Raw genomic sequence first — 72089 nt, forward strand, 5'->3', positions numbered from 1 at the left:
GGAGCAGCCATGATTAGCTGCAGGAGCTACCAGCCGCCCATTACTCTCTGCTGGGTCTCCCACATATAGTCGCTAACAGCCCCATTCTCATGTGTGAATGGGACTTAAAAGATGCCAATAGCATAGTTTTATTTTAAAAATGTTACCTAGGAACAAAACAGCTGAAAGAAATGCATATGGATATACAGTAATACTTGGGATAACGAGCATAATTTGTTCCAGAAGTATGCTTGCTTGTAATCTGAAGAACTCGTATATCAAAGCGACTTTCCCCTTAAGAAATAATGGAAAGTGAGATGATTTGTTCCACAATCACTGCTGTTGTATGCAGTACTGCATGTGGCCAGAGGTGCGGGGGCGCTGGTGTATGTAGTACTGTATGTGGCCAGAGGTGTGGGGGCGCTGGTGTATGTAGTACTGTATATGGCCAGAGGTGCGAGGGCACTGGTGTATGTAGTACTGTATGTGGCCAGAGGTGGTACTGGTGACTCTCGGAGATGTTTGGAGACACTAGGAGACACTCAGGAACTGTTGACACTTTCAGTGCTCCGACGTATGTTATGCCAGCCCCACCCGGCTGGGTGTCTCCAAGTTCTCCAGGAAGCACTGCGAGCCACCAGCGCCCCTGGACCTCTGGCCACATACAGTAACATATACACCAGTGGCTTGAGTCTTGCGAGAATCAAGTCAGGAATAAAAAAAAAAAATTGCTTGTCTTGCAAAACGCTCGTATACCACGTTACTGGCAAACTGAGGTATCACTGTAGTCATATTTATTTATATAAAAATCATAAATACGCAAAACTAGCTAAACTTCTGACATTGCTACTTGCATGTCATTTGGCACATGTTTCCCCATTTTGATTTATCTTTTGAATCCACTTAGGTCTTGGTTTCACACGAGTACTTAAAGGAGAAGTACAGCCAAAGCAATACTGAGAGGTGGTAAAATGCCTCTTTAGAGTGATCTGAATTCTAATTGGTTAGCAGCTCACTACCTTAATCCGTATTAATAGTGGTGAAAGCTAATAATCTACCATCTTAGATTTGGTCACTAACCAAGGGCGGCCCGTCCATACTGGGCGCAGGGGCACCGCCCCCCTAATCTATACACCCAGCCTCAAATTTACATGCAGGGCGCCGGATGCATGGGTTCCAATGGGAGGTTTTTGGCTTTTTTTTAGAAGCAAATGATTAAAGCTGGAAGTCAGCAACCTAGATGGATTAATTAATAATTATATATACCACCAGCCACCACTGCCAACCTCCATCACTTGATTTTCATATCCTAATGGGTATGGGTATGGATAATACCAGTAGAGAGTGTTTGATCATATATCATATACCTGTACTAATTTTTCATCAGGTGGTCTTCTAGGCAGAGATTATCTGACAAATATTTTAGGTCCTATAATCTGCTCGATCTTTCTTCTAACCTTCTTTGCTTCTTTAGTTTCCCTTTTCCACTCCATTGCCCTTGCGTAATTTTTTATAGTCCCTGTTCACATTTTTAGCGTCTATCAGCAGAATATAGTCAGAAATGCTTCCTAACCACAACTTTTTTCTTATTGAATGCTATACCAATCTGGATAAAAGAACAAGAATAGTGATATCTGGAACTCCATTAATGTTTAATAAAAAAAATTCTTGTTACAAACAGGGGAACAATGCATCAAATGCTGTCTTCTCTCACTGATTACATCATGCTACAGGGATCATAGGGGTCGCAACTGTAACCTGACCTCATGCTTTGGGGGGCTGTGAGGAACACCCATACACCTGGATAGGAGGGGCATAATATAGAGGAACCAATGCTCTCCATTTTCTTACTGCAGCCACTGAAAGCCTGCTTCTCCTCCTCTCCCTCCTGCCAACATTCAGCGGCTGTAGGAGGAAAATGAAGGGGATCGGTTCCTCTGCCCTTACTGCCCCTCCTATCCAGGTCCAGCTGCCCTGGACCCCTGTGCACACTCTTGGCCCCCTTTGTCCACTGCAGCTCTGCCAGTCCCCCCTCCTCCATCCTGCCGGCTGCTCTAGGGGATGCTTTCAGGATGAAGAGAGGGCAAGGGGCTGGTAAATATGCAATTTACTGGCCCCTTCCTTTTCTGAATAGACAGAGTCAGTGGTTGGTATCAATCACTAAAACATAACTAAAAACATAGTAAACTGTGTTTACTATGCTTCAGTTTGTGAATGAACGGGAAGCTCTGTTCAGAGCTGTTCCTCTGTCCATTAATTCTGTGCAGCTGAAGCTGAAGAGATAGAGTTTGAGGGCTGTGTCCTTAATCTCCTCTCTCTGTCTCAAGTTTGGAACATCAGAGGTCTATTTAGACCCTGATATCTCAACAAAGATACCCAATGGGGCTACTAAAGAAATTGTGAAAAAAAAAAATGTTAAAAAACAAAAAAAAATTAAAAAAAAAAACTTCTGATACTAGTGGTGGAACCACAAGGGTCGCAAAGGTCACATTTGTGACTGGGCCCTGGCGTTCTGCCAATGTCCAAGACGGCAGGAAGCAGGTCTTCTTCAGAAAATGTAAAAAGGTCCCACTGCGAGACTGTAATAATGGGCCCCGCAACTGCAGTAAAGGGCCCCGGGATCAGTGTGGAGGGCTGGTAGTTTCTTGCACTGGGGCTCTGAAGGTTCTAGTTATGCCTCTTCTCTAAGATTTTTTTTGAGTGGAAAAAAAACTGGCTTTGGAGTTTTCTTGGTAAAGCCTAGTCAGGGACCTGGAGCTCAGGAGCTTTGCAGAGCATTGAGAGGGATGAAGCTTCAAACCCTGGATCCACACACAGTTTGGTGGTGACCTTATGGTATGGGTGCTAACTAGTGTTCAGTGCTCCACCTACCCCAGGATTCTGTTTTGTTGCAAAGGAGCAGCCAGGGCTCTGCAGGAGTGTGCACAGTGGATATAAAGGAAGAAACAAACAGAGGCCCAACGTCTGAGGGCCATAGCAATGACGCTGCTAGAGTAAGCTAGGAGGTTGTGTCTTGAGTTGTTTAGCAGCATTGGAAGAGGAATGCTGAAAACCCCTGCAAGGGTAACCTGTTTTGTGGTAAAATTGAACTTTCTATGAATAAAAGTGGGCAATTTGTCGAGAGTCCTTAATGTTCTGCCTTTTGAAGTTGATTCCCACAGATGGAACTTGCAGAATTAAACATATTTTAGAGATGGTTGGTTCTTTGGATGCTGTGTGTAAACATAAGGGGTGCAGAAAAAAGAGAGACTGAGCCATGATGCCAAGGGGCAGCCTCAGCTGATACAACTGAAGCGCATACAATAGTTGCTGTACAATAGATGCAGTACAATAGAAGCCCTTATTATTCAAATGCACCCTGCTCCAAATTTTGAATGTTAAAGTATAACTAAAGGAAAAACTTTTTTTAGGTTTGGGTGGAGTGGAGAGGAATTAGAACACCTGCCAAGTCCTTATGATTGTCTGTGTCCCGTTAGGGAGATTTACGCTCTCTATTTGTCCAGGGAGAAGAGAGAAAGTAAAAAAAAAAAAAAAAAAATCACACATTTTGGGTTGTGAGAAGAACAGGAAATAAGGGGAAGTCTTCCAATGGAATAGCTAGCCCTGGTTACCCTGGTGATAACCAAGAATACCCTTACTTTGAAACAAGTTGGACCTGATTGAAATCAAGTTGATTTAAATCACGATTTAAATCGCTAGTAAAAAGGCTTGATTTAAATTATAATTTTTAAAGAGCAACTATCATTTATTTCAAGCAGGATTCATGCCTTCCATTGTCGCAGAATGTGTACATAGGCAGATCACCGTTCTGCCTCTCTTCCGAACGATCGGCCGCTGTTGACTCAGCGACAGTCCCATTCACTTTAATTGGATGTCTGGTGATGCAACAATGACACAACAAGGTGAGTGATGTCTCGGGAGCAGGTGAGTGGATTCCTGCTAACAGGCGCTGCCATGATGGATCTGGAATGACTGCTGCTCTTTAAATGTAAGGACGCATTCTTGCTGGTAGTTAGAATCTTTAATATTTGCAAACAAATAATAAGCTGTCAGGTTAGTAAAACAGCAATATCAGAACCGATTCAATCATACAGTTTGTAGTGTACTTAGATTTGCAAAACAATGGGATAAAGGAATATTCCTGAACTTTGTTTTATCTCATGGTTAATGTGAAATTGTGTGAATGCATCAATGCAGTGCATGTTATCTCAGCTTGCAGAGCTGGGATTCATTGAATGAGTTTATCAAATGTAAATATTGCAGAATATACAGATTCATGCTACATAACTAAGCTCCATTTCATGCCGAACAAAATAAAATATAAATATATATTTTTTAAATAATTGATTTTTATCCACCCTGCTTTGAAAGCATTTACCTTTTACTTCATGCTTTGGCTACAGAACAGGAAGGGAAAGGGAAATTTCCCCAATGGGATACAGGTGGCAAAAAAAAGAAAACTGACAATCCCCCTTACGTTATCCAAAATTTAAAAAAAAAGGTGATGGCTTTAGTTCTACTTTAGGATTAAAAATGGCATTCTGACACAACAAATGCTGCATTTGTCAATTTGGAACAACCTTTCCCCATCTTGGTTACAACCAGAACCATTGAAAGGCATCGAAAGGCAATGTGCTACACAGACACCACTCGAGACATCGTACAGTATATAAATAAATGTGGTTATATTCCTGACATGACTGATGAGTTAGGTGGCCACATGCTCAAAATACCTAAAAAAATATTCTGACTCCAAGCATGAAGCTTACTGATCTACTCTTCAACTTAAGAAAGTCATATGCTCACATAAACAAATACATGTGTGTGTTATAAAAGGATTACTCATTTCCACTTCACATCAAAAGGAAACCTCCAGTTAGCATGTTTGATAAATCCAAGTGCCCATTACTGCGATGGACTAGAGAATAATACTTTAGAAGGTATAACATGCACTCTAACATAATGAAAAAATATATAAACTGCGCTCAGGAGAGAATTACATGTGAAAAATACAAAAATAAAGATACAAATAAATAAAAATGAACACAAACTATAGGCAGCAGCTCTGAGTGAGATACAAGCACTGAAATAAATGGAAAATATGGAAAGCTGCGCCAGTACCAATATATAATAAAACTAACTGTATAAAATGAAAATATATAGAGGGTATATGGCTCTCATACAAAATAAATGCCTAAAGAGCAATCACCCATTGTGCATATAGCAAACACAAAGAAATATTTAAGTAGAGAACATGTAGTCCATGTGAAATGTAAAACTGCATATAAAAATAAAAGTGAAGGTAGAAAGATTTTTTATAGTCCAATAAGGTGTTCCAATGTAAAGGTGATTAACATGTCACCACCGTGAATCCACACAAAGCTGAAGATCTGTGCCCGTCACCGGATAAGTGATGCGCTTACCAAACATATGGACAATAACAGCCTTATTGACACTAGTCCGCGGCAGGGTAATGGAACATCAAATCACAGTACTTGCATCCAAAATGGCCCTTAACGTAGGTATATGGCGATACCCCAGCCTTTAGAGCTCCAATGGTCAATAGTCACATATATCTCCGGTAACACCATTAAAGAAAAAGAGATGCCTCCATAGCGTAAAAACGTTCGGGTAATTTATTAAATAAAAGAATCACACTTACATGAAATAACTTTAAATTAGCATCGAAAGCGGAACTGAACAACGCCGGCCGGCATTCAAACAAAGCATCCCGTCCTCCCCTCATAGAGCGTGGTGGCGTCACTGCGTACCTTCCCAGACGTGTTTCGTCATAGATGACGTTATCAATGGGGAACGGGCAACGCAGCGACGCACCACCTATTTATGCCCGGACCTCGTTCTGAGATGCAAGATCCGGCCTCCAGCGCCATCTTAGCTGATGGCAAAAACAGCTAATCTTCCCATAGTGAAAGGGAATACAGAATATAAACAAAGAAGAAAAAGAAAAGGATATTGCAGATCCCTGCCTGATGGCAAAGGTAAGTACTAATAGTGATACTAGGTAATGGTCCCAAAAGCTTCCACATTAAATGCGGTGTTGGGAAAACAAAATCACAAGTAGAGATGTGAGTTCCATTATGAGACTAGAAACTCTGCACCAGTGTATGTAAACGGAACCATAAACCATATATATGTGAGTAAATACATAGTGATAAAAATTGAAAGTTAATGAGAAGATGTGTATATAGTAGGAATGCACATGTGATGTAAACTAAAACTTACTACGGAGATGTGCCTATAGTGAATATATACATCACCAAAACATATAAAAATGATATTGAATAAAACATATAATTATCAAACATATACAAATGTACAATGTTTAATTAAAGGAAAAATAAAAATAAAAATAAAAATAAACAAATAAAATAAAATAAAATAAATGTTGGTACAACATTAAGTGAATATGTATACCTAAAAAAATGTGTATGTTAATTAAATAAAAATTGATATAACTGAAAGGGGAAGTTGTCAGTACAACAAACCATAACAAACGTGTACCTATAATCAAATAATTGTAGACAACAAAAAGAGAATAAAACAAAAAGGGGAATAAAAAGTAGATGAATAATAAAATGTCAATGAATAATATACCCATCTTATAAAAATGAGCCCATAATTAGTATATAATCCCTAATTTAAAAAATATATGAATTATCACCCCCAATTTGATTATATAATTAATTATTAATTTTTTGGCCTGTTCGGCATCTCAGAGCAGGTTTACACTAAAGAACACTGAAAGATATGAAAAAATACATATATAAAAAATGTATGAATACACCCATACCTTATACAGTAATACTCTAAATACAATAATAATAAAGGATAAAATAAAAAAATAAGAATAATACACTATATATTAGAGTAGAACAAGCAAATTCATGAATTATCAATGAAAGCATTAATGTCGGTATCGATGTTCAATCCATATGGAGTATATGATTTTAAACAATGGATCCAAGACATTTCGAGTCTTGAGATTCCTCTCACCAGCGGGCTACCATGCCAATGGGGCTGAAATTTATCTATTCCCAAAAATAGCGTATTTGATGGATCTTTATTGTGGGCAACCAGGTAGTGCTTGGACACAGAATGCTTAGGGAACCCTATCAAAATGTTGGTTATGTGTTCGTTCAAGCGCACCTGTAGTGGGCGCTTGGTCCTACCCACATACTGTAACCCACATGGGCACTGGAGCAAATAAACCACCCCTGTGGTGGAGCATGTGATACAAGGTTTTATAACATGGTTCCGCCCCGTAGTTGTACCCACAAAAGAGGTAGTACGTCTACGTGGGCAGGAATTTAGGGAACAGACCCTACATCTTCCACATTTATAGAAGCCAGTCAACTGATCGAAGAAACCATTACTTTTCTGTGGTGGATCGATGACATTAGGGGCCAATCGGTTCCGCAATGATGAGGCACCTCTAAAGACTATTCTAGGTCTCTCTGGAACTATCTCTTTTAAAGCAGCATCGCTGCTAACAATGTGCCAGTGTTTATTAACCAGTTGTTTAATCTTCTTTTGTTGAATAGAATAAGTGGTCACAAAGGGAACAAACCCTTGGATATTGTCACCTCGTGGGCCTTTCTCAGTAAGTAGTACCTGTCTATTCATACTGGTCACCATCTTAATAGTGTCCGACAAGAAGTCTGGCTGGTAACCCTTGAGATTCTTACTGCTAGGTTCCTCGAGAAGGGTTACCAGCCAGACTTCTTGTCGGACACTATTAAGATGGTGACCAGTATGAATAGACAGGAACTACTTACTGAGAAAGGCCCTTTCACATGGACTACATGTTCTCTACTTAAATATTTCTTTGTGTTTGCTATATGCACAATGGGTGATTGCTCTTTAGGCATTTATTTTGTATGAGAGCCGTATACCCTCTATATATATTTTCATTTTATACAGTTAGTTTTATTATATATTGGTACTGGCGCAGCTTTCCATATTTTCCACTCTAACATAATGGTCTTATAGTGTTTATATGCAAATTGCATAGCTCCCAACTGTCCCTGATTTTGAGGGCCTGTCCCTGATTTGGAGCAATGTCCCTCTGTCCCTCTTTCCTCCTCATTTGTCCCTCATTTCGGGCTGATCTATATAGTTGTATATAAAATGCACTTTTTATCTTTCAAAAAGTGTTTCCCAGTGCTAAAACTTTCATCCAATTTCTAAATTGTTGCATTTGTCAAGTTTAAAAAGGCAATATAAAGAAATAGGCGTGTCCTATGCCTACATACATTTGCTAGTAGGTGTCCCTCATTCCCATCTCAAAATGTAGAGAGGTATGAAATTGAGATACTACGTAAGAGGCTGAACATGGCAAACATGCTGTTGCTGTAACATTACAATTGCTATAGTTTGTGCTGTATTGTATCATCTATGTACTGAAAATAAATTAGAGGGTTTGTAAAGGCAATAAAAAAAAATAAAAAAAAACAAACATGTTATACTTACAAACTTGCAAAACCATTGCACAGAGCAGCCCCAATTTTCTTCTTGGGTCCCCTCTCCCCTGCCACCTACCCCTTAGCAAGCCGCTTGCTATGGGGGCACTCATGCGTACTCGCTTGCATGCCAATGGCTCCTGCTGCTGAATCTCAGCCAATAAGAAGCGAGAGACCCGCTGCTCTTGTGCACATCTTGAGATTGGGCTTAGGTAACTAATGGGGGGGGGGGCAGGCTGAGAGGGCAGCTGCACACTAAAGTTTTTTTACCTTCATGCAGGCTTTACAACCACTTAAAATGGTTCTAAAGGGATTTTTTACCTTCATGCAGCAGCCGGCCCAATCCTGTGTGCCAGGATGACTAGCTTTTGCACACAAAGAAATGCAAAAATGATTGTGCTGAGTCTGTGAGACTCTTACTTGCGCACAGAAATTTAAGCATATTTTCTGGTTACAAGAATGCTTTTGTTTTATTTAACCATGCCCCTTTAGGCCCTCCCACTGCAATTTGGCCACACCCAACGTTTGCCGCTACATCATTACTGTCCTTGGGGCACCCAAAGGTGCCCCAGGTCTTTTACAATACTACAGTATATATACTAAAAATGTTGGTAAAATATTCAGGTTTGGCTTGAAGAAAAGGTGACAAACCTGCACAGAGTCCTGACCTCAACCCGATAAAACACCTTTGGGATGAATTAGAACAGAGACTGTGAGCTAGGCCTGCATGCGCAGATCAGCTTACATTCCAGAGATTGCTGTGAGCAAGCAGGTAGGTGTATTTTATTGCAGAAGAGAAATTGCATTGTCTCACAGCATGTAACGACAGAACTTTAGTTCCACTTTACGATGCACAAACTTTGGAACAAATTATAATTAAAAAGACATAATCCAACATATACTTTTCTGCACCCAAAAAGCACATTTGCATTTTTAATAGAAGGGGGGAATCAGCGGCAATGGCACCGTCTGAATCAGTGCAATGCTGCATTTGCTGCACTGCACCGATACCGATGTCAATGGTCCCAAAAATGTGTCAAAAGTCTCCGATCTGTCTGTCACAATACTGCTAAAAATCACAGATCACCGCCATTACTAGTAAAAAAAAAAGTACATAGAAGCGCCATAAAAATTCCATAAATTTTTCCCATAGTTTGTAGACGCTATAACTTTTGCGCAAACAATATACGCTTATTGCTATTTTTTTATTTATTTTTTTTACCAAAAATATGTAGAAGAATACATATTGGCCTAAACTGATGAAGAAATTATTATTATTTTTTTTAATTTGGGGGATATATATTATAGCAAAAAGCAAAAAATATATATATTTTTTTAAATTGTCACTCTTTTTTTGTTAATAGTGCAAAAAATAAATAACACAGAGGTGATCAAATACCACCAAAAGAACGCTCTATCTGTGGGGAAAAAAGAGGGAGTCCACCTAAAAAAAAAATTATTAAAAGCCAGCAACTACAAATACTGCAGCTGCTGACTTTTAATAAATGGGCACTTACCTGTCCCAGGGTCCAGTGATGTCGGCAGCCAAAGCCGAGCAATCGCTCGGTTCTCGGCTGCTACCGCCGTCATTCTCGTTGAGGGAATCAGGAAGTGAAGCGTTGCGGCTTCACTTGCCGGTTCCTTACTGCGCTATCTCCTGTGACCTGTGTGTTTCCCAGGAGACAGTGGGGGGTGTGCGGGAAGAGGCGTGATTCCGCGGGAGTCTATTCCCGGAAGTGGGTGCAGATTCCTGTATTATACAGGTATCTGCACCCCTCTCCCCCTGAAAGGTGCCAATTGTGGCACCGGAGGGGGGGGGGGGAATCCCATGAGCTGAAGTTCCACTTTTGGGTGGAATTCCGCTTTAAGGTGACCATACACTACACAATCTGTGGCTGTAGCACTATGGAGTCTGCATGCAAAAGAGGGAACTGTATCACTGCAATAATGCCACAAAGTTCTACACCCATGTGGTGCATATTGGCTCATTATGCCTTTTGCCTTAGGGCCGGTTCACACTGCAGGCGCGGCGAGGCGTCTCCGACTTGCCTCGCCGAGACCTGCGGCGACCTCAGCGGCGACTTGCAGAGGACTTCTGTATAGAAGTCAATGCAAGTCGCCCCCGAAGTCGCCCAGAAGTAGTACAGGAACCTTTTTTCTGAGTCGGAGCGACTCGAGTCGCTCCTCTCAGAACGATTCCATTGTACAGAACGGGGGCGACTTGCGGGAGCGAGGCGAGGCGAGTCGTGTCGCCTCGCATCGCCCGCTGTGTGAACCTGCCCTTACAGGTTTACAAAAAAATAATATATTTGAGTGGGTATACAACGGCTTTAACTGCTTTTACCAATAAGAACAAACATCAATTGTCAGCTTTCATTGTTCTCTAAACTTATGGCAGGTGAAAATCCAAGGAATACAATAAACTAGAGAAAGGGTCTCCAAACCTTTCAGTACAAGGGCCACATTATATATTTTACATGTATTTGTGGGCTAAAAATAAAAAAATATGTTTTTATAAATGAGAGACTTAGAGTTTTTTTTTTTCTTTTTTCATAAGCATGATCTGATTTAGAGCAACAGAGAAATTCCAAATAAACCATTAACCCCTTCCCGCCTAAGGGTAAAGCAAATGTTAATGCCTAAGCACATTTTTGCAACTTTGATATGTGTTCGTAAAACTGTACATATTGTCATAACTACTTGGATTAAACCTTGGGCTTTCAATAGTAAATAGTAGTAATTGGGCTTTCAATAGTAAATAGTAGTAAATAGTAATTAAAATATAATATATATATATATATATATATATATATATATATATATATTATTTTTTATTTTTTTTTATTATTATTTAGCTGTATATTTCTTGCTATTACCATAATTTACCACCAAAGAACAACCCAAAATAAATTCTCCTGCACCTGACAATCGCAGTGATACCACATATGTGTTTGACAGTTGTTGTTTGTACCCGTAGTAGGGCCCAGAAACAGTAGTGTGCATTTTGCATTTTTTTCAATCCTGTCTAAAACACACTGATACTAACTGACACTTATACTAGTTAAAACAATTCTACCCAAAATATGCTGACCATGACCTTTGACCCAGGCCTTGGCCTTGACCCTTACACTAACTCTGGCAAACCTTGATCTAGTTATTTTTTCTTTATTTTTTTTTTATTTTTTAATTAATTTTATTTATTTTCACACACATACTTGTTTGTGTATATATTTCCCTCCTACAAGAGGAGAAAGATACAATGTACTTTTCCCTTCATTCAGAAGAGGAAGTAAGAACAGGGGTGGGTTTACAGTGGCTGATCACTGTCATAGCCAATCAGAAGCTATCTCAGTGACCAGGTGAACCGAAATCGGAAGTCCCAGGTCCCAATTGTTAGTACGAGACCTGGGACTCTCAGTGAGAGACCAGTTTCTGTGCTGGAAGTGCATTGTGTGGCATTCATTCTGCACTCCTGTGACTCGTTTTCAGCAAACAGTGGGCTGGAGTTCACTGTCGGCTGACATCACAGAACCGGTCCAGGCTAGAGAAACATTGTAGCCAGTGGCCCATCCACTGAACACAGGGAAAAGAGATCTGCAAAGACACATGGAGCTGTTGCCAACAGCCAACCCTCCGCCCCGTGGCCTGCTGCCGATCTATGAGAGGCAGAGCCAAGGGACTCTACTGCACCGGGAACACCTGATGTCAGGAGACACTCCACTGTGGACACCTGAAATAAGGAGGCATTCCACTGGGGACACCTGATGTAAGGAGTCACACTGCTGGGGAAACCTGATGTAAGGAGGGACTCTCCTGGGGATGCCTTATGTAAGGAAGGACTCTGCTGGGGATGCCTGATGTAAGGAAGGACTCTTCTGGGGATGCCTGATCTAAGGAGGGACTCTGCTGGGAATAGCTGATGTAGTGAGACACTCCTCTGGGGACACCTGATGTAAGGAGGCACTCCTCTGTGGACACCTGATGTAAGGAGGCACTCCACTGGGGACACCTGATGTAAGAAGGGGCTCTGCTGGAGACAGCTGATGTAAGGAGAGAATCCACTGCGAACACCTGATGTAAGGAGAGACTCCGCTTGGGACATCTGATGTAAGGAGAGACTCCGTTGGGGAAACCTGATGTAAGGAGAGACTCCGTTGGGGAAACCTGATGTAAGGAGGGACTCTGCTGGGAATGCCTGATGTAAGGAGGGACTCCGCTGGGGACACCTGATGGCATCTGGTGGCAGGCGACGTGGCAAGTTACACACTCAGGTCTCCCACTGACTCTGCATTATGGTGAGTTGAACTATTTCATTTTATATTACAATGTTATAATAGAAATAATGCTCTTCAATCATCCTGACACCATAACAAGCATGGTGCCAGGATGATTGAAGCGCTAACACCAGATGTTTGGAGTATCTTTATGGAATACACATATTTCTATTATGGTGTAGGATCTGGGCCTGCTGTCCCTCCATCCCTCTTTCTTTTCTTCCTTCTCTCTCCTTCTCTCCCTATTTCTTTCTTTCTTTCCTTCTCTCACCTTCCCTCCCTATTTCTTTCTTTCTTTCTCCCTCCATCCCTCGTTAATCTCAGATTTGGACCACAACCCCCTTGAGTCACGCCCCATTTAAGCCACACCCACTATTAAGTTTAACCCACGCCCATTTTTGCACCGCATTTTCCTTTCCCTGCTACACCAAGCCTAATTATAAGACAGACAAAAAAGTGTCCCTATACTTTTTTTTACAATGTTAGCAACTATGCATTTAGGAGATATTAATTTTACCTACAGGTAAGCATTATTATATGCTAACCTGTAGGTATACAGTAAATCACAAAAACAGGTTTACTACCATTTTAATGTTCAGTGTTCATCTGGGTTCCCACCACAGTCCCATTTACATCAGAGGTCATCCTTACATGAGTGGTCCTCCTTACATCAGAGTCTCATTTACATCAGAGGTCCTCCTTACATCAGAGTCCCATTTACATCCGAGGTCCTCCTTACACTAGAGGTCCTCTTTACATCAGAACGGAGACTATGCACATCAGCTGTGGGTTCGATAAAATCTTGTAGTGTGCTACATGTGGACCGCCGGACTGTAACACCCCAGACTTGTGATCACTGTATAATGTGTTGTACATCCCTAATGGAATTTTCCTAGAAATGTGGTCATTCATGCTTTTCAATAAACCGGAACCTTCCCCTAGTCACTAAATAAATGAGGACACTGCTATTACAAAATTCCAGGCTCCCAGTCCTCATAGTTATATAGTAATAGTGAATGAGAGCCAACACAGAAGTAGTATTATGTACTATAGAGGATTTCATACACCCCACTTACTTGCACAGCACCCTACTTTACCTGTGCGGGGGCGGTACTGCCCTGTTCAGTTCTCTGCCATCTTAGCACAGATTGACAGACCTAAAAGCCAATAAGATGTCTGGTATTCACACTTCAGCTGCCCTCATATGCTGGCCGGAGCGGAGCTCCAGACACTGCCAGGTGATAACCAATGTACAGGACAGCTAATTGAGGTCCTGGGATTAGTGCACAGTGCTCATTTTTTGTTTATTGAATGCCTAATTAGTGCCTCTTGTGCCTATTGCCCTTATTTGTCGGCCATTTGTGTCTATTAACGCATATTTTGCACCCAGTTTTTATCTATTAGTGAGTATTTAGCACCTAGTTTGACCCCAATTTTGCACCCAGCTCTCCTACACCCTGTATACTGAGAGAAGTCAGTGGTTGGAATGTCCAGGGCTGTGATTGGTTGTCTATTCAGTGTGAACACCCACAATATATTTATTAGTGAGCATACACCATGGTGTCCTATGAACTCCACTCCTCACATAGATAGTGATGAGGACATGATAAGACCTGGGTTCTGTGTTCTCCTCCTAGAAGTCACAAAAATCACACACGTTCCGAACTGGCAGACAAAATGCATGGCACCCCCATGAATTGGCAAAACATTTTAACACGCGCAAACCCATCTCAGCACTAGGGTTGCCACCTCATCCCTTTAAAACCGAAACACATATTAATTACACAGGTTCTGGAGCTTATTAAGGTGGTAAATTCATTTAGTGCCTCACCTGCAGTAAATTGACCTCAGAACCTGTGTAAATAATATATGTTCATTTTAAAAAGATGAGGTGGCAACCCTACTCCACATCATGTAATTCCATGTGGTGCAATTTTAAAAAGAGGGTCTGTCACTTCTTTACTCAGGTTTCTGAGGGTAGGGTAGCCCATTGAAATGAATGCAGGTTGCACAAGTGTGAACCCAGCTTTATGGCCCGTACTCACAATCAGAAAATCAGACAGAAAATACAGTTTCCGAAGCAATCAAACGTAAATCAGATTGTTAATGCACAGCTTTCGAGAGCCAATCACGATAATTCATGCAAAAGGATCTGATGGGACAAGCATGAAAATTGTTCTTGTATGATACTAGATTTTCGTTTCATCAGTACAGTTGTCATTCGAAAATCCAATAAAAATACATTACAACATCACTTCAAAATTTTTATTCGGTCAAACGAGAATTTTCATAACTTCAGTAAACTCATATTTGATATGAGATTAGCATACAAAAAAAATGGAAGACCATTCATCCAATAGTCTCATTGTGTGTACCAGGCACTGGGCTACATCTACACAGGCATATACAGTACATTTACATTGCCTTGCAAAAGTATTCACCCCCCTTGGCTTTTTACCTATTTTGTTACATTACAGCCTATTTTTCAGAAATAAAATAAAAATAAAAACTGATAATTGGCATGTGCATATGCCCTTTGTTATGAAGCCCATAAAAAGCTCTGGTGCAACCAATTACCTTCAGAAGTCACATAATTAGTGAAATGATGTCCACCTGTGTGCAATCTAAGTGTCACATGGTCTGTCATTACATATACACACCTTTTTGAAAGTCCCCAGAGGCTGCAACACCTAAGAAAAAGGCACCACTAACCAAACACTGCCATGAAGACCAAACTCTCCAAACAAGTAAGGGACAATGTTGTTGAGATGTACAAGCCAGGGTTAGGTTATACAAAAAAATATCCAAATCTTTGATGATCCCTAAGATTACCATCAAATCTATCATAACCAAATGGAAAGAACATGGCACAACAGCAGACCTACCAAGAGATGGCTGCACACCAAAACTCATGGACCGGGCAAGGAGGGCATTAATCAGAGGCAGTACAGAGACCTACCCTAACCCTGAAGGAGCTGCAGAGTTCCACAGCAGAGACTGGAGTATCTGTACATAGGACGACAATAAGCCATACGCTCCATAGAGTTGGGCTTTATGGCAGAGTGGCCAGAAGAAAGACATTACTTTCAGCAAGAAACAAAATGGCACGTTTTGAGTTTGTTAAAAGGCATTTTGGAGACTCCCAAAATGTATGGAGGAAGGTGCCCTGTTCTAATGAGACTAAAATGTAACTTTGGCCAACAAAGAAAACGCCATGTCTGGCGCAAACCCAACACATCACATCACCCGAAGAACACCATTCCCCCAGTGAAACTTGATGGTGGCAGCATGAGGGAAAGATGGATGGTGCTAAATACAGGGATATTCTTGTGCAAAACCTGTACCACTCTGTGTGTGATTTGAGGCTAGGACAGAGGTTCACCTTCCAGGAGGACAATTACCCCAAACACACTGCTAAAGCAACACTTGAGTGGTTTAATGGGAAAAGTCAAAGCCCAGACCTCAATCCAATAGAAAATCTGTGGTCAGACTTAACCACTTAAGGACCGCCGCATGGCAATGTACGTCGGCACAATGGCACCAACAGGCAGAAGCACGTACATGTACGTGCTTACCTTCCAGCGGGTGGGGGGTCCGATCGGACCCCCCTCCCGCTGGCTGCGGCGGTCCATTTTGCTTCAGGAGCGAGTCGGAATGAGGGGATGGCCGTTGGTTTCTGGCCATCCCCTCTCGATCGCTCCTGGCGAATGAGAAGCTTTCCCCGCCTGTGTAGTGTAAACACAGGCAGGGAGGAAGTGATGTCATTCTCCTTGGGGCGGTCTTTTTGACCGGACTGCGAGGAGAACACATAGTAAGTGCACCAAACACTACACTGACATGTAGGTACACATAGGCACACAAATTACCCCCCGATCACCCCCCCCCCCCCCGATCGCCCCCCCCTCCCAGTCACAGTGTCACTGATTGCAGTGATCATTTATTTACTGATCACTGCATTTAGTGTCAGTTGTGACAGTAAAAACTGTCAGGGCAGTTAGTGTTAGGTCCAGGGTAGCCTCCTACCCCCCCTAATAAAGGTTTAACCTCCTGATTGCCCCTAGAGTTAACCCTTTCACCCCCTTTTGCCAGTGTCACTAAGCGATCGTTTTTCTGATCGCTGCATTAGTGTCACTGGTGTCGCTAGGTAGCTAGTTATTTTTTTAGGTTCACCGCCAGGTTTTTATAGCGCTAGGTACCCCCATATACTACCCAATAATGGTTTTAACCCCCTGATTGCCCCTAGAGTTAACCCTTTCACCAGCGATCACCGTATAAGTGTCACTGGTGACGCTGGATAGCCAGTTAGTTATTTCGTTATTTAGGTTCATCGTCAGGTTTTTATATAGCGTCCGGGACCCCCATATACTACCTAATAAAGGTTTTAACCCCCTGATTGCCCCTAGTTAACCCTTTCACCCACTTTTGCCAGTGTTTGTACTGCCCTGCCATTTTAGCACCTCAAGAAATGAGATAGGCAGTTATAAATTAAAAGCTATGTAAATTCCAGAAAATGTACTCTAGTTTGTAGACGCTATAACTTTTGCGCAAACGAATAAATATACGCTTATTGACATTTTTTTTTACTAAAGACATGTGGCTGAATACATTTTGGCCTAAATGTATGACTAAAATTTAGCTTATTCGATTTTTCTTATAACAAAAAGTAGAAAATATCTTTTTTTTTTAATTTTCAGTCTTTTTCCTTTTATATCGTAAAAAATAAATATTGCAGAGGCAATCAAATACCATCAAAAGAAAGCTATATTTGTGGGAAGAAAAGGACGCAAATTTCGTTTGGGTACAACATTGCATGACCACGCAATTACCAGTTAAAGCAGTGCAGTGCGAAATTGTAAAAAGACCTCTGGTCCTTAGGCTGACAATTGGTCCGGGGCTGAAGTGGTTAAAGTGGAGGGCCACCCTGAAAAAAAAAATACATTAAAATTTAGAAAAAAAATCAGAAGAAATTTTTTTATTTTTTTTTAACTTACCAGAAATGCCTGTTGCTAGGCACATCGTCCTAATCTGCCTCTTCCTCCTCCGCGGTAATCTTCTGTCTTCTCTCCTCCGTGCGGCATCTTCTGGGTAATGGGTCGCACTGTGTTCTGGGAACTGTGTGTCCCAGAACACAGCGCGCCCCATTCACAAAGCGCTGCGCGACTCGCACATGCGCAGTAGGAAACGGGCAGTGAAGGCGCAAGGCTCCACTGCCTGTTTCCCTTAGCCAAAATGGCGGCGCCGGGACCCGTGAGCCGAGGGACGGGTCAGCCTTCGGCGGCCGACATCGCGGGCGCCCTGGACAGGTAAGTGTGCTTATTAAAAGTCAGCAGCTACACCATGCGTGGAGGAGCAGTAGTTAGGGGCCAGTGCCAGAGGTGGCGGCTAAAAAAAATCCCTGGTAATGAATGTATTCATCTTTTCATGGGCAGGAGTAGCCATCTGTTAACCACTGCTTCTTCCTTAATGTCTTCTTACAAGCAACCAAGTGGCATTGCCAATTCTCAAATAATGGATCAGAGCATATGAGAGCAGTGCTACTTAAAGGACAATTATTGCCCCAGTTCATAGGGTCGCCACCAGTCCAGGATTCACCCAGACAGTCCGGGTTTTGTATCATGTGTCCGGGTTTCAGTTCACCTGAAACCCGGACACATTATTTAGACTGGGCTGTGGCTCCCCAAGTAACCAAGATAGTCGCACACAAATCTGTTGCTATTCGGGAGCTGCGGGCGGCTGTCTGGGAGCAGGTTCGCCATCACTGGGGGGCAGGGCCAGATTAAGAGCATCATGGGCCTGGGGCTGAGGATTTCGGTGGGCCTTTTTATGGAAATAAATAAAATGAAGATACAAACAATTTTTTGTTAAAACAAATTAGTGGCAGTCCGTCCACTGTGGAGGGATCCCAAGATGGCAAAGTTCGGTTCACACTGCTGAGACCCAAAGTCGTGTGACTGTCCCTGCGCCTTGAGTCACATTGATTAAGACTGCACCTACTAAAATTAATGTGTTTGGATTTTTGTAATTTTTTTACACAAATAGACCTTTTTTTTGGTGGTATTTAAACACCACGGTGGTTTTTATTTTTTTCTAAACATGAAAAAAAGACATGTTTAAAAAAAATATATGTTTTTCTTAGTTTGTGATAATATTTTGCCATAAGTCATTTTTCTTCTTCACTGATGTGCACTGATGAGGCATTGATAAGGGGGCACTGATGAGGCTGTACTGATATGGCGCACTGATAATCTGCACTGATATGCAGATCATCAGCGATGGGCTATGATGAGCTTCACTGATAGGCAGCACTGATGGGCAATGAAAACTTGCACTGATGAGCTGCACTGATAGGCAGCACTGATGGGCACTTATGAGCTGCACTAATGGGAACTGTGTGTCCCAGAACACAGCGCGCCCCATTCACAAAGCGCTGCGCGACTCGCGCATGCGCAGTAGGAAACGGGCAGTGAAGGCGCAAGGCTCCACTGCCTGTTTCCCTTAGCCAAAATGGCGGCGCCGGGACCCGTGAGCTGAGGGACGGGTCAGCCTTCGGCGGCCGACATCGCGGGCGCCCTGGACAGGTAAGTGTGCTTATTAAAAGTCAGCAGCTACGGTGTTTGCAGCTGCTGACTTTTACATTTTTTTTTTTTTTAAACCGGCCCTCCTCTTTAAGATTGCTGTTCACAAGCGCAAACCATTCAACTTGAAGGAGCTGAAGCAGTATTGCAAGGAGGAATGGGCAAAAATCCCAGTGGTAAGATGTAGCAAGCTTATAGAGGCTTATCCAAAGCAACTTGGAGCTGTGATAGCCACAAAAGATGGCTCTACAAAGTATTGACTTTAGGGAGTGAATAGTTATGCACATATACTTTTTCTGTTATTTTGTCCTATTTGTTGTTTGCTTCAATGAAAAAATCAATATTCAAAGTTGTCGCATGTTCTGTAAATTAAATGATTCAAATCCTAAAACAATCCATGTTAATTCCAGGTTGTGTCGCAACAAAACACGAAAAATACCAAGGGGGGTGAATTATTTTGCAAGGTACTGTATACTCCAAATATTCTGTCAGAATTTCACAGATAAAATGCCTCTAATGTGGCATACATATGTAAGCTTGTTTACAGGGGTATGGCGTTTAAAAGCATATGAGCACAAACCCATTCTATTAGCCAGAATATAAATGTATTCTAGCCACTGGAATAATTTTGCAGACATATACACGCATTTAGATGGATTTACAGGCATAAATCACGCTACAAAACTCTTCTCTGAACACTGGTTTGGGTCTTTTTTTTTTACGCCTCCAACTCCACTCTTAAATATGCCTGTAAACGGCACAATGTGCATTAAAAAAAAACACCAGATGCCTTTCAAAGAAGCATTCTTTTCTGCCTATGCGCAAGAGGCCTTAGGAAAATTCATAGAGGAGGACCAATGCCGCGTACACACAAGCGGAATGTCCAACAGAAAAAGTCTGACGGAAGCTTTTCATTGTATATTCCAATCATGTGTATGCCTCATCAGACTTTTTTTTTTTACGAAAATTCTGACGGACCTAGAAATAGAACATGTTTTAAAGATTTCCGACGGAACCAATCCCTATTGGGAAAACCGCTCGTCTGTATGCTGTTCCGGCAGACCAAAAATGACGTATGCTCTGAAGCAAGTACGAGACGGAAGCTATTGGCTACTGGCTATTGAACTTCCTTTTTATAGTTCCGTTGTACGTGTTGTACGTCACCGCGTTCTTAACGATCTGACTTTGGTGTGATCGTGTGTACGCACGACAGTTTCAGCGGAACTCCGTTGGAAAAACCTTTGGGAAAACCGGTTGTGTGTACGCAGCATAAGACTATTTCAGCTTGCCTCCACTCCACAAATGTCAGTGTGGGTGATGAATTTGTGTACCTGTTGTAGGCTTATACATGATTTGGCTCTGAGGAGGAGGGTTTACCCTTGAAACGCATAACCTGGTTTGGTTCCCAGGTGGCATCCTTCTGGTGTTGGAATACTTTGGGTCTGATGAACCACTGTGCCACAGGATAGTATCTTGATATGCTACATTATGTACCTGCATGGTTTGTGAGTATGTTTTTTATTGATTTGTAATCAAGTACCCTGAGTATCCTGCACTGGGCCCTCTCTTATTGTGTCTTTGCAGTTAGTGCCTTAAAAGGAGTGCACATGAATAATTGTCCATAGTCCACCACACTCATGCGCACGAGGTGTTTTTAAAATAGATTGTGTTAGGCCAGTACATGAACTTGGGGCACACACCATGCATGGAGGAGCAGTAGTTAGGGGCCAGTGCCAGAGGTGGCGGCTAAAAAAAATCCCTGGTAATGAATGTATTCATCTTTTCATGGGCAGGAGTAGCCATCTGTTAACCACTGCTTCTTCCTTAATGTCTTCTTACAAGCAACCAAGTGGCATTGCCAATTCTCAAATAATGGATCAGAGCATATGAGAGCAGTGCTACTTGAAGGACAATTATTGCCCCAGTTCATAGGGTCGCCACCAGTCCAGGATTCACCCAGACAGTCCGGGTTTTGTATCATGTGTCCAGGTTTCAGTTCACCTGAAACCCGGACACATTATTTAGACTGGGCTGTGGCTCCCCAAGTAACCAAGATAGTCGCACACAAATCTGTTGCTATTCGGGAGCTGCGGGCGGCTGTCTGGGAGCAGGTTTACCATCACTGGAGGGCAGGGCCAGATTAAGAGCATCATGGGCCTGGGGCTGAGGATTTCGGTGGGCCTTTTTATGGAAATAAATAAAATGAAGATACAAACAATTTTTTGTTAAAACAAATTAGTGGCAGTCCGTCCACTGTGGAGGGATCCCAAGATGGCAAAGTTCGGTTCACACTGCTGAGACCCAAAGTCGTGTGACTGTCCCTGCGCCTTGAGTCACATTGATTAAGACTGCACCTACTAAAATTAATGTGTTTTGATTTATGTAATTTTTTTACACAAATAGACCTTTTTTTTGGTGGTATTTAAACACCACGGTGGTTTTTATTTTTTTCTAAACATGAAAGAAAGACATGTTTAAAAAAAATATATGTTTTTCTTAGTTTGTGATAATATTTTGCCATAAGTCATTTTTCTTCTTCACTGATGTGCACTGATGAGGCATTGATAAGGGGGCGCTGATGAGGCTGTACTGGAATGGCGCAGTGATAATCTGCACTGATATGCAGATCATCAGCGATGGGCTATGATGAGCTTCACTGATAGGCAGCACTGATTGGCAATGAAAACTTGCACTGATGAGCTGCACTGATAGGCAGCACTGATGGGCACTGATGAGCTGCACTAATGGGCACTGATGAGCAGCACCGATGGGCTCTGATAGGGGTCACTGACAGGCAGCACTTATGGGCACTGATAAGGTGGCACTGGTGAGGCAGCACTATTATGTGGCAATGATGGGCACTTATGGGTGGCACTGACACTGATAGGTGGCACTGATGATTAATGATAGGTGGCACTGATAATCTGCACTGATAGGTAGCACTGATGGGCACTGATGAGCTGCACTAATGGGCTCTGATAGGGGTCACTGACAGACATCACTTATGGGCACTGATAAGTTGGCACTGGTGAGGCAGCACTATTATGTGGCAATGATGGGCACTTATGGGTGGCACTGACATTGATAGGTGGCACTGATAATCTGCACTGATGGCAGCACTGATGGTCAATGATAGGTGGCACTGATGAGCTGCACTGATAGTCAATGATTAGTGGCACTGATGAACTGCACTAATGGGCACTGATGGGGAGCACTGATAGGGCTCTGATAGGTGGCACTGACAGGCAGCACTGATGGTCAATGATAGGTGGCACTGATGAGCTGGACTAATGGGCTCTGATAGGCGGTACTGACAGGCAGCACTTATGGGCACTGATAGGGTGGCACTGGTGAGACAGCACTATTATGCGGCACTGATGGGCACTTATAGGCAGCACTGATGTGTGACACTGACACTGATAGGTGGCACTGATGATCTGCAGTGATAGGCAGCACTGATGGTCAATGATAGGTGGCACTGATTAGCTGCACTGATAGGTAGCACTGATGGTCAATGATAGGTGGAACTGATGAACTGCAGTAATGGGCACTGATTAAATGCACCTATAGGCACTGATAGGGCTCTGATAGGCGGCACTGACAGGCAGCACTGATGGTCAATGATAGGTGGCACTGATGAGCTGCACTAATGGGCACTGATGGGCAGCACTGATGGGCTCTGATAGGAGGCACTGACAGGCAGGACTTATGGGCACTGACAAGGTGGCAATGATAGGCGGCGCTGATCGGCTGCACTGTTAGGCAGCACTGATAGGTGGCACTGGCACTGCTGAGCTGCAATAATGGCCACTGATAGGTGGCACTGATGAGCTACACTGATAGGCGGCACTAGCATTGATTGGATGGCACTGATGAGCTTCATTGATAGGCAGCACTAATAGGAGGCATTAATAGGTGGCACTGATGAGCTGCACTAATAGGGAGCACTGGCATTGATTGGATGGCACTGATGAGCTGTACTGATAGGTGGCACTGATAGAGGGCACTGGCACTGATAGAGGACACTGGCACTGATAGAGGGCACTGGCACTGATAGGAGGCACTGATAGAGGACACTGGCACTGATAGAGGGCACTGGCACTGATAGGAGGCACTGATAGAGGACACTGGTATTGATAGGTGGCACTGATAGAGGGCACTGGCACAGTGGCACTGATGAGATGCACTAAATGGGCACTGATGGGTTGCCTGCACAGTCACTATCGAGTTGCACACATATATTACCGCCCCCCCCCCCCATGTAAGTTAACTACTAGCCAATTTCAAAAATTTCTGCCTGAGTCTGCTATTGACTTCCCTAGCGGCTAGCGCCTGTGGCTTACTTGAACTTAACTGTGCTGTGTCCACTCCAGGCAGATATATCTCTCGGCCTGCCACTCGCACTCAGTACATCCAGTCCTTTCCTAGTCAAGCCTCGGGACGCTGAGGAAGGCCTCCAGATGACGTCACGCCAGCCCGGATGTCAAGCTCCGCCTACAGGAAGGATGCGAGCAGCCGAGCATGCTCAGCGGTGCGCTGATACATACCGCCGGCATTGCAGGGCATTGTCTGCAACATTATCAGCGCCGCAATATGTGGGCCTATAATGCAGCTGCCTGGCAATAACAAAGGCATACAGCGGCCGGCGGCCAGGCCGTGGTGATTGACTTATATTGCATGTAAATTAAAGTGTTTGGGCCTATAATATGATGGGGGCCTGGAGCTTCAGCTCCAAATGCCCCTATGTTAATCCGGCCCTGCTGGGGGGGGCAGGGTGATGATGTCAGCAAAACCAATTTAACCACACACACATTTTGCTGCAGCACGCTATGTGCATTGCATTACTCAGTGTTGGGGTTTGGCTTAAAGAAAAGATATCAGCCCTAGCTTGGAACAGTAAAAGGGTAGAAATGTTTAAGACAATTTTATGGTACATAGTTCATAGAGGCCCCGACTAGGAATGAAGCTCTGCTGGACCTGGTAACCTCAAACCTTGTAGAGCTTATTAGTAATGTTCATATAAAAGAGCATCTGGGTAGCAGTGACTATAACGCAATTTCATTTAACCACTTGCCAACCAGCCACCATTGTTATACGGCGACAGGTCAGCTCTCCTGCACAAATCGCTGTAACTGTATGGCGGCTCGCGGCAGCCGAGATAGCGGGCAGGCGCGCGCTCGCTGTGGGAGCGTGCCTGTGGATCGGGCAGACTCGACGTGTGCACTGTGTGGGACTAGGGGAAGGCATAGATCCATGTCTATGCTTTGCAGAAAGCATGTCTGCCCGACCCACGGGCACGCTCCCACAGCGTGCGCTCGCTGTGGGAGTGTGCCCGTGGGTTGGGCAGACTCGACGTGTGCACTGTGTGGGACTAGGGGAAGGCATAGATCCATGTCCATGCTTTGCAGAAACACCGTTCCCTACTGACAGAACGGTGATCTTCCTTGTTTACATAGGTAGACCGCCGTTATGCCTCTGTAACGAATGATCGTGTCTGCGGTACCCACCACTGGGCTCCCGAGCCACCAGTGCTGCGCATGTGCATGTCCTACCCGGAAGACACAGATCAGGTATATATACATGATTCAGCGCACTGGTACCACCCTGTGGTAAAACTGCAATGGGGTGGACCTGAAGTGGTTAATAACAGATCTGAGGAGTTTAAGGCCTCTTTTACATGGGCGGTTATCTGCATTCCGTGGATTCCAGTGGCCGATTCTTTCCAGTATAATGACCTGATAATGCGAATAGCAGTGTCCGGTCAGCCTCTAATCTAATGACAGGCTGACAGTGGCCACCACTATTCAAATATAGCAGCATACTGCGTGTTTACCTGCGGATGTCCGAGCCTTGATGCAGTCAGCTGTGTCCAACTCCCACATCCACAGGTAAACGATCAGTGTGCGGCTACATGCGAAAAGCGGCATGGTAGTTCAAAGACTTGCTCTGTGATTGGATGCTTGACGATTGAATTAACCAGGACCCCCAGTTTTTTTCTCATAACTCCATTTTAATAAATGCTCAAAATTATTTTTTATTAGAATAATACACATTCTCTGTAGAACAAGATACATACGTTTTGTGGTTTCTGTCAATCTAATTCTCTATTGAACAGAAATAGAAATATGTCTTTGTTCAAATTCAAAAATCTTTACACATACTGTATGTATAACCCATAATGTACATCAATCCTCTGCACACTGCTATATATTTATATACATTTCTTGCAAACTTTGCATACAAACAGGGATTTTTGGTTCACATGCATTGCAATCAGTGATGTAACTAACGGAGTTAAAGTAAACGGCATTACTTAAAGCCGTTAATTTAGAGGGGGTAACGAGTAATCTAACTGATTACTCTTCCCCTCATGGTAACGCCGTTCCCATTACTTGGGCGGCGTTACCGCAATTACATCTACCGCCACTAGGGGCGCACCCGCCACGATCCACGGGGCACTCCGCGGCCTCGACCTTAGGAAAGGCCGCGGCTTCAGTCTAGCTCCGGAGTGGCGGCCATCTTGGTGCACCAAAATTACAGAGCAATCACTTGTAAACAAACCGGTGTCATAATGCAGGTTCCTCTCTCCCCTCTGTGTACATATCTGTACAGTGGAGGGGAGAAATCGGATGGCAGCAGCGCTGTGGGCTGGATCTGTAGTGCCCACAGCACTGCTCTGTGACAATTGCAGTCACAGCCATCCGTCCATAGTCTTCCAATACTCCGCAATTCCCTGCCAATACTCTGCAATACCCTGCCAATACTCTGCAATACCCTGCCAATAGACTGCAATACCCTGCCAATACTCTGCAATACCCTGCCAATACTCTGCAATACCCTGCAATACCCTGCCAATACTCTGCAATACCCTGATAATACTCTGCAATACCCTGCAATACTCTGCCAATACTCTGCAATACCCTGCCAATACCCTGCCAATACTCTGCAATACTCTGCAATTCCCTGACAATACTCTGCAATATCCTGACAATACTCTACAATACTCTGCCAATACTCTGCAATACCCTGCAATACCCTGCCAATACTCTGCAATACCCTGCCAATACTCTGCAATACCCTGCAATACCCTGCCAATACTCTGCCATACCCTGACAATACTCTGCCATACCCAGCCAATACTCTGCCACACCCAGCCAATAGTTTAATATTGAAAAAAAATAAAACTAAAGCCTCAACTTGAAGTTGAGGGGAAGAACCTCCGAAGATATAATATCTGGAATATTGCCTGTGCCATGCAAAACACAGCAAAGACGGTGCGATTAGAGAACTGAGTGCATGGAAGGCCTGGTGGAGAGGGAAGGATTTGGGTTTCTAGAGCACTTGGCTGAATGGGTGTGCGTACTTCAAAGTCACTTATTGCAGTTTGTTGCAGGTTACCCAGTAATAAAGAAGAGTTGAAGACTCAGCTCCTCGCACTAATAGAAAGGGCTGGGAGGGCTGGGACAATCATAATAATGGGGGATTAATTGAGTGGAGCAATGGCACTGCTGGAACTAGGGTTGCCACCTGTCCAGGATTTACCCAGACAGTCCGGGTTTTGAATCATGTGTCCGGGTTTCAGTCCACCTGAAACCTGGACACATTATTTAGACTGGCTTGTGGCTCCCCAAGTAACCAAGATAGTCACACACAAATCTGTTGCTATCCGGGACCCTGGGGGGCAGGGTGATGATGTCAGCAAAAGCAATTTGGGCTGCAGTACACTATGTGCACTGCATTACTAAGTGTTCAGGTTTGGCTTAAAGAAAAAAGGTGGCAACCCTACCAGTTCACCTTATGACTTTTTTGTTGCAGAGCAACATGGAACATCAGTGCTCCTATGGCTTTATATCAGTGTGGAGAGTTCAACAAAAGAACTGGTTGATAATTTGTCTGAGGTTTGATCAAGCCTGTGGCAAGTCTTTATGTGCATGGTTCAGGGTTACACCACACATAAGGTGCAAGGTTCAGGAGTGCATTACACACAGGGTGCAAGGTTAAGGGATACCTTACACTCAGGGAGCAGGATTCAGGAGTGCACTATGCTCAGGGAGCAGGATTCAGGAGAACACTACACTCAGGGAGCAGGATTCAGGAGTGCACTATGCTCCAGGAGCAGGATTCAGGAGTGCTCTCTGCTCAATGAGCAGGATTCAGGAGTGCACTATGATCACGGAGCAGGATTCAGGAGTGCACTATGCTCAGGGAGCAGGATTCAGGAGTGCACTATGCTCAGGGAGCAGGATTCAGGAGTGCACTATGATCAGGGAGCAGGATTCAGGAATGCACTATGCTCAAGGAGCAGGATTTAGGAGTGCACTATGCACAGGGTGCAGGATTCAGGAGTGTATTACGCATAGGGTGCAAGGATCAGGAGTGTATTACGCACAAGGTTCAGTAGTGAACTATGCTTAGTGCAGGATTCAGGAGTGTATTATACACAGGGTGCAGGGTTCAGGAGTGCACCACGTGCAGGGTTCAGGTATGTGCCACGCACAGGGTGCAGGTTTTAGGAGTGCACTACACACTGACTGCAGGGTTCATGAGTGCATTACGCACAGGGTTCAGGAATGCACTATGCTCAGTGCAGGATTCAGGAATGTATTATGCACAGGGGGTATGCTTCAGGAGTGCACTACACACAGGGTTCAGGAGTTCACCACATGCAGGGTTCAGGCGTGTGCCATGCACAGGGTGCAGGTTTAGGAGTGCGCCACGCACAGGCCTAAGGAGGAGTACGCTATGCAGGGTGCAGGGTTCAGAAATGCACTACACACTGACTGCATGGTTCAGGTGTGTATATCTCACAGGCCTGTTTACAACAAAAAAATGATCTCCCTTCAAATTCTCCCCCCAATCCTCCCCCAGTACAAAGCCCCCTCCCCAAAATGCCCCCTTCCAGTTCATAGCTCAACTCCCAAAGCCAATCCTCCAACCCCCCCCCTTCACATAGAGGGTATCAGGGAGGTGCAGGCACAAGTTACAGCAGGAGAGTCTAGCTTGGTTGCTTGGGTTTTAGGATGATCTGCTGCTGCAAGACCAGTGCGACTGTATATATCCCCTCCCCCTCATCTGCTAATATAGGGATAGTGCAGGTTTATGTGGGAGCCATCGGGAGAGGTGTGCTGTCACTTGTAAACACAGAAGACCTGGCTTCTGTGTTTACAGGTTACAGTAGATAATGGTGAGCACAGAGCCGGTGCTGGAGGTGGTGGTGTTCCATCATGTTCCAGCTAAACCCTGGTGTACACACTCTTTTCTTGGGCAGGAGTACCCACATGTTAACCACTATCAACATTGCAAACAGAAGATTTTCAAGCACACTAGTTACCAGCCAGCCTGCAAAACAACCAAATTGATCCTGTCTTACAATTACGTTAAAATGTGTGTTGTCTTTCCATGTGCACCTTACTGCAAAGGCGAGTTATACGTTGGGGTGGTTGCCATTTTTGTTCCTTCCCATCTTCTTGTATGAAACCAGATGGTATTGCCAGTTCTCAGAAAATGGATCACGGCATATGAGAGCAGTGCTACTTGCCACGGGGAGGACCATTATTGCCTCAGTCCAACCTATGACCTTTTTGTAGCAGTGTGACTTGGAACACCAGTGCTCATGTGGCTGTATATTAGTGCGGAGAGTGTAACAAGAGCACTGGATGATCTTTTGGCTGAGGTTTGATGAAGCCTGCAGTAGGTCTTTATATAACATTCAGGAAGTAGTCACTAGTGTTGGTAGGATCAGCAATGGTGGGCATTAAATGGATAGATGGGTGACAGGTGAGCAGCGATGACTTCAGATATCAGAGAATTTAGGTCACTGGTCACAACTTGAAATGTATTCAGAAAAGCAAAAGGAGGAAGGCTTTCTAGTTAATAATTGTACTATTGGGCATCAATTCGTACCTGCCATTAGACAGGAAATATAATTTTAATAGTTGAAAATGGGTGATATTTAATGGATCTGTTTTAAAAATCAGTTGTAAGTGGTCTCCTGTGTCTTAGTCCATGACAAACACCTTATTTCAATAGCCCATGGTCAAAAATTCTTTAAAGTCCAGTTGATCCCTGTTAATTTATGACGGTAATGTGGTCATGTTGCTTATACAATAAACATGGCTCTTTTTTAGCAGCTATGTGCTTCAATAATGTTTAAAGAACTCCTGTGCTGTCACCACATTGGAATGTCTGACCGCGGCTCTCACACACAAGCTCTCCTGTGGCCCCACTCACCCACCGAACGCTATTCAAATCAACATCGCTCTTCTGTCCCAACCAGCATTGTTGATTAGAGAAGTGTTCATGGGGGTGTTGGAGAGCTGAGCAGCTTCTTGAGTGTTATGCCGCGTACACACGACCTGACTTTTTGACAGCAAAGATCTGACGGAACGAATCCGGCGGACAATTCGATCATGTGTGGGCTCCATCGGACCTTTGCTGTCCAAAAATCTGACGGACTTTAGAAATAGAATATGTTTCAAATTTTTTTGCCGGAACTCCGCCAGACCCAGTTCCTATTGAGAAATCCGCTCGTGTGTATGCTAATTCGACAGACAAAAACCGACGCTAGGGCAGCTATTGGCTACTGGCTATGAACTTCTTTATTCTAGTCCGGTCGTACGTTCATCACGTTTGAATCCGTCGGACTTTGGTGTGATTGTGTGTGGCCAAGTCCGTTCATTCGGAAAGTCCGTTGGAACTCTGCCGAAAGTCCGTTGGAAAGACCGTCGGACCTAGTCCGTTAAAAAGTCCGCTCGTGTGTACTTGACATAAGATTGTTCTAAGTGCTGTCAACCCAGGGTTCTTCAACCGTTGCTGTAGCATTTAGGTAGAAAAGAAAGTAGAAAAAGATACATACTTATTACTGTGTATGCTGCCCGCTCTACATTACAGTATACAGTACATAAAAAATATTTTATTGTGGTTTAAGTAGTAAAGATATATGATAACCATGAAAATTTAAAATAGGAACTTCACTCAATAAGTGAAGTACCGTTGGTTTTTCTCACTCCTCCAGGCTGTATCTGAGTTGCTAGTTTTTTTTCAGAGGGGGGTTAGTATAGATTTTTAAAAGTACCTCTCCCACTTCCACAATGTCTACCTAGACAGGGATGATGCCTCCTGCACCTGCACCTGCCCCTCCCCTGCCACTGTCTCTTGGGACACATCACATGTCCCAGGAGGCTGAAGGACCATTCACAGAGTGCCGTGAACGCTCAAGCATTCGCAGTGGGGAGCCGGCTGTGGAATTCAAGATGGCAGCATCGGAGATCCACAGCAGTAAGAAAAATTGGCTGCAGGAAGACCGCTCTGGGCTTCAGGCACTGGTAAGCACCTCATTTTTAAAACTCAGCAGCTACAGTATTTGTAGCTGTTAAACTAAAAAAAAAAAAATCCGGAAGTTTCTCTTTAAGGAACAGGCCTGTGAATTACGTTGACAATGACAGGACCTACATTTCTATCATTTCTTTTAACTTGACTTACTAAATTATTATTATACATCCGTTTGTAGTGTCTTAGCCATACCTCATGTATTGTTTTTTATTTCCTGGTAATCTGTCATGTACCATACAAATGGCTAAAGAGGAACTAAACTCTCTCAATAAATATGGACTATTTTTATTCCTTCTGCTGCTAGCCTTAGTATATAGATAGGAAGGTATGTTATATTTTCTTGTTTTAACCTTTTTTTCTTTACATTTCTTCAGCTGCTTCATCCTTTCTGGCCTATACCAAAATTATGTCATACATCCCAGGAGTCTTCATGGGCATTTTTTTTTTCATCTGGAGCAGAGGCTTTCTCAGGTAGGCACACCCTCCTTCCTGCGTGCCCGGGCTAAGGGCAGATGGATTCCAGGAAGTAAATGCTACAGGAATCATCTGCCCTTACTCAAGAAGGCCACATATAGAAATGCTAGGGGGGCTTTTTTCAAAGTAATATCTCCGAACAAAATAAAGCGTAGAGACATGGATGGATGAGTGTGCTTTGATAATTAAAAATGAAAAATTGTGTTTTCAGTTTGTGGTGCTCAGATACATTTTAGTTCCATTTTTAAAAAGTATGTTCAATACTTTAACATTTGTAATTAAAAATCTATAAAGTATTCCACTGTTCAAAATGAGTTTTAGAATTTTGGGCTAGGTTCACACTTAGATTGCTCGAAAAGGAGGGATTTTCCCTTTAACACTATAGGCTTGAGAAATAACCTGTCTAATCCACCTTGAGAGAGTGGATTTTGACGCCGCCTGGCCCTTCCTAGGGCCTTCTGGCAAAATAAACAAGCAATCAGTTTTCCTTATCTGAGCAGTTGCTTGAAGATATATCCTGATTGCTCTAACCACATCCAAAGTGTGCAAAGATTCTTCTTCTGCGGACTGTGGGTCCGGAAAAAAGGATGGTAGGATTACATCTTGATTCAAATGGAATCCCGAAACCACCTTAGGTAGAAAGGACCTGTTGGGACGCATGACCACCCGGTCCTTATGAATAATTAGATATGGCTCCTTGCTGGAAAGAGCTGCTAGCTCTGATACTCTTCTAGCCGTGGATATGGCTACCAAGAAAACCAATTTTTTAGTCAGGAGAACTAATGAAGCCAGATGCAAAGGTTCAAATGGTTGCCCCTGCAAAGCCGAGAGAACCAAATTCAGATCCCATGGGCATACCGGAGGTTTGACTGGCGGTCTTATCTGCATGGCCCCCTGGAAGAAAGCCCATACCAGGGAATGCGGTGCAAGTGGCTTCTGAAAAAACACTGACAGGGCCGAAATCTGCACCTTGATAGTGCTTATGGCCAAATTCATTTCTAGGCCTGACTGGAGAGAGGCCAAGATCCTGCTAATGACATACTTTCTAGGATGCCATTTCCTGAGTTCACACCAGGAAACATATGCCCTCCAGATTTTGTAATAAATAAGCCTGGAGGCCGGCTTTCTGGCATTGACCAGAGTAGAAAGGACTGGCCCCAAAAGGCCACGGTCTCTCAGAATGTGGGTCTCAGCAGCCAAACCGTCAAATTCAGACTGTGTAAAGCAGGATGGTAAATTGGACCCTGTGAGAGCAGATCTGGCCGGAGAGGGAGGATCCATGGCCTGCCTACTGCCAACTTCATGATCTCTGCGTACCACGTTCACCTGGGCCAAGCCGGGGCCACCAAAAGGACCGATTTTGTCTCCCTCTTGACTCTTCCCAGGAACCGCGTCAGAAGCGGGCTCAGGGGGAAGGCATAGATCAGATTGTACTGATCCCAGGGAACTGTCAGAGCATCTGACCCCTGAGCAAGTGTATCTCTTGTCCTTGACACAAAATTGTCCAGTTTCCTGTTGAACCTGGATGCAAACAGATCTACGTCTGGAGTACCCCACCTGTGACATATGTTCCGAAACACGTCGGGGTGCAGAGCCCATTCTCCTGGGCACAACTGCTGGCGGCTCAGAAAATCCGCCTGCCAATTTTCCACTCCTGGAATGAAGACTGCAGAAAGGCACGGAACATGCTTTTCTGCCCAGACAAGTATGTGATTCACCTCTTTTTGCGCATCCAGACTCCTGGTACCACCCTGGTGATTGATATAAGCCACTGCTGTGGCACTGTCGGACTGAACCCGAACAGGGAGACCTCGTAGTCTGTAAGACCACTTTATGAGAGCCATATAAACTGCCTGGATCTCCAAGACATTTATGGGCAATAGCTTCTCGATCGCAGACCATTTCCCCTGCGAGCACGTCTCCTCCAACACTGCTCCCCAGCCTGTCAGGCTGGCATCTGTCGTGATAATCTTCCATGGAAGAGGAAGAAAAGTTTTGCCCTTCAGCAAATTCTTGGTTTGTAACCACCAGACGAGACTCTTGCGTGTCCCTGGGGATAGACGCATAGGAAGATCCAAGGATTGGGGCTTTCTGTTCCAAGCCGCAAGGATGCATCTTTGCAGAGGCCTTGAGTGGAACTGGGCGAATGGGACGGCCTCGAAGGAGGCGACCATTTTCCCTAACAGTCTCATGCACAATCGAATGGGGGAAGATCTCCTGCCCAGAATTAGGCGCACCAGATCCCCAATGGCCAAGGCTTTTGGCCTTGGAAGAAAACACCTTGCCCTGAGCGGTGTCGACGATCATACCCAGGTATTCCAACCTGGTGGCAGGCTGTAGGGACGACTTTTCTAGGTTTATAATCCAACCTAGGCATTCCAGGTGTTCTAGCGTTCTGGTAACGCTGTGGTTCAGGAACGCTACTGTTTTCTCCATGAGAAGCAAATGGTCTAGATAAGCCATGACGGCTATACCCTGAGCTCTTAGGTTTGCCAAGAGAGGGTCCAGAATCTTTGTAAAGACTCGAGGGGACGTAGCAAGCCTGAACGGCAAGGCCACAAATTGAAAATGGTGCCGCTCTACCGCAAACCTTAGAAATTTTTGGTGTGCGGGAAAAATTGGCACATGGAGATATGCATCCTTGATGCCTATTGATGCAGGGAGGAGACCACAGTGCGGATTGACTGCATTCGGAAGGACCGGATGCGTAAAAACCGGTTCAGATCCTTCAGATCTAGGATAGGTCTGACACTTCCATTTGGCTTCGGAACGGTGAAGAGATTCGAGTAAAACCCAGAACCCTGTTCTTTTGGGTCCACTTCTACTATCACCCCCTGGGATAGTAAGTGATCAGAAAATAGCGGTTTTTGCTTTACTGGATCCCTGGGGATCCTTGACCTTAGAAAGTGAGAAGGTGGAATCTCCTGAAACTCTAGCCTGTAGCCCAGAGATACAGAAGAGATCACCCACTTGTCCCGGATCTCTTCCCCCCAGGCTCCTGCAAACTGCAGGAGCCTTCCCCCCACTCGGCCGAGCGGGGGCGCCCCTTCACAAGGAAGCTTTTGGGCTCTGCTTGGCAGGCTTTCGCCCCCAAGTCTTTTTCTGCCCCTCGGCCCGGCCCTGAGCCTTTCCTGTAGAGGAGGGTTGAGAAGGCCGTCGCCACTGCTTAGAGCTTGATGCTCCGGGAGAGAGAGCACACCTAAATGAAGGACGTTTGCTCCTTTTGACTGGAAGAAGAGTAGATTTACCCCCTGACATTTTTTGGACGAATTTGTCTAATTCTTCTCCAAACAAACGTTCCCCTTTAAACGGGAACCCAATCAAATGCTTCTTGCATGACAGCTCAGCTGCCCAATTCTTTAGCCATAGGGCCCTTCGCATGTGTACCAACAGGAGAGACAAACGTGATGCTTGTTGGACAGAATCCAAAATCGCATCAATCACGAAACACAGAATATGAGGTATTTCTGCATAATTCTCACTGGGAAGGAGCCCAAGCATCTGCTTAACCTGTTCCTTGAGGAACTGACACAACCCCACGGCTGCGACTGTAGGTTGCACTACAGCGCCAGTCATGGAAAAGGAGGCTTTTAATAAGGTTTCCAGCTTCTTATCAGTTGGATCTTTAAATACCTGAGCATTATCCAAGGGACAAGTCAGGTTTTTATTCACGCAAGAAACAGCCGCATCAACAGATGGGACCCCCCACTTCTTGGTGAAACTTTCCTCCAGAGGATAATGCATAGAAAACCTTTTAGGAGGAGCAAACAGTTTATCGGGATGTCCCCAATCCTCATACAACAATTTATCCATTAAGGGATGAATTGGGAAGGAATAGGCAGTCTGTGGGGCTTTCCTGACTCCCAGGGAAGAAACAGAGGACGTAGCGACTTCAGCAGCAGGCATTCTAAATGTGGTACGCACCAATTCAGTATAATACCACACCTGTTTTCTGTGCGCCTGGGAGGAGGGGACTCTCTCCTCTTCCTCTGATTCCTCCGACTGCTCAAGATCCCTGTCCCAAGACAGGGATCTCTCCTCATTGTCAGAAGAATCATCTGAAAGAGGAATCTCAGCAGAGGGAGGGGATCTACCCCTTTTCCTGCTATCTTTCAGGGAAGCAGAAATAAAATTCATTATTCTCCCTTCAAAACCCTCCAATGTAGCCCTAAGGGAGTCCTCAGTGACATATACCGGGGCTGACACATTAGGAGAGGCTGCAAAACCTGACAGGGGCACTGACTCATCCTGAGAGGCTGGCTCCAGTCTTTCAGGGGGGGATGGTAACTTACAGGCACTTTTAGAACCCCTGGACCTAGGCAGTGATTTACCAGTGCTCTTGTTACCTCCCCCTGAGACCCTCTTATGAGGAGACATAGTCCTAAGCTACAAAGCAGAGGTACTAGTACAAAGTGCAATCACTGTTGTGCTTAAAGTCTCACAATAAATATATATGCTTAAACTGCACAACCTGATGCTGAGTAGGTGTCTAAGGTTTGCCTGGATCCAATCCCCTGGGATGCTTACTGCCCACAGCTCCTGTGTCTCCATTTACAGCCCCCTGACGCTCTGGGCTTTTTAAAACTGCTGCCTGTCGCTGTGCAGTACAGCGCCGTGCACACTGACGTGCACGGCTCACAACCACACTCCCCCCTCCTCCATTACGCCGGGAGCGCGCCCGGCGCGCGTGCGCACGCGCGCGTGCACGAGGACCGCAGAATCCAGGGGGGGAAGGGAAACTCCATCGGAGCTGCGTGGGACCCCCAGACTACGTGGGACCCCTGTATTTACCTCTATTGTGGCAGGGATTGCAGTGGAGACGTGAGACAGCTGGAGAACCAGGCTTCACTGAGCGTGTGTACTGAAAGGCATGTAAGTATGCATCAGGCTGCTCTTACTCCCTCTAGTGGTGGAAACCAGGTAAGACATACTACTACTCAAAATGAAGAAATCCATCATATAATTATATATATAGGATTATTGCTGAAACAGACAAAATCCAGCCTTCACCCATCACGGCGGGCAGTGTTAGCCAACCTTCAGGTTTATCTGGGGCTCTTTCTCAGAAGAGCCTCCTACCTGGACCATGTAAAAGACTCTGCCAGAAACTTTCGTGCGCTCTGTGTAAACAGTACACCAAGTCTGGTTTTCCCAGAGCCCATTCTTCCAATAGGAGAGGACTTACAGGCCAAACCTCGTTTCTTCGGCTGACGAGGCCCGGGTACCATATCATCTTGGGAGTCAAATATCGGCCCGAGATATGGATCCGGTTTGTTGTAGCCCTTAGGCCCCCGCAGGTACCTGCACAGAGCTTTCTTCATAGCACATGTTTTACGTGACCAACCACCATAGACAATGGCGAAAAAACTGAGGTGCCTCCCATATGGGAGGGGAGGAATTCTCCTTAATTGGGGTTAACCAGTGTCCAATCACCAGAGGTGCCTATATAACCCACTATGTAATGAAGCTCCTGTGTCCCGTGATGTATGATCAAGAAATATGATTTTTTTGCAATGGACAGTTGATCAAAAAATCTTAAACAGCTCCAATTTTTGTAGACATTTTCCTACAACTTAAAGTGAAGGTCCAGTAATTTTTTGTGTTTATTAGTAATCAGCAGCTACAAAAACTGTAGCTGCTGACTTTTAAAAAACACATGCTCATCTGTTCCAGGATCCAGTGAAGTGCTCACCCGAGCCGTCCCTTCTCTTGGTTTTGTGTCCCTGGTGCCGACATCTCGACTGTGGGCACTCGGTTGTGACAGCTTACAGAAATTCTGTTATACGGTTTTATGTGAGACCATATTTTGCGTCGCAAATCATCCATGTGCATGAGGCCTTTTGGTCTATCCAGTCATGAAAGGTACATAGCTCTGCCACACAGCACAGTTCTATTTGGCAAGGCAGGAGACTGATTTTTTTCTCTGCTGCCGTTAAGTAACACTTACAGTTCTTGTCTCTCTCCCAGTCTGTGACTGAACAGTGATCGAAGAAGCAGCAGAATGTTGAGCTTGTCTCCCTGGCACTCTGCACTCTCCTGCTATCAATATGCCCCTTACATTGCAACACAAATGACTCTCTCATTTTGCTGCTTCTTCCTCTCCCAGTCTACGCTCTTCTGGGATTGCTAAAGGCTAAAACCTTTTAATGATATATTAATAGATACAAATCTGCATTCAGTTGGATCCTTTATATCTGCATGAAAGTCAGGTTTAAACTTTCCACAGGTATTATATTCTCCATTTTACATTAGTAAGTGTAGCGTACCCCACATGGGAGCCACTGGTGAATAGGGATCCCCCGCCCTGCACAGCCAGCCATACCAAATATTCACAGGCTCCCAGAATCAAAAAACAGTCCAGTGCTTGTTTTTATTGAGGGGATAAAACTTGGTAGGGAATAGGGTTATGGGATGCCCACTTGACTTTAAAGAACTCTTCAGGAACAACTTTCCTATATACAATCTATATACACTCCCCTGCTTCCTCCAGCACACTTGCTTGCAGAAATCCTAGCTGGCACACTGATAACTGATCTGGCAAAAAGGCAAGTCAGATCTTGAATCAAAAGTCTTAGACTCAGAGTAATTAAAAATGTGCACTCCCCCTGCCAGCCCACTTACTGGGGATTGGCTGGGGCCCTCCTCAATACTCCAGGCAGCTTCTACTACCCTGCCAATCAATCTTCTGGAAGTTTCTCCAAGGTTCCAGCAAGTAGAGGGAGGTACTAGAGGTGCTGCCTGGTGAGTCATCCAGCCTCACTGAGTCACTCACCCGGACCCAGATTCAACTCGGCCAGGCTAAAAGTTTCTACACTGCAAAACTAACTTTTTACAACCTAGCACACTAGAGGGTGCTACATAAGATTGACTTAGTTCAAAATGGTACTGGGTGCATAAAAACGTACAGCTTGTATGGAGGTGCTCTCTACAGTTTGCAATTCATGTACCGGGGCAGGGGAAAAGGGGGGGGTGGAAAGTGATTCTGCAGGGAGAAGCAGTAGAGGTCAATAAGGGGCCAATGTATGAATTCTGTAGTCAACATTGGGGCTACAGCACTGCAAAGCAATTTTATCTAACTAACCTTCTGGTGTTTGGCAGGGCTCAAACCACTTTGCAAGTGCCCATCTGACCATCACTTAACCACTTTCAGACCAAACCATTTTGCTGGCTTAAGACCAGACCACTTTTTGCGATTCAGCACTGCGTCGCTTTAACTGACAATTGCGTAGTCGTGCGACGTGGCTCCCAAACAAAGTTGACGTCCTTTTTTTCCTACAAATAGAGCTTTGTTTTGGTGGTATTTGATCCCCCCTGCGGTTTTTATTTTTTGCGCTATAAAAAAAATAGAGCGACAATTTTGAAAAAAATTCATTATTTTTTACTTTTTTGTTATAATAAATATCCCCCAAAAATATATTAAAAAATTTTTTTCCCTCAGTTTAGGGCGATACGTATTCTTCTACATATTTTTGGTTAAAAAAACGCAATAAGCGATTATTGATTGGTTTGCGCAAAAGTTATAGCGTTTACAATATAGGGGATAGTTTTATGGCATTTTTATTAATCATTTGTTTTACTAGTAATGGCGGCGATCAGCGATTTTTATTGTGACTGCGACATTATGGCGGACACATCGGACATTTTTGACACATTTTTGGGACCATTGTCATTTATACAGCTATCAGTGCTATACAAATGCACTGATTCCTGTGTAAATGACACTGGCAGTGAAGGGGTTAACAAGAGGGTGGCAGTGTAGGGGTTAAGTGTTCCTAGGGGCGTGTTACTAACTGTGGGGGGCTGGGCTTTGTGTTAGTGAACACTGATCTCTGCTCCAATCACCTGGAGCAGAGATCAGCGTCACTTGTTGCTAGGCAGAACGGGGAGATGCTGTTTACAATGGCATCTCCCCGTTCAGCCTCCCTGTGAGACGATCGCAGGTATCCCTGTGGCGATCGAGTCCGCGGGACTCGCGACCGGACTCACGGGGGTCCCTACCGGCACGCGAGTGCGACGCCGATGGCAGGGCGGCATATAAAAATGGACGTACCTGTATGCCAATATGCCTGCCCGTGCCATTCTGCCGACGTACATCGGCGTGCGCCGGTCGGGAACTGGTTAAAGTGGAACTAAAGTCCTCAATACTTGCCTCTCCTTCACTGGATCGATATCCCTTGTGGGCGCTGGCATCTTTTACCCATCTTCTTCTTAGTTCTAGGCTGGGCCCCTCTTCATTGGTAGGCATGAAATGACGTCACTCCTGCACATGCGCAGGAGTTCAGTCATCACAGCACACAAGATCTGTGCCAGAATGTAAACTGACCTGCACTTATTTTATTTCTCTTCTGCAATAAAGAACCTACCTGCTCAGAGTTTTTGAAACTGGGACATTAGTTTTGCTTTAATACTGTGGCTTGGGAGCTAAGCTAATTTGCATATTACCAGACACTTAGATAAAATTGTTAACAGGCTAGTTTTAAAACTACTACAATATTTGATCTACGGAAACATTTTTGTTTAGACGTTAAAGTCCCTAAAGTGCCTTGATGCAAATTTCCTCATCCTCTTATTTTTAGCAAGGTGACCCTACCTAGTTATATAATCCTCTGTGAAAAGCAGGTTAACACAATTTTATTCATTACTCAGGAAGTAAGTCCAGCTCTTAATATGTTATTTGCATACAGTTTCCTCTTTCAGCGCTACAATAGCATTGCTAATAAATTATCCTGATTGACTTCATTATATCCAGCAGCAATAAACAGCAGAAATAATTGCACTGTTTAACTCATCTAACTTGGACAGAAGCAGAAAATTCTAATTACTTCCAGAAGAGATCTTGAATTACACAGAATCAAAATATAATTGTGTCTGAAAAAAAAAATACACTTAGAGTTTGTTTCATGAATTAAAGGCTTGAGATTGAAGCTGGGATGTGCAAGCCATTGCCAAATAGTTTATGTGAATATCAAATGTAAAGCTGGATTTAGGCCACCCAGTTTTCAAATACAAGTAGAAACCAACTTTTCCAACTTCCCTCAAATTGTTGGGATATCACGCTGGGGAGCCTGCCGTTAAAAGCTACCTTAAGCTTTTTGGCTATGCTATATGTCACACCTACATGCGTCCCCCCCACCCCAAACCAGCCCTCCTTCTGCAAGGGTGTAGGGGTTCTTCTCCCTAGCTGCAACCTTCAACTTTTCAATTTTGGGCAGAATAAACTCTGTGGAGGCCCCTAGACAGACAAAACCTTGGGCCCCCCCTTCACAAGGTTCTGGAGGTTTGTCACGTATGCACTCTACTGGGATAACATTGAACTAGGTAGTGTACACGTCACCCGCGAGATGAAGATCACATCACTACTGTACATTGAACGTATGTTGGTTGCACCAACATATTTTTACATACTGACTGCTGAAAGAAAATGAGCTGTTGTGAGACAGACTGTAATGTGAAGAAACATGGAGAAATGGTGCTTAGCGCTTTTTGTGCCCTGTGCACAGAAATCTACAAAACACAAACAATAGCATAGCTCCCAACAGTCCCTGATTTCAAGGGACGGTCCCTGATTTGGAACAAAGTCCCTCTGTTCTTCATTCTTCCTCATTTGTTCCTCATTTTGGTCTGATCTATATACACCCTGTTCCAAATTATTATGTCAATGATATTTTTCTCATTTACCTAAATAATTGATGTAAACAACAGTCAGCATAATTCTCATGTTATCAACTATTAAGAGTACAATTCAAATTTTATTTAACAAACCTCCTAATTATAACAGTTTTTTTTTTCAAAATAAAAAACTTACAATGCACTGTTACAAATGATTACGCACAGTAAGTTTCAAAACAATTTACAGGTTGCAAAGAACTGAAAATTGTCATTTGTTGTGTTTGCAGCATATTTACTTGTAGCGGCCATAACCCTTGCAGGGGGGCCTTGACTTATTGGGTTTACCGGTTACCTCCACTTAGCTTGTCCTTCCACGTCTAGGGGTTCCCAGGGTTGATACCCATCAACTTGGACGCTGACACAAATAAAGTCCTTTTGAAAGGTTTTATTTTTCAGTAGTAACATCCCATAACACAGTCTCTCATGGGAACAGAGGGCACGGGTGAAGAATTCAGGCACCTTGAACTGCAGGTCTAGCCAAGTCTCTAATTCCACCCAGAGAGTAGCCACTCGCAGCTGGGTACTTCAAGGCTGAACAGATCTCTAGCCAGAGATCATGGCAGTCAGCACATTGACTCAAAACTTGAAGCAATTCTATGAACGTGTACAAGTTGTAACTGAGGGCGAACAGGAACCTTTTCCTCGGTACCTGGAACATATTCTGTCTCCTCAATGGTACTGGAAAATGTGAATTCGTCAATGTCCTTCCCAACTCAGTAACCAGGCACTTCTCAGGATGCCACTTGTCGGCCCTCCTCCGAAGGGTCCTCCCCTGGTCACTTCCACAAACTGTGGTGCCTCTCCAAGCCGAGAGCACACCTGGACACCTTGAATCCTCCCCCAGTTACTGCTCCTCGGACCAGCAGATTCCGAGCTCGGGAACAGACGGGTCCCTACCCCAGACCTGATAGGTCTATCAGGGGAATCTAACAGGAACATGTTGGGGGATGTTGAACACCCCGTGACCGAGACCCCTCACGGGGCTACCCCGGTTCTGGAACCAGAACAGACCACACGGGCCTCACAAACTCCTCTCCTGAACCACAAGAACTTCTAACACAGCCCGGCCAGACTGAGGTTAAGGCCAACCTATGTAATTAACCCTCAGAACCCCTACTGTTCTGAGGCAAAAACTAAATTTACATGCGTTTGACATTTTGGACAAAATGTCATCCGCTATATACTGAAAGCTATTTCAATCAAACTTTGAACAACATTTTAACTTTTTTAACATTTTAACAGGCCACGTTACATTTTAACATAGGACCCCTTATTTGATAGCAGCTTCACAATCTTGCATCCATTGAACTTGTGAGTTTTTGGAAAGTTTCTGCTTGAATTTGCTTGCAAGATGTCAGAATAGCCTCCCGAAGCTGCTGTTTGTATGTAAACTGCCTCCCACCCTCGTAGATCTTTTGCTTGAGGATGTTCCAAAGGTTCTCAATAGGATTGAGGTCAGGGGAAGATGGAGGCCACACCATGACTTTCTTTCCTTGTATCCCCACAGCAGCCATTGATGCAGAGGTATTCTTTGCAGCATGAGATGGTGTGTTGTCATGCATGAAAATTATTTTATTACGGAAAGCTTCCTTCTGTACCAGGGAAGGAAGTGTATAGTTGGGAACTCCACATATTTTGCAGAGGTTAATGTTACACCTTCTGGGACCCTAAAGGGGCCGACCAGCTCTCTTCCCATGATTCCGGCCCAAAACATGACTTCACCACCGCCTTGCTGACGTCGCAGACTTGATGGAACAGGGTGACTGTCCACCAACCGTCCACTACTCCCTCCATATGGACCATCCAGGGTTGCACAGCACTCATCAGTGAACAGGACTGTTTGCAAATTAGTCTTCATGTATTTTTCTGCCTAATGCTGCCGTTTCTGCTTGTGAGCATTGGTTAGTGGTGGCCGAATGGAAGGTTTATGCACAGTTGCAAGACTCTGGAGGACTCTACACCTTGATGTCTGTGGGACTCCAGAGGCACCAGCAGCTTCAAATATCCGTTTGCTGCTATGTAATGATGTTTTAACAGCTGCTTTCTTGATCCGATGCATGGATCTGGAATCTTCAATGTGCCTTTATCTGCACGAAACCCGCCTGTGCTCTGAATCAGCCACAAATCTTTTAATAGTGCGATGATTACACTTACGTTTTTGTGAAATATCTAATGTTTTCATACCTTGTCCAAGGCATTGAACTATTTCACTTATTTTGGCAGCAGAGAGATCCTTTTTTTGCCCCCATATTGCTTGAAAATGGAGCTCTGCTTAATAATGTGGAACACCCTCCTTTAGTAGTTTTTCCTTTAATTGGGCTCACCTGGCAATCTAATTATCACAGGCGTCCAAGATTGTTTTCAGTGTTCAAAAGAGCCCTGAGACACAATGCCATCCATGAGCTAAACTGAAAACCAACCCCAAAGCACCCCCCATGTTGAGGGCATGCGGCCTGGTAGGGCTCAGGAGGGGGGGCTTGTCCCCACCCCCTTTCCTGACCGGCCAGCTGCGTGCTCAGATAAGGGTCTTATATGGACCTTGGGGGGGACCCCCACACGTTTTTTCGGCGTAGGGCTTCCCCTTTAACTCCATACCAGGGGACGGGGCCAGTGACGCGTCAATCCCGCCACCGAAGGTGGCAACATTGACTTCCTTTGCTAGTCCCGGCTACCTGGAGCCGCATTTAAAATGAACGGACTTTCCTCCAGGTGTGGGTAAGTCCGTTCATTTTTAAAAGTACGGCAGACTCCCGCCATAGTCCGGTTGTGTGTGGGCAGGTCCGCTCGTTCGGAAAGTCTGGCGGACCTCTGCTTCAAAGTCTGGCAGTTTGTCCGCCGGGCTAAGTCCACCAGACAGTCTGATCGTGTGTACACGGCATTAGTGTCAAAGTCAAAATGTTGAAGAACTTGCTTACTTTGACTGCATCCAGAGAATAGCCATTCGCAACTCTATGTTCACTCAAGTTGGACAGTCCTTCTCTCACAAGGCCTAGCAGCCAACAAGGTGCTTACTCAGGAACAAGTCTCTGCCACAGACGTTGTTGTAGAACATACAAGATAATGTCTCTGCCACATACGTTGTTGTAGAACATGTAAGGAAACTAAACTTGAAGAACACTCGTAGGATACCTGGATCTTTCAGCCAGCTTGGCGATATACATGAGACCGGATTCTCTTGGGTACTTCAGCCCTTCCAGGCTCTTACTAAGAAACCAACCTGTACGTGTTCTTCTTCTGAAGAGTGCTCCACTGGAATGCTTAAAGTCACTGGGTCTCTCCCAAACCGAAGACGGCACCCAACCACCTCAGAATCCTCCTTTAGTTTCCTTGCCTCGGGCTAGCCAGCCCCGAGACATCAAAATCGGGTGGATCCATACCCCAGGCCATAGCCTTCCTGGGGGCTGGTCAGGAGGACCAGGACCATGAAGTCAGTACATCATTCTGGACCGGAACCCCGAACCACGTGACATCTGCATCTTAAATACCCTCTCCCAGAAAGCACAGCGAGAGCGCCACTCCCACTGGGTGGGCTCCGAGAGAGAGTAACTTAAGCACCTAACCAGACCGTAGTTCCATGCCTGCCAGAAGAGACAGCGCCCCCTGTGGCCAGGCTGAACATCTCTCAGTCCAGTCAGACTGATGCTGAAGTCTAAATTTAGACAATTGTACCCAAACCAAACTGCCGTTCAGGCATAACTTTAACTTTGAAAAACGCATAGCGCGTGCTCTTCAGGAGCCGCCAGCTACACAAGTACCTCCAATACCTTGGTATACAAAGAATGTCAGGGCCATGAATAGAGGGCTATGGTGATTGTTATGTACATGACTCTCTTTGGCTGCTTTACTGGTTCTTTATGTATTGTGTTTCAGATGACAAGCTGCCTGCTGTTGCTAGGAAGATTTACCTCAGCTGTTGAGCACTGGATTGGTGACAAATCCTTTTGCGGGAAACACCTAGCCAATGAGTATAACCTTTTATTTATATCCTCTCCTGTCACTGGGCGGAGTCAGCATTTACCTCAAGTCTCTCAGCTGGACTCCCCTCTGGATTCTCCTCAGCCTTCCTTTTGGATCTTTTGATCTGCTCTCCCACCCTCCCTCCCCTTTGTTATTTCCTCTTGTTGCGGTCCCTCTTTATATGGGTAATGTCGCCCACCTTGTGGGTGGACAGTGGTTGGTACGCTGATTGGTATAAGATATTGCTGCTTGAGTCTAAGTGACTAAGAATGTTGGTCTGTTAATGGTTAACAGCAGTTCTCTTTGGTATTAAAGATTAAAGTTCATTTCATAATTAAAATAGTTTTAAACACAATAAAGGGTCCATGGCCTAAACTTTTCCACAATCCTTGTGTGTTTATTTTATATTTTAGGTATGTTCTTAATGGTATGGTGTGTGTTAATGGGGTGTACAATCCCATTCTATTCCTCCTATTAGGTGTGTTGCGCTATTGCATACCCATTTAAAAACATAAAAAAATCCCATATAGCAATAAATCATAAATCCATTAATAACGAATAATAATAGTGCATTTATCCACTTGTGAATAGTAGATCCAATAGTGCATAAAAATTCACATGGAAATCCTCCGTGGGAGTACTGTGGACAAAGAGCATCAGGGCAGAGCCACTAGAGGTAACGCCATCATGCCAGAAAGGTCCGGAGGTATAATGTTTACGTGTTTTTAATGTTCTCTCAATTGTAAGTATAATTTTACTTATTTAAATAAAGGCATCCAAGCTTAGTACACTATGGGGTTCCCTTTTCTCCTTTCTTTTGGAGTGATGAATGCTGATGAGTACTGGAAGCATAGAAGAGTTTGTTTCATTATGATAGCAGTCCTCCTTCGTATGAGAGTGGATGCCTTTCAAACAGAGCTGGATTCCGTGAGCCACCAGCCTGGAGGATGTCATTGATTTATGTGATTTGACCTCTGTAATGCAAGGTCTTTTGCTCTGGTAAGTGCATTGTGATGATGGAGACATTCATGGCAATGGATGGTGAAGGCATGTGAAGGGTTATGCACTATTGGATCTAAGACTTTAATGTGAACCTGATGTCTATGGTTTATGTACTAAGTTGTTATTAGGTACATTACATTAAGGCTGCTTTCACACTGAGGTAGTTTTTCAAGCGTTTAAACCGCCTGAAAAGCTCAAGAAAAAGGCTTCCCTTTAATCTCTATGTACTGTGCCTTGAAAAAGTATTCATACTTCTTGAAATTTTCCACATTTTGTCAAGTTACAACCAAAAATCTACTTGTTATTTTATTTATGTGATAGACTCAATCCATTCAACAATCCATCACCCGAAAATGGAAAGAGTATGGCACAACTGCAAACCTACCAAGACATTGCCATCCACCTAAACTGACAGGCAAGGACAGCATTGATCAGAGAAGCAGCCAAGAGGCCCATGGTAACTCTGGAGGAGTTGCAGAGATCCACAGCTCAGGTGGGACAATCTGTCCACACGATAACTATTAGCCGTACCCTAAACAAATCTGCCCTTTATGGAAGAGTAGCAAGAAGAAAGCCATTGTTGAAAGAAAGCCATAAGAAGTCCCGTTTGCAGTTTGCTATGTCCCCCAGTTTGTGGGGGACACAGCAAACATGTGGAAAAGGTGCTCTGGTCAGATGAGACCAAAATTTAACTTTTTGGCCTAAAAGCAAAACGCTATGTGTGGCAGAAAACGAACACTGCACATCACCCTGAATACACCATCCCCACTGTGAAACATGTTGGTGGAAGCATCATGTTGTGGGGATGCTTTTCTTTAGCAGAGACAGGGAAGCTGGTCAGAGTTGATGGGAAGATAGATGGTGCCAAATACAGGAGAAAAAAATATGTTAGAGTCTGCAAAACACTTGGGACTGGGGCGGAGGTTCATCTTCCAGCAAGACAACGAACTACAATGTCCATACAGACATATGTACATATGTACAGTGTCCATACAGCCAGAACTACAATGGAATGGTTTAGATCAAAGCATATTTATGTGTTAGAATAGCCCAGTCAAAGTCCAATTGAGAATCTGTGGCAAGACATTGTTGTTCACAGATGCTCTCCATCCAATCTGACAGAGCTTGAGCTATTTTGCAAAAATAAAATGGGCAAAAATGTCACTTTCTAGATGTGCAAAGCTGGTAGAGACATACCCAAGAAGACTTGCAGCTGTAATTGCAGCGAAAGGTAGTTCTACAAAATATTGACTCGGAGGGGCTGAATACAAATGCACGCCACACTTTTCACATATTTATTTGTAAAAGATTTGAAAAATTATAATTTCCTTCCACTTCACAATTATGTGCCACTTTGTGTTTGTCTATAACAGTGATGGCGAAACCTTAACCACTGGTCTATAACATAAAATCCCAATAAAATATATTTAGGTTTTTGGTTATAACAGGACAAAATGTGGAAAATTTTAAGGGGTATGAATAATTTTTTCAAGGCACTGTATGTGTTCACACTGGCAAAGAGGCAGCTGCAGCCAGGGGGGGCTGGCAGGGCCTGAAGAAGGTTTACTGGGATCAGTAGCCGAGCTGAGGACAGTTAGCACTGTAACTATTCCTACATCATATGGGCCCGGGGTCCCTGCCCACAAAAGGCAATTCACTGAGGCCTGGCTGAGTTAGTGTCAGTCCCAACCATGTGATGCTAGCTAGTCTGGGAGCCTTCAGCAAGTGAAGTGCTGGAGGAGTAAGGGTCTGCAGCTAATGGAGTTCTGGAGGAGTAATGGTCTGCAGCAAGGGAAGTGATGGAGGACTAAGGGAAAGACGTCCTAAGCAAGAGTTGTGCTGGAGAGAAGACTGGAGTGTATCTAGTCCCAAGCGAGTTACACTAAATGTTTTTGGGCATCCCATAATTTCTCATTTCAATTCAAGTTAAATCCCCTCAATAAAAACAAACAAAAAGAAAGCAAAGCTTATGGACTGTTCTGTGTCTCTGAGTGTCTTAGAAATGAATGCAAGGGTGACAGGTGAACCACAATATTCAGCAACACTTACTGAGGCATGGCTACATTTGGGAGATCACCTGTTCATGATTAACCTGCCAGCCGCTGCCCCTAGCAACCAAGGTTGATCGAGCCGGGGGAACTGCGCTTTGTTCCACTACCAGTTGAGGAATTAAGCTTTGGGGTAGGACATATGTAGTCTGCTTGCTGTTCAGTCCTATAGTAACACGTGTCGTTGTCCATAGCAACCAGCGGGAGCTGCCTTCAAGTAAAATTTTATTGCTGCCTGCTCACCCAGTTGCCCCAACTATGCCTTGGATGGACACTTGTACCAATCCTGCAACTCAGGTATTGTTTACCATGTGTTATCACCCTTGGCAACCACGACAAGCAACCACGCACATGGATTATAAATATTTCCAGCATTCTGCCATTGCTGGATATTGTGAACTATTGATCCAAATTCCTGCTTGTTACAGTAAAATGTGCCTGGAATTGTCTACTGTTACCTGGGGTGATCGGGGTAAGCCTACGGGTGGGACTGTGTTAAGAATGTTCCCTTCTGTGAGACATAGGCCATACACTTTATTGTTGCTACCTGCAACAACCGTAGAAGTCAGTGGCCATCTGCTTCTAGTTGCTGCACTGAGCTATTATGCCTGCTGTGCCCAGAGTGCCGGATACTGAATGGGGTGGTTAGTGCCTGAATCTGGTGCAATCATTGTGGTGAACCGCTCACCCGGGTTGCATGCAACCAGCATTATCCATAGTATTACAACGTGGACCTGCACTCAGGAGCCACGGACATCCCGAAAGCCCAGAGTGGGCCTAGAATCACAATGGAAAGGTGAGGTAGAGTGTGAACCTGGTAACACCCCTGTGAAGAGAAGCGACAAAGGAGAAGAGGAGTGTGCTGTGGCTTGTGGCCTGGTCGGGGACCTGGTAACTGTGAGTACTGCCAAGCAGGAGCCAGATGTCCCTGAAATGCCAGCTGACTGGAAGGAGCCAGTGTTGGAAGGAGGACTGCCCTCAGGTGAGCTGGAAGGGGAATACGGAGGCAGGGCCATAGATTTGGGATCCCCAGACTGCTAGCAGAGTTCGGGTCCCTGGAGAGATTAGCAGAAGGGTCATCTCCTGACAGCTGCTCGGAGGAGGAATGGGAGACGGGAGGTTCCCAGGTCCTGGAAGTACCATCTGAGGGAGGAGAGGAGCCAGGCTTTGCTGGGGAACCCTAAGGAGCCACAAGAACCTTGTTGAAGTTGTCAGTAGCAGACAACTGTTTGTCCAAAGACCCTCCACCACCCAGACCAGAGCTCCCACTTACAGGCAGTGGGTGAAGAGGTCCCCTGATGCCTGCTTCCTGCTCGGGAAAGAAAAACCTAGAGAACTGCCCAGGTTTTCCCAGTTTCAGCAGGAAGTTCAAAGGAGAGTTGCTCTGGAGTAGGGTCTGGACTTTCCCTATGTCTCTCCTGAAACCATGGACATCATCGAGAACTCACGGGGAGAGTGGGAGGATGACTCGGTTTGGGAGTACCTTCACGTCCCTAAGCCGCTGTGGGCGCCAGAGTGTGAGGAGACCTGGGCCCGCTTTGAGGACATTCAGAAGGAATGGCGGTTGGGGAGGTCTATCTACAAGGCCAGAGTGATGGTTGCCAGGATGGGACAGCCTACGAAAAGTCACTCTGTTTCCATCAGGAAGGAAGAGGGTGACAGGAAGAGGTTGCCTGACCTGCACTTTAATGCTTGAGGAGGACTGTTTGAGGTACAACTGTTGTAAAAGTGCTCACATGGACTGCTGAGGAGTTGCAGTGAGAATGTGTTTTTCTTTCCTGACTTTGCAGGATTAGACCGGCCTGCCACCCTGTTGTGACCAATAGAAGGACCCTTTCCTGTTACAAAGAAACTAGGGTGAGGTCTGTTTCCTAAACCAATTCTGGGAGGGGTCCCTCCCATCAGGAACTCCAAAAAAAAGTACTTTTTTTGCTAAACATGTGTTTCTTCCCCAATGTTCAGGAGGCCTATTAACCTCTTCTGACAGAACCACAGGTGAATGATTTAATTTGAAGTAAACCATGTGTTTGGTTGTGATGTTATTTCTGTAAGCGGGCCTATAACCCCCTTCTGACAGGAATTTTGCAAAGTGTACAGGTAGTCGAAAGGATAGGATGTTGTTTGTCTGTTTTGCAGGACCCTTCAGGATGGGACAGCTGTCTATCTATCTCCGTCTGGAGCTGGGGATCCTGTAGACAGAGGGTTTCCCTTGAGGGGGAGATGCTCTGGACCTACAGTATCTCACAAAAGTGAGCACACCCCTCACATTTTTGTAAATATTTTATTATATCTTTTCATGTGACAATACTGAAGAAATTACACTTTGCTACAAAGTAAAGTAGTGAGTGTACAGCTTGTATAACAGTGTACATTTGCTGCCCCCTCAAGATAACGCAACACACAGCCATTCATGTCTAAACCATTGGCAACAAACGTGAGTACACCCCTAATTGAAAATGTCCAAATTGGGCCATTTTCTCTCCTCTGTGTCATGTGACACCTTAGTGTTACAGGTCTCAGGTGTGAATGGGGGGCAGGTGTGTTAAATTTGGTGTAATCCCTCTCACTCTCTCATACTGGTCACTGGAAGTTCAACATGGCACCTCATGGCAAAGAACTCTCTGAGGATCTGAATTGTTGCTCTACATAAGAATGGCCTAGACTATAAGGAGATTGCCTAGACCCTGAAACTGAGCTGCAGCACAGTGGTCAAGACCATACAGCAGTTTAACAGGACTGGTTCCACTCAGAACAGGCCTCGCCATGGTCGACCAAAGAAGTTCAATGTACGTGCTCAGTGTCCTATCCAGAGGTTGCCTTTGTGAAATAGAGGTATGAGGGCTTCTAAAGATAATACACAAGAAAGCTTGAACACAGTTTGCTGAAGACAAGCAGACTAAGGACATGGATGAATGTCCTTTGGTCTGATGAGACCAAGATAAACTTATTTGGTTCAGATGGTGTCAAGCATGTGTGGCGGCAACAAGGTGAGTACAAAGACAAGTATGTCTTTTCTACAGTCAAGCATGGTGGTGGGAGTGGCATGGTCTGGGGCTGCATGAGTGCTTCTGGCACTGGGGATCTACAGTTCATTGAGGGAACCATGAATGCCAACATGTACTGTGACATACTGAAGCAGAGCATGATTCCCTCCCTTCGGAGACTGGGCTGTAGGGCAGTATTCCAACATGATAATGACCCCAAACACACATCCAAGATGACCACTGCTTGCTAAAGAAGGTGAGGGTAAAGGTGATGGACTGGCCAAGCATGTCTCCAGACCTAAACCCTATTGAGCATCTGTGGGGCATCCTCAAACGTAAGGTGGAGGAGTGCAAGGCCTCTAACATACACCAGCTCTGTAATGTCACCATGGAGGAGTGGAAGAGAACTCCAGTAGCAACCTGTGAAGCTCTGGTGAACTCCATGCCCAAGAAGGCAGTGCTGGAAAATAATGGTGGCCACACAAAATATTGACACTTTGGGCACAATTTGGACATTTTCACTTAGGGGTGTACTCACTTTTGTTGCCAGTGGTTTAGACATTAATGGCTGTGTGTTGAGTTATATTGAGGGGACAGCAAATTTACACTGTTATACAAGCTCTACACTCACTACTTTACATTGTAGCAAAGTGTAATTTCTTCAGTGTTGTCATATGAAAAATAATAAAATATTTACAAAAATGTGAAGGATGTGCTCACTTGGGGCATGGCTACAAACATAAAAGAAGTGGGAATGTATGCATTTATGAAATTAAAACTAAGAGCAGAGCATACTAAGTATGTACACTTGTATGCATCCGACTTATCTGATCTGTACATACAACATCTGTATACAGCTTTTTGCAGTAATTGTTATTTTCATAACGATAAGCTAACTAGATAAGCAATTCTCAGATTTCAGTGATGTTTATGTGCTTATAGCTGGAGAACTGCTGTTCAGTAGAAAAGAAAATATACATTCCTGTACTAGTTTGACTTGGAATATAAAAGAAAAGGATATGCAGAAAGGCTGTGTATTACAGGAGAGAGCTTTTGGTTAAAGTGACATTAATAATATCCTCCTTATTCTTGAAAAATAATGCCTATACATCCACTACCTAATGGCCCTGTAATCTATTTTTTAGTAAATCAATTTTTACTGTGTTTTTCTGCGCTCCTTATATTTTCCTTAGTGAGATCCCAAATCCCAAGAGGCATGGTAAGTTTTTTTAAGTTGTAATTTTTTGTCATAATTCTTTGGAAAATTAAGAAATTAAAAAACGAATTTCACCATTTTCTTTTTTTACACATACTGTCACCAGTGCAGTACAGCGTCATCATATAACTGGAGAAGTGCTGTGTTTTCGCCTAGGCCAACAAGGCCCAGGCCTAGGGCGGCACTTTCCAGGGGGCGGCATGAAACCCCCCCCGACCCGTCCTACAGAGTCCCGCAGACTTCTCCCGCGACCGCCTTCGGCACAAATACGGCTGTCTTGCTGTAGTGCGGCACTAGTAAATATTATGGGCATCAGTAGTATGGGTGTGCATGGCCGAGGGGGGTGGAGCAACTAGCATCCCCATAAGTGGCCGGTGACTGGCTGCATTTCATTTGACTGCCGAAGGCGGAGGAGGGCTCCTGTAACCAATCACAGCTAACACAATTATAACAATGATGAGCATTAAAGGAAGCCATTCATTGTTTACAACTCTCTTGTGATCTGCTGTGATTGGTCACGGCGCTCACATGGTACCTGTAGCAGGCCGGTACACTGATCAGTCATCGGCTTTGTCCGGTAGACACAGCCGGTGACAAATTGCGCCTGCATTGTATGTTTTCCACCATGAACGAAAAAAGTCCAGCTCGGCCGTCAAAATGCTAAACTGGAACAGGTTAAAAATGTCCCCACCACTCCTACCTATCCTGCATAGAAAAAAAAAAAGATCTGTGTACTTACCTATTTTTAATCCACTGCAGTTTGGTCACATGATCCTACAGCTCCTGCTCCCCTGTGTTAGAGAGTGGCTGCTGCAGGGGAGAGAAGGGAGCATGAACAATGGCTGATCCATGGGAGCCTAAGGGTTACATTATGTCTTTGGGAATTTACAGGCGTTTTTAATGTGTTCCGTTACACAGGGGAGCCAAAGCTACAGGATTACAGAAATAAAAACAGGTACCATACATACACAGATAGTTTTTATACCGGATAGGTAGGAGGAGGGAGAGTGAGCAAGTTATAGTTAGACTTTTCTTCCACTTGATGAATACAACCATGAATAGATTTCTTTAAACTAGAGTGTATTTCCAGGCTTATTTTAAAAGACATTGCATAGACTTATGGTCATGTAACAAGTGCATTTGCTATGCCAATTATTTCCTTCTTAGAACCTGTTCAGGTGAGTGGTAACAGGGGACACCTGCTATGTTTCTGATTCCTGCTGAAGGCCTGCAAAACACAGGGTCTGAAGAGTCATTTGGTTTAGTCCACACTTCTGTGTTCCTCAAGGCCTGGTTCATACCACATGGGGTGAGACTGCATTGGGCGGCTATTTCAGCGCTGTCCTACCGCATGGACAAGGCAAAATGCCTTGTCTGCTAAGTGCCCGGTTCACAGCACTGTGTTGTGGCGATGTGGCATGGAGCGCTGGAAAATAGTACTGCATTTATCAGCGCAGCAAAGAGCGAGGCAATCCACTGTCTCACACCACGCAGCCGGCAACTTAACTTTATGAGATGTCTGTCTGACATTTCAATAAAGTTTATTTTAAAAAAAAAAGAAAGTGCGATGGGCCGAGCTCAGTGCATCATCATTGCACTGATCTCAGCTCCACCGTACCGCACATTAGTGCAGCGGCTTGTATGACCCAGCTCTTCATGTGACCTTCATCCTTGTTTATAACCTTTATTAAAGAATATTTTTCATACAGCTCCCTCCTCGACATCTGCAGATACTAAGTCAGTTGACTAAGCACAGTACTGTAAATCACATTCTGGGGATCCAAATAAAAAAAAACACTGAGCAGCAGACATTGGTGTGTGCATTTTTATTACATTTTTTTGAACAATACCAAAATCCCTCAGCACTCCATTAATCTATTCAGCAAAAAGAAAAAATGTTTCCGTTGCTTATATTAAAAAAAAAAAAAAAAAAAAAAAATGTGGTTTTAGCTGTGCACAGTTGAAAATATATTTGAAGTCACACTACTACAGCAAGCTGTAGCTGGAAATGTGTGGCCCTTAACTCCAGAATATATGACCTTCTGGGACACAGATAGATAGAGAAAACGAATAAATTCAAAGCTTAAAGTAGCCCTATTCCCCATAAAGTTCCCCTGGGTTCAGACTATGGAAATAGTCATATTCACATTGCCATAATGTTAACAAGTAGTGAAAGAGCTTTAAAACAAGCCATCTCTGACCTTTCTAGCTACTTGTACTGTGAAGTTAATAATTCTTAAAGATCACAACAAAGGCTCTCAAAATCAGGTTCCAGCCCAGTCAGTTTATAATGATGTTGGAATAAAATGTTCATGTATTTTGTGCAACAACTACTGTAGTCGTGCGCACAGGGTGTGCCAGGTGTGCCTGGGCACACCCTAATCAACCTGTGCAGTGCCGATTCCCCCTACTTCCTGGTGCCCCTTGTCTCCCGAATGCAGTGCTGCCAGCTTCCCTCCTCTCCCACCCACTGCTGTGGGGGATGATTCAGGATGGATGAATGAATGAACACAGTGAGTGATCTGTACTGATCTCTCCTGCGTTCATTCTTTACTAAATCATAGTAAACTATTTACTATGCTTCGGTTTGGGAATGAACCTCTGAGGCTGCAGAAAAAGGGATTGGGGAAGCTCTGTCCTCAGTCCCTTTCTCTCTGTTTAGACCCTTGATATTTTTAACAAGTCCCCCAATGGGCCTTCTAAAAAAAAGTTGTAAAAAATAAAAAATAAAAACTACCGACACCAATCTCTGTGCTGACACCGTCCACTGCTCTACTGATATACATGCATACAGTGCCTTGCAAAAGTATTCACCCCCTTGGCTTTTTACCTATTTTGTTACATTACAGCCTTTAGTTTAGTTTTAGCCTTTTTTTTTCTGAATTATATGTGATGGATCAGAACACAATAGTCTAATTTGGTGAAGTAAAATTAGAAAAATATATACATAAAACTATTTTTCAGAAATAAAAAACTGATAACTGGCATGTGCGTATGTATTGACCCCCTTTGTTATGAAGCCCATAAAAATCTCTGATGCAACCAATTACCTTCAGAAGTCACATAATTAGTGAAATGATGTCCACCTGTGTGCAATCTAAGTGTCACATGATCTGTCATTACATATACACGCCTTTTTTTTTTTTAAAGGCCCCAGAGGCTTCAACACCTAAGCAAGAGGCACCACTAATCAAATACTGACATGAAGACCAAGGAACTCTCCAAACAAGTAAGGGACAATGTTGGTGAGATGTACAAATCAGGGTTAGGTTATAAAAAATATCCAAATCTTTGATGATCCCTAGGAGCACCATCAAATCTATCAAACCAAATGGAAAGAACATGGCACAACAGCAAACCTGCCAAGAAATGGCCGCACACCAAAACTCATAGACCGGGCAAGGAGGGCATTAATCAGAGAGGCAGCACAGAGACCTAAGGTAACCCTGAAGGAGCTGCAGAGTTCCACAGCAGAGACTGGAGTATCTGTACATAGGAGGACAATAAGCCGTACACTCCATAGAGTTGGGCTTTATGGCAGAGTGACCACAAGAAAGCCATTACTTTCAGAAAGCCATTGGTTTCAAAAAACAAAATGGCACGTTTTGAGTTTGTGAAAAGGCATGTGGGAGACTCCCAAAATGGGTGGAGGAAAGTGCTCTGGTCTGATGTGACTAAAATTTAACTTTTTGGCCATCAAAGAAAACGCTAACCCAACACATCACATCCCAAAGAACACCATACCCACAGTGAAACATGGTGGTGGCAGCATCATGCTGTGGGGATGTTTTTCAGCAGTCAGGACTGGGAAACTGGTCAGAATTGAGGGAAAGATGGATGGTGCTAAATACAAGGATATTCTTGAGCAAAACCTGTACCACTCTGTGTGTGATTTGAGGCTAGGATGGAGGTTCACCTTCCAGCAGGACAATGACCCCAAACACACTGCTAAAGCAACACTTGAGTGGTTTAAGGGGAAACATGTAAATGTGTTAGAATGGCTTAGTCAAAGCCCAGACCTCAATCCAATAGAAAATCTGTAGTCAGATTTAAGATTGCTGTTCACAAGCACAAACCATCCAACTTGAAGGAGCTGGAGCACTTTTGCAAGGAGGAATGGGCAAAAATCCCAGTGGTAAGATGTGGCAATCTCATAGAGACTTATCCAAAGCGATGTGGGGCTGTGAGAGCCACAAAAGGTGGATCTAGAAAGTATTGACTAGGGGGGTGAATAGTTATACACATTGACTTTTTCTGTTATTTTGTCCTATTTGTTGTTTGCTTCACAATAAAAAAAAAAATCTTCAAAGTTGTGGGTATGTTTTGTAAATTAAATGATGCAAATCCTCTTACAATCCATGTTAATTCCAGGTTGTGAGTCAACAAAAATGCCAAGGGGGGTGAAGACTTTTGCAAGGCTCTGTATGTATTTGTGCTCTGGGGAGCAAACCATAATGTAATAGCCTGTGTACACCAATATCTGTACATCAGTATTTAGTAGAGATATATTCTTCAACCAGTAGATGGCAGCGTTTATAAATTTGTAGCTGCTCTATGGTTAAACTCCATCTCTTTTCCCTGTAATAAAAAAAAAGTTTCCTATTTCCTGTCTGAAGAAAGACATGTGGAGTGTGCACTGTATGTTTTGTAGTGCTATATACAGACATTTTAACAAATAGGTTGAAAACCTCAGCCGTGTGGTTACATAAGAGGGTTGGCAGGTTACAAAGATTCAGTACATCTATTGTGAATTTTCCAGTTGAATTTTCTCACAAAGGTTATAGCTACGTAGGTGAGTGAGAGTTTGTTTTAAAGTGCTTTTACTGCTGGTTTAGACAATATAAATATTTGTTAACATGGCACAGGGTCATGAAACCATCACTTTGTCCATTCAGGCTTTCACCGGCAGGGCAAAGAAGCGTGGATTGGTAAGTGTATCTCAACAATGCAGTTTATTTATTTAATTACCAATATACAGTAATTATCAGAAACATTTGATTCTTTTTTCCAGCATGTGAACATGAAATATGAAATATTAATAGTGTATACTATTTTATTATTGTTATACAAGATTTATATAGCGCCAACAGTTTGCGCAATGCTTTACAACGCTAGGGAAAACCATACATTTACAACACAATACAATTCAATACTGGAGGAATTGCAGGGCACCGCTCATTAGAGCTTACAATCTAGAAGGGAGGGTCAAGTGATACAAAAGGTAATAACTGTGGGGATGGGGAAAATAAAAGTACAGTTGTTAGGTGGAGGCAGGATAGGCTTCCCAGAAGAGAAAGGTTTGCAGGAATCGCCTAAAAGAGGATAGAGTAGGAGATAGTTGGACAGATTTGGGTACGGAATTCCAAAAGATGAGCGAGGGAGAAGTCCTGGAGGCGAGTATGAGAGGAGATGAAAAGGGAACTAGAGAGCAGGAGGTCTTGGGAGGAATGAAGAGAACGATTAAAGATTCTTAGATACCATACACACTATTAGGCTACTTTCACACTGAGGCGCTTTGCAGGAGATACAGCGCTAAAAAGTCCGCCTGTAAAGTGCCTCTCCTGTGTCTGCAGTGTGAAATTCTGAGGGCTTTCACGCTGGAGCGGTGTGCTTGCAGGACAGTACAAAAAATCCTGCAAGCCGCAGCTTTTGAGTGCTGTAGGAGCGGTGTATTCATCGCTCCTAAAGCGCCCCTTCCCATTGAAAACAATGGGGCAGCGCCGCTAAACTGCCAGCATAGCGCCGCTGCAATGGCGCTATGTGAGCAGTTTTAACCTTTTTTCGGCCTCTAGCGGGGGTTAAAACCACTAATAAAATGACAGTAAAGTGGCGCTATATTTATTTACCGCCAACGCGCCTTAATCTGTAGCCTTAGATTTTCTGCAGATTTTTGTCTTCAGATTTACCAAAACCATGTAGTGCAAGGGCCTGCCTGATTGCATACAAATAGAAGCTCTTAAGGTTTAACCTCATATTATATGGTTTTGGTAAAGACAAACATTTGCAGAAAATCTAATAGTGTGTATGGGGCCTTATATATCAGTTGCGTTGCTAATATTTTCAAGTTTTGGCTCTGGACTCCTCCGCGTTTTTGTATGTGTGCAAAGTGAGTTGTTTTTTTATAACAATGCCAAATGCTAATAAATGTTTCATATCTACAGAAGTAACATTACTATTTTAAAGGGATGCCTGTAAATGACATATTTTGCTCCAGTAATCAAATGTCAGCGGCAGCCTAGCCTGACAAGAATGTGTTGTTAATGAGTCTCTGAATGATGTCTGACAAGGTGCTTTGGCATCCAAGGCAATGATGTCTAGTTGCAACTCAGGATTCCTATAGGGCAGTGATGGCGAACCTTGGCACCCCAGATGTTTTGGAACTACATTTCCCATGATGCTTTACTACACTGCAGAGTGCATGAGTATCGTGCGAAATGTAGTTCCAAAACATCTGGGGTGCCAAGGTTTGCCATCACTGCTATAGGGAATGTCATCTGATTATCTATTGGAATTAGCAGAACAGCAGCATGGTTGCAGTCTTGTATACTTTGCAATTGAATCTGAACTATAGGCAGATAAAGCACAATATAATGCTCTTATGTATTTGTACCAAACATTTAGACACTATTCGTGTTAAGAAATGGAATATGTCTCTGTAACAATCTAGTTAGAACTGGCAGAGGGAGGACAAGCACGCGGCAGTCAGTCTGGCAGAAGGAGAGATCAGAGTAGGCTGAGAGTTGACCTCATCTGAAGTTTAGGTAAATAACTTGTAATGAAAATGAATCCTATGTCCTGCTGACTGCTTCTTACTGTAAACTCAGTGCTGTGAGGAGGACCTGGCGACTTTACCGAGGAGAAGATTTTGATAGTACGAAACAGACTGCAGGATGTGAGATAGACTTTATTGCAGGTAAGTTATGTTCCTGAAGCTGTGCCCCAGAAAAACGTTTAACTAAGCTTCAGCTCTGACGAGTTCCTTGTGTGGCCTGTCCTCTCTGTGAATTGTGGATTCCCATGGTGCAGCATATGAGAGGAGACCCGGAGGGTGAGAGGTCATGCCTTGGTTTTCTCCATGGAGCTGGCGAATGTGAAGATAGTGCATAGTCAGGGTCTGGTATCCCCAAAACTGTGAATGTGGCATCATTAGCTATACTCCCCCTGGGACTATCAAGCATGTCTCCTCTGTGAAATTGAGACAAAGAGATGGCGTCACTGATAGTCCATGTGGAGCAAAGGGCCTCCTAACATAACAGGACTTAGGAGACCTCATCCATATCTCTCACCTGAGAAATATGGGTGATATGCTATCCATTTGTAACTTTATTAAAGGTCAGCAGCTACAAAAAGTGTGGCTGCTGACTTTTAAATGCTTCAGCCCCGGAAAATTTGGCTGCTGAATGACAGGGCTGTTTTTTGTGTTTCGGCACTGCGTCTCTTTAACTGACAAGTGTGCGGTTGTGCAGCGCTGCACCCAAACAAAATTGATGACCTTTATTCCCCACAAATAGAGCTTTCTTTTGGTAGTATTTGATCATCTCTACGGTTTTTATTTTTTGCGCTATAAACAAAAAGAGCGTAAATTTTGAAAAAAAAACACGTTTTTTTACTTTTTTGCTATAATAAATATCCCCAATTTTTTTTTTAAAAACCTAATTTTTTTTCTCAGGCCGATATGTATTCTTCTACATATATGTTTGGTAATAAAAATCACAAGAAGCGTATATTGATTGGTTTGCGCAAAAGGTATAGCGTCTACAAAATAGGGGATAGATTTATAGCATTTTTATTATTATTATTATTATTTTTTTTAACTAGCAATGGCGGTGATCTGTGATTTTTATCAGGACTGCGACATAATGGCACATCCGACACTTTTGACACATTTTTGGGACCATTGGCATTTATACAGAAATCATAAATGTGTTCCTTCTCTGTGTTCTAACTGAAGGGAGTGTCTAGGGAAGATGACAGATCGCTGTTCATACTTTGTATGAACAGACGATCAGTCTCTTCTCCCCTCAGAGAACCTGGGATCTGTGTGTTTACATAGACAGATCCTGGTTCTCGGTGTGTCCCCAGCAATCGTGGTTAATCACCGTCAGGCGCCCCTTACATAACGTTGTTTCGCTCAGCCGTGCCATTCTGCCGCAGTAAAACTGTGGCGGCTGGTCGGCAAGTGGTTAATAAACAGACACACACCTGTCCCACGGTCCAGCGATGTGGCCGCCTGGAGCCTCACCCCTCTCCCCGCCTCTCTGCGGCGCTGGCATTGCAAGAGTGGGCACCTGGCTGTGGCAGCTTGCAGCTTCACAGCTGGGTGCTCATGCACGAGTCACGCTGTGCTCTCTACACACAACCAGACCTTTCAATGGACTAGGTCCAACGGTCTTCCCGACGGACTTTCGCGGAGGTCCAACGGACTTTCTGAATGAACAGACTTGGCCACACACAACCGGACTAAATACATTTTGAACGTGATGACGTAAACGGGACTAAACAAGGAAGTGCAATAGCCAGTAGCTGCCCTTGCATCGTATTTGGTCCGTCGGACTAGCACACACATTAACGGTTTGCACGCAAGGAGTCCATCGGACAGATTTGAAACATGTTTTATTTCTAGGTCCGTCTGACTTTTGGGGAAAAAAGTGCTGGAGTAAACACACAATCAAACATTAGTGTCCCAGAAGATTGCAGAGAGGTAGTGGGAGAGGAGGAGCCGCCTAGGCGGCAAGGTGACAAGAGCAGGAAGTGGGAGCTGGGTACCTATCAAAACTAGGTACCAACCCCCCCCCCCAAAAAAAATTACATGCCAAAAGTGGCATGTCAGGGGGCAAGGAGTGCTTAAAGTGGAAGTTCCACTTTTGGGTGGAACTCTGCTTTAAGTCCAGTGTCAGTAAGAAAGAGAACTGTATAGTCTGGAATGCTAGGAGAGGGCAGTTTAGTCCATGAATTTGTAAGACCCATTTGGGGAGCTGTGTTGTCGATTACTTTCATAGAAGCATTCAGAAAATAAATCGACTCTACCATGGTGAAGTTGCCACAAGAGAACTTTTTTCTTTTGCTGTATGGTTATTCAACTGTTAACCAGAGTACACGTGGCTCTGCCAACACAGGCATGGTCCGTTATGCCACAGCAACCTGTTTATTTTGTTAATTGTATTGCACTTGGAATGTTCTCTACACCCTTTCTATTTCCTAGACAAGCCCTCTAGTCAGACACAGTCAGACACTCCCAGCCCCTCCTTCCCTAGTTAGTTTCATTTTCATCATTGCTAAATAAAGGGACTTTCAGATAGTTAGGTGGTTTATATTGCAATGTCTTTTCACTGGAAAGAAATACTTTGAAAAAAACAATCCTGAGAATGTCAGCCTGGTATAAACTACATTGAATGTTTCTTCTGTGTCGTCTTGGTGAGCTGACACTGCCTGTAGATCTTGTTGGGTCAGCAGGTTGCCAAATTGTCCATACTGACTTGGTTGCAGGATGTATGGCTTTTACATGTAGCACTAACCCCTGAAGGAGCTGCTGGTTAGATTTAGGCTTACCGTTACCGTCTGTTCTCCTCGTTGTACATCTAGGGGTGTCCCGTGGTAATGGCCCAGTAACTTGAGAGACCGACAACAGATCCACTTGAATGCATTTTATTTGCAAAACGTTGACAATGAAATTGGGATCAGAGGGTTGGAAAAGGAATTCAGGTACGCTTATGCCGCGTACACACGATCGGAATTCTCGTCGGAAGAAGCTCTGATGGTTTTCCTGATGGAATTCCACTCAAGCTGTCTTGCCTACACACGGTCACACCAAATTCCGATAGTTTAGAACGCGGTCACGTCCACCACGTACTACGGGACTGGAAAAGGGAAGTTCAGCACCACGTACGGCACCCTTTGGGCTCCTTCTGCTGATCTCGTGTTTATCGCGTGTTTAGTAGAAGTTTGGTAAGAGACGATTCACGCTTTTCAGACTTGTGCTTCAGATCGTTCTTGCTCTACGGTTTGTGCTTGTTGGTGCATATCTGCCTATCAGTGCATGTAATCAGTTCGCATTTGTTTGTCATTGCGGACTATATCTTGGTATAGTACGCTTTGATTTTCAGTGCTTATTGTCTGCTCGTTGCTGATTTGCGTTTCGTTCTTTCAGGCCTTGCTGTTTATCAGTGCTTTCTGTTGTCCGTTCTGACCAGTTGACCATTTTGAAGCCATGTTACATGTACGTACTCGTCATAGAGTTCGTGCTGTGCGGGGGCTTAGTGTTTGGGTTCTTACTTTGACACAAGCCCAATCCATGAACAGGACGAGGAGGAGTTTGTGGACCAAGCATTGGTTGCTCCAGCGTGACCAGTTCTCTCATATGCCTTTGCTGCGTGAGATCCGTGAGAATAATCCTGATGATTTCAGGAATTATCTCAGGATGACGGACCCCGTTTTTCACCGTCTGCTGGCTTTGCTGTCCCCTTATATCACCAGGCAGGATACCTGCATGCGGCAAGCCATCACTCCGGAGCAGAGGCTCATCGCCACGTCGCGCTACTTGGCGACAGGGAGAATCCTTCAGGACCTCAAGTTCTCTACAGGCATCTCCCCCCAGGCTCTGAGGATCATTATTCCAGAGACCTGTTCTGCCATCATTCAGGTCCTGCAGAAGGACTATATGAAGGTAAGTTTTCTCCTTTAACATCATATTCTATGTATTTAATGTGTGCTAATGTATTGTATTTCTTTCATCATTCTATAATTAACATAATTGTAATAAGCTGGGAATTTCCTTTGTCCTCATGCATATTGGATTTTTGTATGCTCCTTTTTTGTCCTTCATGCATATTTGCCTTCACTAACCCCCCCCCCCCCCCAGCATGCTATTAAGGCCCATATACTCCTATAGTCTAGTCAATTAACAATGTATTTTGTCCGTTCCATTGTAATGCTTTACCCTAAAAACCCCTTAAAATGTTTACAAATGTATTGTTGTCCTTAAATTCATGCAGCGTGCCAGAGGCTTTTTTGGGGATTCCAAAATCATTTGGAACCCCCCTCCCCCCAATCGATAAGTCAGCTGATAGCAATCCTCTATCTGCTGACTTTGCCAAACCCAATACACACTATACCTACCTCTTTTGTGGTCAGATTTATGGATGAATTTCTCCAAAGCATGTAGTGCAAGGGCCTGCCTCAATACTTTCAAATGCTACTGTTTAAATTTTTATTCTCCTATTATTATCTTGATAGGTAATTGCAGAATCTACAAATGTGCTTCCATTTATTAATTTGTTTTGATGCCACTTCTTATTACCTGTCCTGTGGGCTGCCAATAGTGTAATTAAGGAGGAGCTGGCCAAAATAACACACATTACTTTATTACTCCATTACGTAGTGGAGAGGGTGGTTACCTTTCCAAAACATACCCCCCCCCCCTAAAATATTTACAAGGGGCCATCAGAGGGGGTGATGAATATGATAAGTGGACCATATATTTTAGCTTTTAAATACTCTTTACAAGAGATGTTATACTGATGTTGGCCAATGTTTGTGTATAATCTGCTTGTAATGTTTCTGTGCAAAATTACTAATTCGATTTTTTTTTTTTTGACTCCACAGTTTCCTTCAACGCCACAGGAATGGCAGACTGTGGCCTCCCAGTTTGCCCAGCGGTGTGATTTTCCTAACTGAGGAGGTGCAATCAATGGGAAGCATGTCCACATCGTCCCACCACCCCATTCGGGGTCATAATATTTCAACTATAAGGGGTTTCATAGTATTGTGTTGATGGCAGTGGTGTCGGCGACATATGAGTTTCTATATGTGGACGTGGGGAGGAATGGTCGGATGGAGGAGTATTTACCCGGACCGAGTTTTACCGATGTCTGGAGAGTGGTGGCTTGGGATTGCCACCCCCGGAGGAGAACGTCGAAGGACTGCCATTTGTCTTCATAGCAGATGAGGCTTTCGGTCTGGGAAACCATGTCATACGGCCATTCCCCCAGAGGACCCTCACCCCTGAGAAGAGGGTTTTTAATTACTGGCTGGCCAGAGCCAGACGAGTCGTGGAGAATGCGTTTGGGATTCTGGCCATTAATATGGTGGAATACAAACTTAACAACATCATCTTATCTTGTTGCATCCTGCATAACTTTATGAAAAGAAACAACCCAAATTATGTGGTGACAGTTGAGCCTGACGCCGGACTTCTCCTAGTGCACTTGTAGTACCAAGTGGTTTGTACATTATTATGTAAACCCATTGACACTGTAAACACCAATTAAAACACAAAAAATGTTATTGATCATTGAAAGAAGAAGCCACACATTGTTGAGTATAAATCCTTTTACTCCATACACATTCACATGTGTGTTGTAAAACATTTTTTTTATAAAAAAAATATTAAATTTTGAGTTAGCGACATATTTTTTTGTTTTAAGGTTACATAAACAGCCATGTTTAAAAACAGAACATACACAACTCTGGAACTTACAAAGTTCAACATTGAAAAACTTTTAAAAGGCAAGATCACACATTATATTGTCCAAAATGTGTGGATCTTGCCTTCAACAGCTGGGGTGAAGTCACCCCTGTAAAAGCATAATTTTGAAGATAAACACAAATTGGGAGTCAAACTGGGGATTTGCATTCTGATCCCATGCCTAATGTCAACATGTGCTATCTCCCATCAGGGGGGACAAATGGACGTGTTTTGGGGGAGCAACCCCTTCCTCTCACCTACTTGAGTTTTGAGGAAGGGGTTGCTGGCACAAAACGCGTACATTGATATCCCCTGATTGCAGATAGCACATGTTGACATACTGTGTGCATCTTCAAAATTAGGCTTTTTTAAAATGTAAAAATGTACTAAAAAAACACTAAATAATGGCAATTTTTGGGAAAATTTAATTCTTCCAAGGACATCAATCATGTTCTTAAGTTTTACTTCAATATCCATAGTTTTCTGTTTGATAATGTGTAAATCCTGACTGCACCACATGATGTCCTGGATTAGCCTTTGGGCACGGTCACTGGTGAAATTATCTGATTTGTTCTTCCACAACCTGTACATCACCCAAAAATTTAAAAAAACACACCATGTATTATAAATATGCAAGCATACATCTCTTCTTACCTGATGCTGAGGTGTCAGACACTCACCTGTTGTGGTCTCAGTCTCGAGCACCTCTCCTTCATCTACTTCGTCTGGTTGTGACCTCTGTTCCCCTTGTTCAGGAGGTGAGGGGTCCCTGGTGACCTCATATTTCCTGATTCTTTGCTCCCCTATGAGAATGAAACAAAAGGTATACTTAGCACATAGATATTTGAGGCAACAAATGTGAATGATAAACATTGCTTGGAAGTGGGGTACAATTGTCTGTTTGGGCAGAATTACAAGCTGAAGACATGATTTATGCCCTTACTAAAGCTGGAATACTTACCTATTTTGGGCCCCCAAGTATCCAATGAAGTACCTGTGTTTGACACCCTAAAAAGATTGTTCTTGTGTCCCACACTAGTGCACCTAGTCTAGATGTGTAAACAGCTGCTGACTGTTATCTCCATACATTACACTGAATCTAGTTTGCTGTTCCTTCTAGGTTCAAACACATCTAGACAACAATGTCCTAAACCTCTTTTATTAAATTCAAAAATAACATGAACAAATGCATTTAATCAAGTATCTGGGAAAACAGCGTATTTATTTAGGAAACAAACAATGTTTACTACGACCGCTTACTGTGCGTATGAACATGAAAGTAGCCATTTTTAAATGTACAACACCATAAATAAAAACACATTGTGCGGCATGCAATATTAATAGGAACACACGACAAATACATACTTTTTTGATCTTTCTATACTGATCGTGCTCCCTTAATTTGAGATCATTTCCTCAATTGATCCTTGGATCGTCGTACCCCGAAATTCCTGTACAGACTCTTCACTACTTTAGTCATGATCTTGTCCTTTCTCAGATTTGGGTTTGGGTATGGACCATAATTCCCGTCATAGTCGTTCCTTCTCAAGATGTCGACCATCTCCAACATCTCAGCAAAGGACATATTTGTGGCCTTAAATCTCCTCCAGGATCGGGACATTCCTGGTTCCGGGCTTTCCTCCTCCTCGTTACTGGAATTATGCACCTGGTGTGTCTCCGCCATGTTCCTCTCCTACTGTGACAAAAGAGATGGGGCGGGAAATATTCTAGAAAGAACGTCAGGGGAGGGCGACGCGGGCGGAGTTTCACGCATGCACAGTGTATATAAAGCTTAAACACGCATGTGTCATAACTTCATTCTGTGTGCAGAGGAAGGAGGAACGGAAGCGACGAATGTTAGAACGAAGGTGAGATTTTAACTTTGGTGACATGACCGGACTATACTGAATCTAGATTGATACCTATATTGGCTTTCAAGATTATCCTGAGATGAGTGTTTTTGTCTTTTGTTTGGTCTTGCAGAGAAAATGTATCCATTTAAAGACCAAGAATTCCTGGGCGAATTCCTGGATAAATACAGAGATATGAGAAATCTATGGGAGGTGAAAACCCCTTATATCACAACAAAGCAGCTAGGAAGGCAATGCTGGAGAAGCTGCTTGAATTTGGAAAGACCCAGGCCCCCAATGCAGACATGAGGTCTCTGGAAACAATAAATGTTTAGCTTGAGAAGCACCTATAGGAAGGAGTATCAGAAGGTCCAGCAATCCCTGAGGTCAGGAGCAGCAGCAGATCAGGTGTATGTACCCAGTCTGTGGTACTATAACAGGATGCGCTTTCTTGATGACCAGATTGAGGGCAGGGAATCACTTTCAACTCTTCCGGCACACCTTCCGTCCAGCCTTCCATCCAGCCTTCCCTCAACCCCAGCTGAGGCTTCCGTGGACCAACATGGGCCTTCCATCCAGGAGGAGATTGAGGAGCCCAGTTGGAGCCAGGTATAGGATTTTTATACATATTTTTTGTGTGAAAATGATGATTGTTAATTAGATGTTATTAATGATAAGAAATGAATGATTTAACAAAAAGTGTTTCACATATCAATAGATGGTAGTGGCCAAAAATGATTGGGGTAAGAATGAAAAATGCTAGGCTCAGAATCATAGTGTTTTCTATTTAGTAACATTAAATTTGCAACAGTCATGAGCTGAAAAGTGTGTGTGTTTGAACAAAAAACTAAAACGATGTCCCTTTTTCATACACAGGAAAACCTCAGCCAGGACGAGACTCTGGCAAGTGGCACACAGGAGGAGGCGGGGGAAGGTGTCAGCCAGGAGGTGGCAGGGCCCAGTAACACCCAGTCTCAGGTGCCTCGACTCTTCCTTCCATATAAAAGGCCCAGGAAGGGGACTAAAACAGAGGAGGCAGCACTGGCCCTCATCAATGAGCTAATGATGCCTTGAAATCCACCCTCGATGCTGTAGAGGCCTATGGCTCTACATAGCTTCCAATTTACAGCAAATGGAGGAGGGAAAATGGCGCAAATGTGAACAAATCATATTTACAACTATCCACAAGGGGTTGAGTGGTGAACTAACTGACGATGACCAGCTGTGTGCACTCCCCCATCCTTCCCCACCCTCCTCCTCCTCCACCCTCCTCCTCCTGCCACAGGTCCACCTCCAGAGCCACAGCCTCCAGGAAAGGCTGTACGGAAGACAAGAAAGTGATTGCCTGGCTTCAGTCTGGTCTGAAGAACACACAGCCTGTTGTAGTACCACAGCCTGGGTACATATGTCATCTGCTGCTGCTCCTGTTCCCTGGGATTCCTGGACCAGACTGACCTCCTTTATCTATGGACTTCTCAAGCTACCAAGTTTTTGAGCCACAAAGTTCATGTGTGCCTTGGGGGTCAAAGGCTTCGCAAATTCAAGCACTTTCTGCAGCGTTGCCTTCATCTTTATTTTGTTTTTATGATGTTAAATAAATTGTAATTTTTTTTTTCTTTCCAGAAAATACTTGCCTATGTGTTTTTCTTCAAATAGCAAATATAAAATTTTTTGGGTGAGTATGCAGGTACATTTCAAAAATACAATGTCAAAATGAACAAGGGACACCAACAACAAACAGGCTTACAAATACAACATAATAATGGTGTTGTGGAAATGTGACATAAAAAAATAAAAAGGAGAGCACGAGAAAATAATACAATAATACAAAAATTTATATTAATGAAAAAAACGGACTTTACAAAAAAAAACATATATATTATGTAGATCTGGCTTAAATTAAAATAAAGATTATTCAGGAGATACCTAGAAATAATAAAATAATAAGTTTGTGATAACTCTGTGTGAATATGAGCAGCAAAACAACTTCATTCTTCTAGCATTATATAAAGAAGAGAATGTGCGGCATTGAACAATTAAAAAATGTGCAGTGTGACGAATCTGCTATCTCTATTACGAACGCTAGTTTTACCAGACCGAGCGGTTCCGTCTCCTACTGGATTCTGAGCATGCGTGATTTTTTGGCGTGTCGGAATTGCATACACACGATCGGAATTACCGATAGAAAGTTTTTCCGTCTGGAAAACTTTCGAACATGCTATCAATTTTTGGCTGGTGGGAATTTGGACAGCTAAGTTCCGATGGAGCATACACACAGTCGCATTTTCCGATGAAAAGCTCTCATCGGTCTTTTTCTGTCCGGAATTCCAATCGTTTGTACGCGGCATTAGTGTCAAAGTCAAAAATGTTAAAGAACTTGCTTTGACTGCATCCAGAGAATAGCCATTTGCAACTGGATGATCACTCAGGTTGGACAGTCCCTCTCTCACAAGGCCTAGCAGCCAACAAGGTGTTTACTCAAGAACAAGTCTCTGCCACAGACGTTGTTGTAGAACGTACAAGATAATGTCTCTGCCACAGACGTTGTAGAACACGTAGGGAAACTAAGCTTGAAAACACTTGTAGGATACCTGGATCTTTCAGCCATCTTGGCGATATACACAAGACCGGATTCTCTTGGTTACTTCAGCCCTTACAGGCTCTTACTAAGAAGCCAACCCGTACGTGGTCTTCCTCTGAAGAGTCCTCCCCTGGAATGCTTGAAGTCACTGTGTCTCTCCCAAGCCGGAGACTGCACACAACCACCTCAGAATCCTTCTTTTAGTTTCTTTGCTTGGGGCTAGCCAGCCCCGAGACATCAAAGTCCTGTGGATCCGCACCCCAGGCCATAGCCTTCCTGGGGGCTGGTCAGGAGGACCAGGACCATGAAGTCAGTACATCATTCGGGACCGGAACCCCGAACCATGTGATGTCCGCATCTTAAATACCCTCTCCCAGAAAGCACAGCGAGAGCATCACTCCCACTGGACGGGCTCCGAGAGAGAGAGTAACTTAAGCACCTAACCAGAGCATAGTTCCATGCCTGTCAGAAGAGACAGAGGAAAGCCGGGCTTCTCCGCTAGCAAAAGAGCAGAAGATAGCGGAGGAGTCCGGTGAGAAGACCCCCCAAGACGGAAGAAGAGAAGACCACCGGAGTTGTCTAATAAATTATTTTAAAAACTTGTGTTGTGTTTTTTTATTTACACTTTTTTCACCAGGTGAATGGATAGGGGTACATCGTATCCCATACTCATTCACATAGGTTGGGGGGCTGGTATCGGGGGGGCCCCCTTATTAAAGGGGGCTTCCGGATTTCTGATAAGCCCTCCGCCCGCAGACCCAGACAACCAATGGCCAGGCTCTTGTCCTTATCAACATGGGGACAAGGTACTTTGGGGTGGGGGGGTCGCAGGGGCCCCTTTCCCCCAAAGCACCCCCCATGTTGAGGGCACGCGACCTGGTACGGGTCTGTTATAGACTTTGGGGGGACCCCCATGCCATGACGGGGACAGGGAGGTGTCAATCTCGCCGATGAAGCTGGGGGCAAGTCCTTTCTTTTCAAAAGTCCCGCCATAGTCCAGCGGATTGTCTGCCGTAAAAGTCCGGTTGTGTGTGGGCAGGTCTGCTCGTTCGGAAAAGTCTGGTGGACCTCCGCTGCAAAGTCTGGCGGATTGTCCGCTGGACTAAGTCCACCGAATAGTCCGATCGTGTGTATGTGGCATTAGAGGTGTAAGGCTGTTGTTTGAGCAGAAACCGGGCAAAGAAAAAGTCTTGTAAAACGCTCAAGTAAGGTGTTTCTGTTGAAATCTATGGGGCCAAAAATGCTTGTAATCTGCCAAAAAGAAGCTCATGTACTTTTTTGAGCAACAGACATTTTGCTTCACAGAATGCTCAGATGTGAAAAGGGGCCATTGGAATTAAGATTTGGCTTGTTGAGAGTTTTAGAGCTACAAGCTTCAAGCAGAAAATCGCTCAGGTGCGATGGCTGGTGTCATAACTGATCACATGTGCAGCATCCTGGCCGTTAAAGATTAAACAGAGACCAATATGACAGCTTCCTTGGCTGAAAACGAAAGGAGGGTTTAGTTCCTCTTAAACTGATACATTTGCAGGACAGCTTGTGCTGTTTAAAAAGAGAAAACTGAATGGCCAGATCACCAGGTGAAAATAAGGGAAAGAAAGCCTAAAAAAAAAAAGTAATGCAGCCACCACATCTAAGAATCGGTAAGCTGCAATACAATATATGTACGCGTTTGTGTTTAGCTTTAAATCTTAAATCTACTTGTATTGCCTTTGCTGCATAGTCATCAGATGCAAGCACAATTCTCTGTTTATATACATAACCTCAAGCTGCCCCGAGGTCAGCTGTTAGAATAAATCTTCTTCTTATTTCTGAGTGAAGATCATGCACAGACCATGTGCTCTGCAGCCTGAAGGTGCGCTCTATTGCAGTTTTCATGCTAACCATACTCCCTCCTCTGGTGACATATTCTATCAGTGTCATGGGAAGGCCAGCATTACACAGGGCAGGACAGGCAGAGCCATAATACCAATTCACTGCTCTGAAGCAAAGATCATGCGCCCTTCAATTATGCAGAGCCTGCTGGAATTTGTAGCTTTGCTGCAGCCATATGCAATAATATATATAAAAAATATATATATACACACACACACACACACCTCACGTTTTGCTACACTTTGACACTTTGCTACAATGTAAAGTAGTGAGTGTACAGCTTGTATAACAGTGTAAATTTGCTGTCCCCTCAAAATAACTCAACACACAGCCATTAATGTCTAATCCGCTGGCAACAAAAGTGAGTCCACCCCTAAGTGGAAATGTCCAAATTGGGCCCAAAGTGTCAATATTTTGTCTGGCCACCATTATTTTTCAGCACTGCCTTAACCCTCTTGGGTGTGGCGTTCACCAGAGCTTCACAGGTTGCCACTGGAGTCCTCTTTTACGCCTCCATGACGGCATCACGGAGCTGGTGGATGTTAGAGACCTTGTGCTCATCCACCTTCCATTTGAGGATGCCCCACAGATGCTCAAAAGGGTTTAGGTCTGGAGAAATGCTTGGCCTGTCCATCACCTTTACCTTCAGCTTCTTTAGCAAGGCAGTGGTCGTCTTGGAGGTGTGTTTGGGGTTATTATCATGTAGGAATATTTCCCCTGCAGCCCAGTCTCCGATGGGAGGGGATCATGCTCTGCTTCATAGTACACGTTGGCATTCATGGTTCTCTCAATGAACCGTAGCTTCCCAGTTCCGGCAGCACTCAAGCAGCCCTAGACCATGACACTCCCACCACCATTCTTGGCTGTAGGCAAGATACACTTGTCTTTGTACTCCTCACCTGGTTGTCACCACACACGCTTGACACTATCTGAACCGAATAAGTTTATCTCTGTCTCATCAGGCCACTGGACATGGTTCCAGTGATCCATGTTCTTAGTCTGCTTGTCTTCAGCAAACTGTTTGCAGCTTTCTTATGCATCATCTTTAAAAGAGACTTCCTTCTGGGACGACAGCCATACAAACCAATTTGATGCAGTTTGCGGCGTATGGTCTGAGCACTGACAGGCTAACCCCCCACCCCTTCAACCTCTGCAGAAATGCTGGCAGCACTCGTATGTCTATTTCACAAAGGCAACCTCTGGATATGACTCTAAACATGTGCACTCAACTTCTTTGGTCGACCTTGACGAGGCCTGTTCTGAGTGGAACCTGTCCTGTTAAACTGCTGCATGGTCTTGGCACCATGCTGCAGCTCAGTTTCAGGGTCTTG

Source organism: Lithobates pipiens, unplaced genomic scaffold (assembly GCF_037356315.1).
Source record: "Lithobates pipiens isolate NorthernLeopardFrog02 unplaced genomic scaffold, aLitPip1_a1.2 Scaffold_1, whole genome shotgun sequence".
Lineage (NCBI taxonomy): Eukaryota > Metazoa > Chordata > Amphibia > Anura > Ranidae > Lithobates > Lithobates pipiens.